Source organism: Sapajus apella, unplaced genomic scaffold, assembly GCF_009761245.1.
Source record: "Sapajus apella isolate SASKATOON/1434 unplaced genomic scaffold, GSC_monkey_1.0 scaffold26, whole genome shotgun sequence".
Classification (NCBI taxonomy): domain Eukaryota; kingdom Metazoa; phylum Chordata; class Mammalia; order Primates; family Cebidae; genus Sapajus; species Sapajus apella.
The window spans coordinates 1,548,142-1,618,749 of record NW_022436966.1 but is presented as its reverse complement, the minus strand read 5'-3'; the positions used below and the strand labels follow the sequence as shown (position 1 = coordinate 1,618,749).

At 51.3% G+C, this 70,608-nt stretch overlaps 1 protein-coding gene across 2 annotated transcripts; it reads right to left on the bottom strand.

Annotated features, from left to right (window-relative positions):
- Positions 1-38,400: 38,400 nt before the first annotated feature.
- On the bottom strand, positions 38,401-58,314 carry LOC116560436 (cytochrome P450 26B1). 2 transcript variants are annotated; one of them, XM_032291749.1, is made up of 7 exons: positions 58,161-58,314; positions 56,691-57,313; positions 53,067-53,291; positions 44,268-44,543; positions 43,891-44,046; positions 42,201-42,485; positions 38,401-41,819 (listed from the first exon to the last, which is right to left on the bottom strand). In XM_032291749.1, exons 2-7 carry the CDS (start codon positions 56,892-56,894, stop codon positions 41,427-41,429), a joined length of 1,539 nt encoding a protein of 512 aa, XP_032147640.1. In that variant the 5' UTR covers positions 56,895-57,313; positions 58,161-58,314; the 3' UTR covers positions 38,401-41,426. The 2 variants fall into 2 exon arrangements, with proteins under 2 accessions (XP_032147640.1, XP_032147641.1); XM_032291750.1 differs by lacking the exons at positions 56,691-57,313; positions 58,161-58,314 and adding an exon at positions 53,891-56,429.
- Between the last annotated feature and the right edge of the window lie 12,294 nt (positions 58,315-70,608).

Below are 70,608 nucleotides of genomic sequence, written 5' to 3'. Positions count from 1 at the left end.
CACACCTGGTGGGCAAAATCCCACCCCCAAGAGTGGCTCATGCGCACTCATCTTCAGCCAATAGATGACTTCCTTGGACCCAAGTCCCAATTCCTAGGCCAACCAGCTGGGCCAGAGGGACAGGGTTCCAGACCACAACCCCCAGCACTCACTTGCAAGAGCCACCCAAGGCTGCTTTCCTGAGAAGCGCACGTTGGGGTGGCAGGTGCTTGGAGTCCCACAGACCAGCACTTCCAGCACCCAGCCTATGAGAACAGGAGCTTGAGGCTTGTAGGCTGCGGGGGAGCTGGAGTCTGGAACTAGACCTGCCCCTGGAGCAGCCTCCGCTAGGAGGCACAGCTGGCTGTTATCAGGGGCAGGAAGTGCAGTTGGGCCAGTGGAAAAGGAGAAAATTGGCAGCAGGCACTGCCCAGGTAGGGCCCGCCTAGGAGAGGCCTGGAAACAGGCAGCCAAAGAGAGGAACCCAGCAATGGATGTCCATGGGCACCCTGGCAGGCCAGGCTCTTATTTTGCCAGTGGACTGGAAGACAAGAGACAGGCCCAACACTTGGATGGACTGGAGATTCTGAAAGAGTTGAGGCAGACTCCAGACCTAGAAGCATGGTGGGACCTCATATGAGACTGGTTCAAAGGCAAGCCCTTGTCTCTGGATCTGGGGCAGTAGGTCACAGCCACGCTGCAAACCAGAAATAACCTCACTCCCTTACCCAATTACAGGCATAACTCCTTACGTTTCAGCCTTCTGGATAACTGGGAATCAACTTAGGGACAGGAAAGAGACAGGATCAGAGAAGTGCCAGGTAGTCCCAACCCAGAGGTCACCTTTTGGTCTCACAGGGTGACTTGAGAGACTTGGCGAAACAGACACATCTGCCTCTCACTCCAGCCCCCACTCCCACCTTCTAATCTGGAACCCCTTAAAAAATGAACGTGAAGGAATTTCATAGGTCTGTCATGCAGAGCCAAGTGGGTTCCTGGTGGTGACCACTTTCCTTTCTACAGATTCACGAGCTGTATTTTTAGCCACCCAGCAAAGGAGCCCACCTGGGTTCGATATCTTCTGCTCTCGTCCTTCCCCTCTCCAGGTATTAAATTCAGAATGCCGTCTGCCCATGTGTCCTGACCCCCTCCCAGTTTCCACTCCGACTTGGCAGTGTACAATAGCACAGTGCTCTCCAGGCCTGCTGGGTATGACTCGAGGCTTACCAATAGGATTATCAGAATATTGATTGATTATCCTGGGGCAATGGTTGGGTACTGTCTGAATAATCAAGTTCAAAAGGGCAGTGATAGAATTGAACATAGGCATTTGTTCTGGATCATCCACCTAAGGGAAGAGAAAATTTGGCCCAGGAGAACAGAAGGAGCTCTGGTTCACACCAAGGGGAAGTGCTCCCCGGGGGTGTTAGCGTGTGAGCCAATTCCTCACTCATTTGGTTTGATCAAGTCCAAACTCCTCAGCCTCGATGAGGAAATGACTCTAAAGCAGCCAGCAGTTTTTCAATGTATTGCTACCGTGCATTTTGAAACATGAAAATAAACCAGTAGTGATAGGATACCGGAAAATTATCTCACTTGAAAGGCGGTGGAGAAGGCCAGTGAGTTCAAGTGGAAAGGACTTGCTCATTGCTTATCTTAGTCACCTCTTCCTTCCAAAAGTGCAGAAAATTAGAGGCATCCCTAGGAGAGAAGCAGGAAACACAAAGGTTCTAGGGGGACTGTGACCTTGGAACCAGGCATCTCATTCCCTCCTGGACCTCCACTGACCCCCTCGACATGAAAGTTCCAACTGTCTTAATAAACAAAACAGAAACAACACCCTCAATAGTGAAAGGACTAAATAAATTATACAATGATAACATGCATTTAATTTATATTTACTTAATATAACAATAAATTACATTTTATATAAAATGGTGAAATGTTATCCCCAGTTAAAATTGGAGTTTTAAGTAGCAGATACTGCTTTTATAAGAAAGTATCAGCATTATTAAACAAAAGCCAAACATTTTGATTTAGGTCAGGCATGGTGGCTCACACCTGTAATCCTAGTATTTTGGAAGGCCAAGGCAGGCGGATCACCTGAGGTCAAGAGCACGAGACTAGCCTGGCTGACATGGTGAAACCACATCTCTACTAAAAATACAAAAATTAGCTGGATGTGGTGGTGAGTGCCTATAGTTCCGGCTACTTTGGGAGGCAGAGGCAGGAGAATCACTTGAACTCAGGAGGTGGAGGCTGTAGTGAGCAGAGATCACTCCAAACTGGGCGACAGAGTGAGACTCCGTCTCCAAAAAACAAACAAACAAACCACAACAACAACATTTGAGTGGTACAAAGTTAACAAAACAGAAAAATAACAAAAGAATTGACCTTACAGGTTATATTAACCATCCATTTTTTTCCATTCAGCGGAAGTGTTTTATTAATTTGTCTTGCTCACTGACTTTGCTGATCCTTTGGTTTTCAGATTTCATAGGAGTAGCGTGTAGCATTCCTGCCTCTCTGGCCTATCCAGTTCTCCCTTCGTCCTGTCACCATCTCTGTGGGCTCCCTTCCCTGGCAAGCTTCTTCTTAGAGGGGTCCGGACCTACTGCCTCATCTCCTCCCCTCCCATCCTCACGGCAGTGTTTTGCAATCCGCCTCCTCCTCTGTTGCTTCAAGCTAACCAGCAGCCTCTGGTGCTAAGCCAGTAGGTGCTTTTCAGGCTGCGAGGTGCGATTTCTCCATAGTGTTGGATAATCGGCGACTCCCTGCTTCTCCCAAGCTTCTCTCCCGTTAATTCCCACATACCCTCTCTCCCTGCTTTTCCCCCATTGCCCTCCTTTGAGGCCTGTGTTCCTTAGAGGCTGGGGTTCCCCATTGTTCTCTCTTGAGTGTACTTTCTTCTCCCTCTACCTACAGCCCCTAGAGGCAGATGAACAACATGACCTCCAATGACCCTCCTGAGCGCGGATCTGTATCCCAGAGCACCTCAAACCTGGCCCATGATCTCTTCCCTGACAGCCACCTCCTGCCCCTCCTCCCAGTTGTTCCTCTGAGCTGTGGGTTCCGCCACGCAACCAGCCACTCAGTCTAAAATGTGGGGGATTTTCTTAATTCCTCCCTTTCCCTGACAGCCCTTATCCAGCCCATTATCAAGTCCTATAAATGCCTCATCCTTAGTATCTCTCAAACCCACTTCCCTCTCCACCTCCGTCTCAGTCCCAGTGTCCTCTCACATCACCAGGACCCTGGGGAAGCCTCCTAACTGTCCTTGTTGGCTGCCCCACCCCCATCGCCACCCTCACTTCAATCATCCTCCACCCAGTGAGTGATTTTTACAAAATGCAAGTCTGAGGATCCCATTCCCTTTTTAAAAATTTTTCTAGGGGCACTCCAGCCTGGACCACAGAATGAGACTCCATCTCAAAAAAAAATACCTCTCCAGGGGTCCTTGTCTCCTTTGTAGGACAGCTGTTACCCAGCCCTCATTCAGAAGCGCCCACCTCTGCAGCTCCCACCCTGCACCAGGCCTCACCCTCCTCCCTCCAGCCCACTCCTCTTTCTTCTCCTCCAGCAGGCAGTGGCACCTCAAGCCTCCAGGTCTTAATCAAAATCCTACTGTTACAGCCATGTGCCCCAGATTGGCCAACACCTCGCCAGCCTCTAGGAACAAATGAGGCCACCATCTTGATAAGAACCTAGATTTCTCTGGTCTATATCACGCAAGAATCTGGCATCTTACAATCTCCACTCCAATTCTAGGAGTCCCCGGGTGGTCTCACCTGTGTCCACACACAAGTCCAGTTGCCACCCAGTGGTCTGCTGAGCACTTGTTGGGGATGGAATGTTGCCTTCTCAATCTGCATCTTCCTTCCCCTGCGTGTAGCTGTCAAACAGTCTGAATGGTCCTGACCCCATCTCAACTCTGAGGGAGATCCTATCTGAGCCAGGGTTTCTTAATCTCAGCACCACTGACATTTTGGGCCAGCTAGGGGCAAGGGTGGGGCTACCTTGTGCATCACAGGCTGTTTAGCAGCATCTCCGGCCTTTATTTACCAGATGCCACTCACACACACACACATACATCCCATGTGACAAAATATCTTCAGGCACTGCCGGATGCCCTGTGGAGGGCAAAATTGCCCTGGGCAAGAACCACTGATCAAAGCCCTTTCTGTAATGTCATTCTTTTCCACAGCTCTCAGTGAGATTCAAATGTACGACCTAAATTGGTTGAATGAGAATGAAGTTCAAGCATTGTATTCAGTGTTCAGTGGTTTTGTTTTCTCACCTGCTCGAGTGTCAACCTGGGAATTGGAAGCAGCCATTTGCAGGAAGGCCAGCTGCAGGATGAAGCTGAAGCCATGGAAACCAAACAGAGGCAGAAAGAAATCAAGTCCTAAGTGACATCCTTGGACCTCAAAGATCAAACAGCGTTAAGCTTACTCATTGCTGGACAGTTCTATGTACTAAGCCTATAAATTCTCTTTGTTTACAGTTCTGCTACTTACAACTGAAACCATCATTGATATTAATATGTCCTCTGTCTGGGCCAGTCCACAATCTGACCCAGGACTCACCACAACCACTGGTTACCACTGCCATTTTCCACTGGGCTTCGCTCTCTATTCCTGAGCATGGCACCTGCAGGCTGTGCTTCCCAGGGGGCACTGTCACCAACGTCCTAAAACCCTCAACATGGGAAGCCGGAGGGTCCAAGGGAAAGTGTGATTGAATATCACGCGCCCCTTCATGTTACTCTCAGGGAGAGGACAGCAAAGCTCGTTGCTCTGACCACAGTATTATTCAGAGCTTAGTGAATTATTCAGAAACAGGTATTTTGAGTTTACTTGCATTGCAGCTCTCTCTCTTCCTCTCTCAAAGACAAAATGTGAGTTCATGAGACATGGCCAAGGACACGTTTGAGTAATAGCCCCCACCTTAAGTGAGACTTCCTTAGCCTCTTCAGGGCCAACCAGGACACACACAGATCTTTCTAATCTTAGAACATATTCTTTCCCAGAGAGTCCCGGTCCCTCAACCAGATAGATTCTGGGTTTTTAGCTCAATGTTGGTATATTGGCCAGCTTATGTTAGCTGTGGCGCCCATCCCAAATCACAGTGTCTTACACTTACATAAGAGTTTTCACGCTGCCAATATTATATTTGTAATATAAACATACTGGCGCTGTAGGTGAATGTATTCAAGGTTCATCAGCAGCCCTTCAGCACAACGCTCTCTCCACTCCAGAGTCTTTTTATTTAGATTCATCTCTAGACTAACTGGATTTCATCTCCCAGGTAATTTTTAAAGAAATATTTATGGGTGCAACAGTCCCAAGATATTTTTCGTATTTGTGAACGACCATTTCCTTTAGACTTGAGTGATAGTTTGGCTGAGCAAAAACGTGTTGGGTCACACTTCTCTCAGAACTCTGCAGACAATACTCCACTACCCTTTGCTTACACTGAGGAACATGCCTGAGGCCAGTTGATATTATTTCTCTCTAGTGAGTGACTTGCTCTTTGTGCCTGGATGCCCAGATGAGTCTTTAGCGTTCATCCTTAATGACTTCACTAAGATGTGTTCTTTCTGGAACATAACGCACCCTATCCAATGGTACATTCAGATCCTCCTTTATAGGACAGTTTTATTTTTGAATTTTTTTCTACTGCATTTATTTTGTCCACTTCCACTGGGAAAAAAAACACCATTGCATTTATGCTGGATTTCTTTTGCCTGCCTTGAACTTCTACCTATATTTTTCTATCTTTGCTCTTCTCTGTTTCATTTTATGGGGTTTCTCTCATGTTTGTCTACCATGCATCTGACTCCGCTTTTAAAAATCAATTTTGTTCTTCTGATTGCCAATAAGGTTCTTGTCTTTCTAACACAAGAAACTGTCTTACACATCTGTTATCTGAGATTTGTCAGCTCACTTTTTATCTCTGTCCTTTCTCTTACTGTTGCTTCTTTGGTCTCTTTTATTTCTTCTGTGAGTCCCTCCTTTTCCCCGTAGGAGTTATATTTGCATCAGCATTCTTCCTCAGCTTTTTAGCTGTTCTGTGTGTTTTCTTATTTCCCTGTTGAAACCATTTTAATGATTCCTTTCTGTTTATTATTCATCATTGAATGGGGAAAGTTGGGTAGGCCAGCTTTCTTTTTTCTTTTGAGACAGGGTCTTACTCTGACACCCAGGCTGCAGGGAAGTGATTAAATCACGGCTCACGGCAGCCTGGACTTCCTGAGCTCAAGCGATCCTCCCACCTCAGCGGGGACCACAGGCGCACGCCACCACGCCAAGTTTGTATTTTTTGTAGAGATGGGTTTCACTGTGTTGCCCAGGCTGGTCTCAAACTCCTAAACTCAAGCAATCTGCCTGCCTTGGCCTTCCAAAGTGCTGGGATTACAGGCATGAACCACTGCGCTGGGCTACCTTTTTCTTAAGAATTATATGGGGGTGGTATGAGGAGTGGGTCCAGGCAGATGACGGCTTCACCTGAGACTAACACTACAACTGCTTTCTCACCAAAATCGCGTGTTCTCTATCTAGGGGCACAATAGCTTCTCGGGTTCTGTTGACTTACTCCCATCTTGAATCTTGCAGATGAGCAGAACTTTTTTTAAAATGTCCTTCCTATTATTTTAATACTTTTTCCTTCATTAAAAAAATAGCAGCTTTATTGTAATAAAATGTATATGCATTCACTCCCTTTCAGGGCACAGTTTGAGAAGTTTGGCAATTGTATGCAGTCATGAAACCACTACCACGATCAAGGTAGAAAGCATTTCTTTTTTTTTTTTTTTTTTTTTTTTTTTTTTAATATGAACAGACACTTTACAAAAGAAGACATACATGAGGTAGAAGAAAGCATTTCTATCACCCTGGACATCTCCCTTTGTTCCTTGGGGTTAACCCCTTTCTATAGCTGCCCCAGCCCCAGGGAACCACTGATCTATTTCCTGTCACTGCAATTTTGCCTTTTTTAGAATTTCATCTGAATAAAAATCACACAATATGTCATTGTTTATGTTTTATTTCCTTCACTTAGCATAATGCTTTTGAGATTCATGCATATTGTTGTATGTATCCATAGTTTGTTCTTTCTTTATTGCAAAGTAAAATTACATGGAAATTCTACGTTTTGCTTATCCATTTGCCAGTTGACAGACATTTAGGGTGTTTCCACTTTGAGCCACTTATGAATAAACCAGCTATGAACCTTCTTCACCTACGAGTATGAGTAGACAAATCTTTTTTCACTTGGGTAAATACCTAGGAGTGGAATGGCTGGGTTGTATGATGAAAGTGAACCATACCGTTTTTCAAAGTAAGTGTCTTACATTCCCAACTAATATATCATCTTTTTAGTCAATTGTTCTCCACAATGTTTGGTATTATCACTCTTTTAAATTTAATTCCACCAGGTGTGTAGGGGCATCTCATTGTAGTTTTAATTTGCATTTCCCTGAAGAATAGTGAGGTCAATCATCTTTTCGTGTGTTTATCAGCCATTCAGATGTCTTTTTCGGTGAAATGTCTCTTCAAAGTGTAGCTTCTTTTTTAAAAAAATTGGATTATTTATCTTATTATTGGGTTGTAAGAGTTCTTTAAATATTTTGGAAACAAGTCCTTGTTTAGATATAGTTTAACAAATATATTCTCCCATTCTGTAGCTTGCTTCTTCATTTTCTTAATGATGTCATTTGAAGAGAAACATGTTTCAATTTTGCTAACACTTGTTTTATCCATTTTCTTTTTTTATGGCTCATGTTTGCTGTGTCCTGCTTCAGAAATCTTTATGTAAGTCCCTGTCACAGGGACTTTTGCTTCTTTTTTTTTCCTAGAAGCTTTATCATTTTACCTCTTACATTTAGGTCCATGATTCATTTAGAGTTAAATTGTTAGCTGGGCATAGTGGCTCATGCCTATAATCCCATCATTTTGTGAGGCCAAAGCAAGAGAGGATCACTTGAGGCCAGGAGGTCAAGACCAGCCTCTGGAAAGACAGACTTGCCAGTAATTGCTACGGAGAAGACTGGGACAAGTAAGCTGGGAAGGGAGAGAGGCAACTGGGATGCGGAGTGGGCATCCAGCTGGCGATGGGCAGCTGAACACACAGACGTGGAATCCAGAAGAGAGGTCCAGGTGGCACACATGGATTTGCTAATCCTCAGAACATAGATCATCCTGAAAGCCATGATATTTGATGAGATCACCCAGGATGGAGGCGTGGACAGAGAAGAGAAGAAATCCAAGGAATGAGCCCTGGGACCGCTCAATATTTTTTTTTTTAATGATAATTTCCTAAAGAAGCTCCTACATGTGTATAGATTTAAGTCTATGGATTTTGCCTTTGATATTTTATTAAAAAGTGCTTTCTCACCCAGTGATATATGACTATTCATTTATGTTCCTTTTATGGTATAATTTTTTTAATATTTAATTATGTTCAGACCTTCATTTCTCAGTACCATTTCCTAATCAAAGGAATCAAAGTTCCTTACAGAAATGGTTGATTCAAGTCTGGCACAGGGAAAGTACAAAATAGGCCTGGAACATCTCATTGTGCCAGAAAGCAAAGAAGTGCTTAGACAACGAAGGAATAGGTCCAAAGGGCGCAGGACTCATGGGCCAAATCTGAGACAATTGGAGCATCAGAATGAATAAAGACAGGAATGGGCGATGGCCCACTGAATAACAGAAGAATCCATACTGAAAAGATAGAAAGAAGAAGAGAGGGAGAGGGAAAGGAGAAGACAGAGAAAAAATCCTCATAATAAAATGCCAACTAATAAATACAGAAGGAATGATAGACTTAGAAAATCACCACCTTACAATAATCCTAGTAACAATTAATTTAGGCAAAAATGGGTAGCAGGATATTCACGCAGCTTCAAAGTGTCCTCACACAGATTTTGTATTCGTTACAAAAGAAAACAGAGTAACTTCACTGTGGAGGAATCTGTCAAACCCTGCTTGGCTAAGTGGTCAAGGTTCACAGCACCAGTCATGGAGTGAACCTGGATCACGTGCTTCCTATGTGCCTTCTGAAGTGAGGCATGGAGCAGGACACACGTGTCATGCTGCATTCCAGCAAAAATGCATAGCCCGATTCCAATTACGAAACGCCAGATAAACATCGGTTGAGGGACATTCTTCAAAACAATTGGCCTGTGTGTTTCAAAAAATACCAGTGACATAAAGACAAAGAAAGGCTGAGGAAGTATCCCAGATAAAAGGAACTAAGGACGTGACAACAAAATGCCACGCATGATACTGGATTGAACGCTAGATGGGGAGAAGTGATGCCTATAAAGGATATTATTGGGAAACTGCAGACTTGGAATTTAAACTGAGCCTTAGATAATAGTATTAAATTAATGCTAAAAATTTTGAATTTGACCATTTGACCATTATGTGGTTACATAAGAGAATATTCTTATTCTTTGGAGAATCTCACTGAAGTCTTTAAGGATAAGAGATACAAGTTGCCTGTAGCTGTCTGTTAAATGTTACAGGAAAAATCACATATATGCATGTGGGGGTATATAATAAAGCAATTGTCAAATGTCCACAATTGGTGAATCTTTGTTAAGGCTATGCTGTGATGGAATTGATTATACTATTCTTACACTTTTTTGGTAAATTTAAAATCTTTTCAAAGCAAAGAGTTAAAAATAAAAATACATATATGTAACCAAAAGCTAAGGTTTGTGTTTGCATGTGTTTTGAGGAAGGAATCTAACTTAGCCTTTATTTATTGACCACTTGTTTTCCAACTCTATGAAATATCTCCAAAATCAATAACACATTCTCACACATATTTGGATCTGTTTCTGCCATCCTAGTCTGCCTCATGAATCCATCTGTCTGTTTTTCTTCACCAGTAAATACACTGTAATTGTTGAAGCCTTTAATTATGTTTAATATCTGGTAGGGCAAGCCCATCCACCTTGCCCTTCTTCAGCCTTTTCCTCTCCACATTTCTATTCTTCCAGAGAAACTTACAATAATTGTTGTCAGATTTCCTTAAGAGAAAATAACTTACTGAAATTTAAATTGATATTTAGTCACTTATTGATTAATTGGGAAGATTTAAATCTTATATTTTTATTGATTCTTCCTAGAAAAGGGAAATGCTTGTTTCTCCTTTTGTTCAAGTCTCATTTTGGGTTCTTCTGTAAAGTCTTTTCATTTTCTTTACATAAATCTTGCACATTTCTTGCTAAGTTAATTCCCATGAATTTTGTTGCTGTAGTAAATGCAATATATTTCTGTGATGTGTTCTAACGGCTTGTTCATTATCATAGGAAGGATATTGGTTTTTATAACTATATTTCTGTATTTTGTGACTGCTACCCTACTAAACTCATTTGTTAGCTATATGGCATTTCAGTTGATTTTTTGAGATGTTCAAATTACAAAACCATATCCCCTGAAAATGATGGTGATAATATTTCCTTCTTTGGAATATTTATGACCCTTATTTTATCTTCTTATTTATTTCCATTGCTAGAACTTTCAGAACATTAATAAGTAATAGTGAAGATAGGGGCATCATGGTCTTGTTCCTGAACTTAACTCTGATGCCAGTGATGTTTTCACAGTTAATGATAATGTTGCTTTAGTTTGAGAGAGATTTTCTTTATAATGTTAAAAGAGTGTTCTTTAATTCTTTTATTTGCAAACACATCACCAGGAATGAATGCCAATGTCTTCAAATTTTTCTAAACTCTGAGTTACTAGGCTCTGATTCTCTACCCAGCTCTGTGCCAAGAGTTTTGAATTTACCATTTAATATAATCTACATATGACCTTGACTGTTAGACATTACTTTCCAAATTATATAGCAGAAAAAATGACCAAGGGCCCAGAGTTGGGAAGTGAAAAGGGATTTGAACTCAGGCTTTCAAAACTAAGCTCTTAACACTCAGTGGCAATGATAATGTGTTATTTTGCCTTGATCTATTAATAAAATTGATCACATTAAGAAATTTCTTAGTATTGAACAACATTTGCCTTGCAAGAACCATCCTGTTGTATGTAGCATATTGTTATTTTAAACAGAAGGCATCATTCAATTTTATAGCATTTTGAGACTATGTTTGTGAAATTAGACTGCAGTCTCTTTTGCCTGTCCGGCTGGCTGGCTTTTGTATCCAGACAGTACCAGCTAAATGACTTGGGTCTTTTTCCATGCATTAACCCTATTCCAACAGCCCAAAGATGATCTGCTCCTCGAAGTTTTGAAAGAACTTGCCTCTCCAACGGTCTGGGTTTAATACCATTTTTTTTACAACCATGTCAGCTTCATCTTGGATGGTTAGTCTATTCAGGCTTTCTACCACTTCTTCAGTCAAATGTGGGTGTTTCTATTTTCCTAGAAAACTCTCCACTTCATTGACTTTTTAGAGTTTATTAGCATAAAGTTATAAAACCTATTTCTTTATATTTTTCATTAGTTTTGCATCATGTCTCATTTCTGCTCCCTCATCTGTTCTTTTTCTCTTGATTAGGCTTGCCAATGGTTTCTCTAATTCACTGGTCTTTGTAAAGAGCCAGGGACCCTGGGTTTATTTATCAATTTATGTTTTCCATTTTCTAATCCATTAATTTCTAGGGGTTTTGTTATGAGCTTCTCCTTGTTTCCTTGGGTGGTGTGGGTGGTGACGGCAGTTGTTTGCTTTTCTCTTTTTCTGGCTTCTGGAAATAAATGTTTGGCTCATTTATTTTTCTCTGTCATCATCATGATGCTCCTCACAGACTATTACTGATGTTTGTCTTCCCTCTCAGACCCGAGTTACTTAGAAAAATAGTTTTTAATTTCCCTAGTGGTTCAGTGTTTCTGTTCTTTGCTTACCCTTTGCTTCTTAATATCTAGTTTTCTTGAATCCTGGTGAGGGAATGTGACCTGTACGCTGTGTGCATTTTAGAAGTGATTGAGAACTTCTTTGGGACCTGGTCTGAGCACAGGTGCTGAAAATGTTCTCACCTGTGGCTGAAAGGAATGTGCATCTTCTGTAGAGTTCTCCCAGAGGACCCCTGAGCTGGCCGGGAGGACGGCAGGCGATGGGTCTTTAAACCAGGCTCACGAGCCGGACAAACACAGCTCTCTCTGCACGAGAGAGAGAGAGAGGAAAATTTAAAGAGGGGAAGAGGCTAGGGGACTGAGTTAGGGCATGAAGCACATGAGGAAATGGTGGCCCACCCATGCTGTCCTCTTGGCCTGTCTCAAGATATGACTCCAGAGTGGCCTGGAAGCTCTCCCTTGGGAACCTTGTGGCAGGCAGTGTGGGGTGCCAGGACCCCTCTAGGAGCATTGTTTGACTGCTTGGGGTCCCAGTTTTGTCTGCTTAATGAAAAAGAAAAGGCAAAGAGGGTAAACAGGTCTCTGAATGTCAATCAAACCAGCCAGCCTTGCCATAGCCTCCTCACCCCTGTCCTCTGCTGAGAGCAGGCCTGCTCCTTGCTGGCTCTTCTCTCTCAAGGTGTGACATTAGAATTGGGGGCGTGGGAAAGAGGGGAGCGAGTTAATCCTGACACAGTCTCAGAGAAAACAGAACCTAATTACTGCTGGCTCAATGGCTTTGTCTTGATTAGAAAGAGACCAAGGGCAGTCATACGGTACTAGGAACCAAAGCTCCATGTGCATGGCCAGGGCAATGTTGCCCTGCTTTATCCTCGGAGCAGACGTCCAGGCCCACGCCAAACCATGGCCCCCATGCACTGTGAGAAGCCCTCGTCTGCTGCCCCTCTGGGACATGCCCCTTGGCCTTGGTTTGCCCTTGAGTCCTTCTCCCCATTCCCGCTCCTACTGTGTCTCACTGCAGTCCCCTCCTATCTCTTGAAACAGAAAGACACAAAATCTCCATGACTTGAAACTTCAGAGATGGCACTTTTTGCTGTGTCCTCACACCAGGGGGACAGAGAAGGGCAAGGGACTGGCAGCCTTCTTCCAGCCCTTCTGTAAGGACCGAGCCCCATCCACGAGGACAAGGCCCTCATGGCCTAGTCACCTCCTAATGCTATTGCACTGGGGATGAAGTTTCAACCTGAGTTGTTGAGGGACACATTCGACCCACAGCACCCACCGCCTTCTCTTTATACTTTATTCAGGGGGAGATATTAGTCCTCAACCCCTGGGTTGAAAATTGGAGAATTGCTTTCATTTATTTTATTATTATTATTTTTTGAGACAGTCTTGCTCTGTTGCCCAGGCTGGAGTGCAGTGGCACGATCTTGGCTCACTGCAACCTCTATCTCCGGGTTCAAGTGATTCTCCTGCCTCAGGTCCCGAGTAGTTGGGATTATAGGCAGGCGCCACCACATCCAGCTAATTTTGGTATTTTTAGTAGAGACGGGATTTTGTCATGTTGGCCAGGCTGGTCTTGAACTCCTGACTTCAAATGATCCACATGCCTCAGCCTCCCAAAGTGCTGGGATTCCAGGTGCCCAAGTGGAGCGTTGCTTTTTAAATCTCACTTCTAGATAATAAAAACTGATTGAAGTGCCAAATACTAACTCAATTCAGTAATTAAAATTATTCCAGGCCCATGTGACAATAAAATCCTCCAACCTGGTTTTGATGTTCTCCGCTATCTAAGCTGCTTACAGTGGATGGTGTGGGGTGGGGGGCAACTGGGGCAGGGACCTCTGTGTGCCTCTGTTTCTCCATTTTGCTGCCTGGCACCTCTCTGCCTTCCCCAGCTCAATTGCTGTGGCATCTGACCCTGCAGGGCTGGGGGCCGAATGAAGGGGTATGATGAGGGAGTATGAAGAGACGTAAGGAGACAGGCACATTCCACTTGCCTGGGACTGAGCTAAGATGGCCTTGTGACTTCCTTGTGGCACATTTTTGTAGCATCCTCAGAGGCCATGCAGGGAGCATTTGACTGTGCTTACTATGAAGGGGGAGCGGCAGTGACCTCTACTACCCTTCCCATTTCCATGCTGCCTGCCAGTCACTGGCAGGTCCCAGAGCTCTTTCAGGAGGTCACCTGGCCAGGACTTTCAACAGTTCTAGTCCAGTTGATGAGTTGCCATTCTGCACGCCTCTCCTGGTCCATGACAAACAGGCAGGTCCACGCTGGCCCTCAGAGGATGCAGATCTCCCTCCGCCAGTGGCCAGTGTCCCTCAGCCCTGCTTCCCAGCCTCCCCGCAGGCAGGGGTCAGAGCACAGTGCACTGTGTCTCTCAAGCTCTCCTGGGTCTCAAGATCTCCCGGGCAAGAAGGACGCTGAGGCTCTGCAAAGAAACTCCCCCTCCCAGAGTCTCCTCCAGGTGTTTAGATCCTTGATGTGAGTTAAGGGCCCAAGGGTCAGAAAACCAGAGGATTTTTTTATTTTGCTGTTGTTGTTCTGCGTTTTTGTTTTGTTTTGTTTTTACTAACTGTTTTCTGACTTTAGCATATGCTGTCAAACAGGGGTTTACAACTTTGGGCACACATTGAGATCACTCAGGATATTTAAGAAAATAATGGTGTCTGGGTCCCAGCCCTCAGATTCCCCTTTAATTGGTCTGGGGTGTGGCCTGGGCAGCGAGATTTTAAAGCCTTCTCTAGGTGACTCTAATGAGCAGCCAAGAATGAGACCAGTGTCCTCAGACTTCAACATGTTTGTGAAGTGCCTGGAGGCTGCTGGGCTTCAGGTTCTTGCTCAGCAGGTCCTGCGTGGGGTTGAGAGGCTGCCTCACTCCTGGGTGATGCTGAGGCTTCTGGTTCAAGGACCACACTTGGAGCATCAGCGAGCTAAAATGTACGTGCCTTGGTAAAACTCTGACTTTTTTCTAGACTTCATTTATTAGAGCAGTTTTGGGTTCCCAGCAAAATTAAATGGAAAGCACAGAGCTCCCATACAGCCCCACACCCCACACATGCCCACCCTCCCCCATTACTAACACCCCCTCCCAGTGGTACATTTGTTACAACTGATGAACCTGTGTTGACAAAACGTCACCCGGAGTCCCTGGCTTACTCAGGGGTCACTCCTGGTGTGGGACATTCTATGGGTTTGACAAAGGTCCGGTCGTCCTTTGGTCTATGTGGGGGATTGGTTCCAGGACTGTCTGCCACCCACCAAATCCATGCTTACATAAGTCCTGCAGTTGGCCCTGCAGAACCACTTACACAAAAAGTGCACCCGCCTAGAATACTGTATTTTTTATCTGCCCTGGTTGAAAAAAAGCCATGTAAAAGTGGACCCTCAACGTTCAAACTCATGTCGTTCTAGGGTCAAGTGTATCATAGCATGTATCCACCATCATAGCATCATTCTGGTTAGTTTCACTGCCCTAAACATCCGGCACTTCCCTGATTCTTCCCCCGGTCCCTACCCTCCAGTCCCCAGGCAACCACTTAAAACTTAGACTTTTTTACATCTTATTACCTATTTAGAATATTTAAAATCCTAAGAAGGTATCTTCCTAAGCAACATAGGCAATAATGGCCCTAGAGCAGAATTTCCCTGCTGCTATCATTTTGGGCGGGATAATCTTTGCTGTGGGGGCTGCCCTGTGCATTGGGGGTTGTTTAACAGCATCTCGGTCTCTACCCACTAGCTGCTGGAAGCAGTGTTCCCTCTTCCCAATCAAAAATGTCTCCAGACATCGCCTAATGTCTCCTGGGGACAGAGTCACACCCATCAAGAACCACTGATCCATAACAACACAAAGAACTTGCAGAATTTTTAAATGTTTTGTATTTAAAATTTCGTTCATTCATGAATTATACTGCTGAGCACCTATTTTGTACCAAGCAATCTCTCTAGTACTAGGGGATATAAAGTTGAACAAACCAAATGCTTGTATAATTATATAATGTCCAGGAGTGATGATTATGTGCAAAAATAAATAAATAAAGCAGGACAAGGCAATTGTGATGGCCTGAAGCAGGGGTGAGCCGCAGGGAAAATCCCACCAGGAGAGATAGGGAGGGCCTCTTTCAGGAGGAGACTTTCAAGCAGGAGAATGAAGTGCAGGTGAGTCAGGTGAAAATGGGGTGAGGGCAGAGGGCAGGTGTTTGAAACTGAGGAAAAGCCAGTGCAAAAGCCCTAAGGTGAGAGCTCACTTTAATCCCAGAGCAAAATCTCAGACTGGGCTGAGGATCTGAAGGCAGCAGGACAGGTTTGCAAGGTGATTCTGTCCGGTTCAGGTGGAACCTCAGGGTCTCCACTTTTCCCTTTTGCATTTATGTCTACATGATTTGATTTTTCTAGTTCTTTTTTTAGACCGCTTGACCTGTCAAATACAGAGATCAGCGTGTTTCAAATCCCCACTATGGATTCATGGGTTTTTTTTTTTTTCTATAATAGCTTTTGCTTTTTATTTTTTAATGAGATGTTATTTGGTTCATAAAAATTTATGATGTATCTTTATTGTGAATTGTCATTTTGATCAATATAAAATAGCACTGTCTTATTTGCATTTTCCCTCAAATTCCATCTCATGTACTGCTAATATGTATTTCTGCTTTCTTTTGTTTGCATTTTGAATGTAATATTTCCCCCTCCTTTTTTTTCATGCTTCCACTGTATGTTTCTGAAAGAGTATACACTGTGATTTTTTTACATACTCTAAAAGTTTTCATCTGTTCACAACAGAATCTCCTATGTTTATATTTGTTGTGAAACTTGTGTGCTCAGCATTGTTTCTGTAGTATTATTTTGTGCTTTGTTTTTCTGCTTCCTTCCTGTTTCCTTTTCCGAATTTACTTAATTGCTTAAATATTTTGGTGTATTTTTCTGTAATAATCTGAAAGTCATATATACCTGTAGAATGAAACCAAATATTTAAAGCAAAAAAAAAAAATTCTACCAATTTTAATAATTAAATAATATCTATAACTACTGAAGTAAGATAAGAAATTTAGGACATTTTTCTTTATTTATTTGCCTGTCTTTCCCTCACCTTAAACTTTTTTCACAACAATTATTTACTTTGGATTTACATTCTTTTCCTGCAAGAATTATTTTTGATGTTTGCATTTGGTTTCATAGCCACGTTCCAAGCAATGCTTTAGACATTAACTATTCTTTCCTGGCTGAATTACTCATGACTGTTTCCTTTGTTTCACTTCTTTGATTCTCTGGTTCTGGATTTTGACTCATTTCTTGGTTGATTGGTGGATCTTTTGGGGCATTGTTTTCTAAGCAGAATTACATGAGTTCCTACATGTCTGAAAATGCCTCTTTCTTGACCTATATATGAATGACACCATAGCTATGTGTAGAATTGTTCACAATTGTTGTCACTCGAAATTCAGCAGACATTGCTTCATTGTTTTCTGAAATTTAAAATTGTACAAGTGAAGTCCGGGATGACCTGATTTTTTTTCTCCCTCTGTTTCTTTCCCATCTAGATACTGAAAATGGTTTTCCTTTATCCTTGAGCCTTGAGAGTGTATAAAGATATAAGTATGCATGAGTCCTTTTATATTAATTCTGCCCTTTAAATCTGATGGCTGACATCTTCCTTCATGTGAGAGAAATCTTCTTCTATTGTTTCTTTGAGTATAGATATAGTAGGTCATAAAAAATAATTACATAAAAATGTAAAATAGAGACTTTAAATGAGCCTATAAAAGCTCCATTGGCTCACAATAAGTTCCATAAATAAATGTTCAATGAATGAAGGAGCAAAGAATGGATGAGTTCTTCTATTTTCTTTGTTCTCTTCTTTCTGTTATACGAATGTGGTAGCCCCTGGGTCGCGATGCCTTCTATGTTTTCCCTCATCTCATCAGCCTTTTCTTCTAATATCTCTTAGAAATTTTCAAGCTACTTTCCTAATTTCATTTAATTTTATGCTATTCATGGCTTATACTTTTTAATTTTTATTATAGTGATTTTTCATATTTTAACCTTTTCCTTTACAAAAAAATTTGTTTGCCGTTGAGATTTGTTTCTTCTCATGGGTGCAATGCCTCTTGTAAAAGCTCTAAAGAAAGGTATCACACTGTGTTTCCTTTTGATCTGTTTTCTCTGGTTTCTTCCAGTAACTCTTTTCCAGAGGGGAATACACCTGTTTAGTTTCTTTGAATTTATCCTTGCAGAGCCAGCCTCTAAGATGTCCCTGCAAATTCCCACCTCCTGCCCTTCTGTGTTGCCCTCTGCCAGTGAACCAAGGCTGACCTATGAGATTGAAATTCCCGCCAGTATATAGAAGTAATGGTACATGAACTTTGATGCTAGGAGGTCATAAAAGACATTGCAGCTTCATCTTTGTGCTCTCAGATCTCTCACTCCCCGGGAGGCCCAACACCATGTCATGAGGACACTCAAGCAACCCTGTGGAGGAATCCACCTGGGAAGGAAATAAAGTCTCCTCCCAGTGGTCAGCACCACGTTCCAGCCGTGTGAGTGAGCCACCTTGGAAGTGGGTCCTCCCAACCTGCGGAGCCTTCGGATGACTGCAGCCCCAAACAACATGTCAGAGACTGCAGCCCAGTGAGAGTCCTGGGCCAGGACCCCCCAAGCCTCTCCCGAATTCCTGACCCCCTTATACTGTGAGAGAACATGGTGTTTATTATTGCTGTAGGCCACTACATTTTGAGATCATTTGTTAGGTGGTAATAGGTCGCTGATATCCCCTCCTTCTTTTGAACTCCTCGGCCTTTATAATAAATGCCCTTTTTCTCCTGTCAGAGCTTGCGTAGGTTTTTGTTCAAATCTTTCATTCCCAGAGGAGGGAGAAGACCAATGTTGAACTACGTGTTAGCTTTATTTTCCCTGGCCAGGGTCTTAATAAGCCTGGAGCAGGCTGTCCATCGCTGTGTGGAAGGGCTTTCTGTGCGGGGGCATTTGAATGTCCCTGCTCCACCTAGGCGTGAGTGATCATTGGAGCCAGCGGGATCCCCAGCTCCACTAGCCCTTCCTCTGCCAGCCGTGGGGCCACCGTGTGGATGCGCTTTCTCACTTTCCCAGACCTCCTGTCACCTGCAATGCCTCTCCCGGGGGCTGCCACAGGCCCCAGGGATTTCATGGTGTAGGACATTCGAGAGCCAAATGCCCCTTTCCTTCACTGAGGCCCATCATCCAATTAACCCTCCAGATCACAGAGTTCAGATTAAGTTCTTGATTGAAGTATTAGGACACGGTCAGGAGCAGTAACCAAATAGGAAGAACACACCTGGGGCATAATTTGCCACCATCTTTTATAGTTGAACACATACACATCTTACAAGCTCCTTCTAAAGAAACTCTGGAATTTGTTCATCAAGAGACAAGAATGCTCACAGCAGCACAGTCTATGGTAGAAAAAAACTGAAAACAACCAAATATTCATTGACTGTAGAATGGATAGATAAATCCAAATATGTTTATTATATATGGTGGGTTATTATACAGTAGTGAAAAAATGAACCACAACTCCACATGTCAGCATGGAGGAATCTCAGCACTCACAACGTGATGCAAAAGCAGCAAGTGAAAGAAAAATGATTCCATTTATAAAATGGCAGGAGTCCTGGCACTTTGGGAGGCTGAGGCAGGAGGATCACTTAAGCCCAGGAGTTCGAGACCAGCCTAGGCAACACAGCCAAGACTCTACCCTATAGAAAAAAATAAAATAAAATAAATAGATAGATAAAATAAAAACAGGCAACATGAAAGCTTCTTTTGCTTGGGGCTATATTCCAAGGTGGGAAGCAGAGTAATAAAATCACCACGGGGGGCCACGGAAGGGGTCAGATGCAATCAAATAGAGTGAGGGCAAGGCCCGGCAGAGTTCATTTTCTCATCCTGAAAAATACTTCATTGGGTGTTGAAACAGAAGAAAAAACGGGATATTTGCTTCATTGTTATTCTTTAACCTGTACACAAACTTTTAGCTTTTTACAAGCTCCTCAATATATAAGGAATATTTTTCACAATGTGACAAATCAAAAAAAAGATCCTAACCAGCTTCCAGCCTCAGGTCTTCCCAGCGCCCGCGTCCTCCAGGCTGGATGTTGGTTCTCCCGCTCCTCCCTCTTTAAGTCTCAAGCAACAGCCCCTCCTTGGGCTAGAAAATCCCACCCGTGTCCTAGAGGAGCCACGTTGACCAGTTTTTCCAGGGTCCTCAGGCTCTAGAAGCCCCTGTGGCCAGCCAGATTGTCACCAGATGGGTATCTCTCGAGCCTGAGGTCGGCTCCTCCCTGGACTGCCTTGAACACCAGGCAGTAAATTCTTTCTTGAGCATAAGCTCCTTGGAATGGGGAATATCTCTTTGCAAGGACAAATGCAGGGACGGGGCCCATTCTGACTTGCGTAGAAGGTCTGAGAATTTTATCCACAGCCTTCGAGTGACTGGTTTCAGAGCAGGAGATGCATCCACTGCCTCAGCACTCAGGGTAGCATGGCGAGTGAGCAGACACTGGCCTGGAGCCAAGAAAGCCAGGTTCTGCAAAACAATTCCAACTTCAACAAGCCAGCGGGTCACAAGGAAGTCACTTTCACTTTCGGGGCCTCAGTTGCTTTATCTGTTGAGTGAGCTGTTGGACCAGGTGGAGTTCACATCCATTTTCACCCACAGTCCCTGTTGTTATGCATTCACAGAGTGCAATGGTCCCTGAGAAACACAAAGAGGTGGCGCTCTGCTGGAGAAAGCAGGGCCACGCACAGCCTGAAGTCAGAGAGCACTGAGGAAGGTCAGCTCAAGGTCAGCTCAAGACCAAGTTGACCTTGCTGATCCAGCACAGAGACACTGATCACAGGTACTGAGAAGAGTTGTCCGCTGAGGCTGGGCTTGGGAGCACATGTGAACTGGGTGGGAACGGGGGGTGTCCCCCTGGCCTCAAGGTCCCGTGAGCTCACAGAGGCTCTTCCAGCCTATTTCTAGCATGGGCCTAGAAGGCGCAGCTGGAACCAAGGGTGGACTGGGGAGAGGTGAGACAAGAGTTTAGATCGGAAGCCTGTGGGCAGGCTGAGCATAGAAGCAGGCCAGCAGGGAATCTATAGAGCTTTCTGGAGGGGTGCTATGTCAACTCCCCTGGGTGGGGCCCTCCTGCTGGGTGTAGGAGTTAAGTGTAACCGTCAGACGCTCCCCATGGCTGAGTGCCCAGTCTGTAGACAAAACTTAGGAGTGTTCTGCCACTAGGCCTCTGGCCCTCCCCAGCAGCTATGCTGGGTGGACTGCAGGCAGTGCACTGAGGAAGCCCAGGTCCGGGAATACCGGCTGCTCGGTGCCATCTGCCCCGCTCCATCATCCTTGCAACTGGTGGGGTAAGATGGTTGGTCCAGGATTGGGTGGTTTGTGGCTGGGCCAAGAGAGGAAGGTGGGAGATAGGGGTTAACTTGCCGGAAGCTGACCCCCTGTGACCGGGTGTGTCAGAGAGACAGCCAGCCTCCTGCAGGACTCCCCCAAAACTAGCCTCAGTCTAGTGCTGAAGCCTGAGGACTGGGGCCACCAGTGCTGGAAGAAGGTGGCGAGGATGGAGCAGGTGTCCCATGCTGAGAGCTGCAGCAGCCTGGCCCCATTGGAGGTGAGGGACAGGAGCTTCCTATCCACGGAGCCTAACAGCCCCACAGCCTCCGTCCTTCGTCCAGGCTCTGACATCTGGCCCTGTTGAGTCCCTGTGTGTTGCCCTGATGAGACCAGCAATGAGGACCCACAGAGCCTGGCTGCCCCTGCTTCTGGAACTTCCCGGTAATCAAACGCCCCAAAAGCCCACTGAGTGTGTGCCGCCTGGTCATCTTTTTGTTTCCTTGACAGGAGGGAAAAAGATGTTTCCCTGCGGGAGGTTGTCTGCCCTGAGTCAAACTGAATCTTTGTTACTGAGACACCAGTTCTGCTAGTCCCCACCTAAGTCCGCTCAGGTCTGTTATGACCCTCAACTCCCAACCCTCCTGGAGGAAGGAGGGGAATGAGGCTCACCATGAGCCAGGGTTTCCTCAGGCGCGCAGTTAGAAAGGGCCAGAACCATACGAAATTTAAAGTCTTTTTTTCCAGTTCTGTGAAGGAGGTCAATGGTAGCTTGATGGGGAAACTGATGAATCTATAAATTACTTTGGGCAGTATGGCCATTTTCACGATATTGATTCATCCTAACCATGAGCATGGAATGTTTCTCCATCTGTTTGCGTCCTCTCTTATTTCCTTGAGCAGTGGTTTGTAGTTCTCCTTGAAGAGGTTCTTTGCATCCTTTGTTAGTTGTATTCCTAGGTGTTTAATTCTCTTTGTAACAATTGTGAACGGGAGTTCGCTCATGATTTGGCTCTCTGTTTGTCTGTTATTGGTGTATAGGAATGCTTGTGATTTCTTTACATTGATTTTGTATCCTGAGGCTTTGCTGAAGTTGCTTATCAGCTTCAGGAGATTTTGGGCTGAGATGATGCGGTCCTCTAAATATACAATCATGTTGTCTACAAATAGAGACAATTTGACTTCCTCTTTTCCTAATTGAATACCATTTATTTCTTTTTCTTGCCTGATTGCTCTGGTAGGAACACTTTTACACTGTTGGTTGGAGTGTAAATTAGTTCAAACATTGTGGAAGACAGTGTGGAGATTCCTCAAGGATCAAGAAATAGAAATACCATTTGATCTGGCAATCGCATTACTGGGTATATACCCAAAGGATTATAAATAGTTCTATTATAAAGACACATGCACACATACTTGCATTGCGGCACTGTTTATGATAGCAAAGACCTGGAACCAACCCAAACGCCCATCAATGATAGACTGGATAAAGAAAATGTGGCACATATACACCATGGAATACTACGCAGCCAAGAAAAAGGATGTGTTCATGTCCTTTGTAAGGACATGGATGAATCTGGAAACCATTCTCAGCAAACTAACAAGAACAGAAAACCAAACACCGCGTGTTCTCACTCACAGGGGGGTGCTGAACAATGAGAACACATGGGTACAGGGAGGGGAACGTCACACATTGGGGTCTGTTGGGGGTGGTGGGCTAGGGGAGGGAGAGCGGAGGCTGGGGAGGATGGGGAGGGCTAACATTGGGAGAAATGCCTGATGTAGGTGACGGGGGGGATAGAGACAGCAAATCACCATGGCCTGTGTATACCTATTCAACAGTCCTACAAGATCTGCATATGTACCCCAGAACTTAAAGTACCATTAAAAAAGAAAAAGAAAAGAAAGGGCCAGAACCACAGCCAGAGCTGTAAATGCCCAGTTCAGCGGGCTGGGCATCCCAGGCAGGGCTGGCCGAGGCTCCCCAACCCTCCCAGCAGTCTGGGAAGCCCCCTTGTCTCCAGGTTCTCATGGTGAGGTGAACAATCACATGCCCCCACTCCCACCCCACCGAGCAGGCACGTGGCCCCACCAGCTAATCAAGCCGCCCCTCCCCACCCACAGCCAATCATTCTTCCATGGGTTTGCATGAGGACAGGAAAGAGAAGTCCCCTTCCACTGGGGCTGCATGGACCGCGAACCCCATGGCCCACCCCACTCAGAATGGAGCCAGACAGAGACATTTGAGGGCCAAAAGAAAAAGCCAGAGCGAGCACCCGGGGTGGCGGGGGAGGGGGGTGCGGCATTTGAACCCAGGAACTGGTACTGCCTGAAGCGGGAGCCCCTGATGGACTTGGCAGCTCTGAACCAGTGGGGACTTGCTTCCAGTTCCTTGTCTTTACTGACCGCAAGTGCCAGGACTTTGATCTGCACAAGTGTCACTGTAGCCCCCAGCCTCACTCTCCTCAGTCCGCCAGGCAGCACCTGCACCTCTGCAGCCCTGAGCCAACACCATGAAGACTGGGTCCTGGACTGGCCATTGGACAGCTCAGATGTAGAGGCCCAGACCTGGCTGCTGGGGCACCTCCCATTCCCAGGGGAGCGGGTTGCCCTGGAGCAGGGCGGTCTGGCCTCTGCAGTGAGCCCCCAGCCCCTGTCTCGGGAATGCAGCTTCCTCTGAAGAGCCCACTCCATCTCACAGACTCCAAGCCCTCTCTCCCTGCCCAGACACCTCACTGACTGAGCTTGCCCGCACCCTGCTTTCTGCACCTTGCACAGCGTTTTGGCTCCTTAGCTTGAAGGTTTGTGCTATTTCTTATTGGAATAAAATGGCAAATCAGAACTAATGGAGGGACTAAGCGTTAGGACATGACTTTGAGAGCCACAGCACAAAAATCAGCACAGCATCTCCAACCTTCCTGTGAATTGTGGAAGCAGGCACCTGCGAGGGCCCACGTGGGATGGGACGGCCAGGGATGGCTCTGAGCCAGCAGTGAGGGTAGACTCATTCAGTCACCAAGTGGGCCTGAGCACACACCTGGCTCATGTCAGCTCGGGCTGGGGAGAAGCCCAGAGCAGAGGGCCTCGGCCATGGTTTGAAGCCCAGGTGCCAGGGGCTGGCATGTCCAGGACAGAGGCCCATGCCCCTTGCTCTCAGGGAAGATCTGCCCAGGAACGAGATGGCCAGGAGTGAGATTCTGAATGCTCCCCCAGCCGCAGCCCCTCTGCGTGTTGTGACAGGGAGGGGCAGAGGCTGGGGAAACCAGTCAGCCACTCTCAGTGAGTCAAGCCTTTGGCAGGCGGCCCCCAGCCCCAGGGCATCTCTGACTCAGCCCGCTGACTGACAGACAGTAGACTGACGGACAGGAGGCAGTGAAAGTGCCAGGAAAGGGTGGCACTGAGGGTAGAAAAGGTGCTTAGCTTCCCCAGACAACTTGAACTGGGCTCCCTTCGAAGCCCAGCCCTGGGGCACCCTCCACTCCTTCCTCCTCCTCCTGGCGCACCCCCTCTGTCTGAAAGCCTGAGCCCGCGAGTGCGGCCTGAGGGGCAGAGAAGCACACTGCCCAGTCACTGGCAAGTGAGAGGCCCAGTGGACCCCTACTCCAGGGCAGACACCATCCTGCCCTCCAGAGGACCCCGCGCTGCAGTGAGGGTGGAGCTGATGCTAAGGGCCGAGGAAAGATCACTTCCTGGCCTTCAACCCTTCCTTCCACACCCTGTCATGGGCCCCACCCCACTACACATTCTCTCCAAGTGCTGCTCAACCAGGCTTGGGGCCAGCCCTGACCCCCAGGTTGTTTTCTCAAGCATGCGAGCCTCATCGCCTTCCCCCACCCTGTAGAGTGCTGCAGGTTTGACCCCTCAGGGCACACCACATGTCCCTTTCTCCAGTTTGAGCCCACACTTGCCCTGACTCCTCTCTAGGTTCTCTCCCTCTGCCCAGCCTCCCAGGCACAGCCCCCAGCTGCCACTGCCAAGGAGCCCCCAGGAGCACCCACAGCCCCAGGGCGTCCTGCAGGCCAGTGCAGGGGCTGCAGAAGCCACACTGTCTCTGGCTTTCTCAGGGCCCAAGGAGGGGCCTGCTTTGTCCCCTTGTTCAGCTCCCTCCCTGCCGGCCCTGCAAAAAGGGAAGGAGCCAAGCCTCACAGCCTAGGCCCCTATCTGGCGCTTCTGCACCTGTGCCCCAGGCCCATCGGGCCCCTCCCTCACCTGTCTTCACTCTGAGCCTGGAGAGGCCCACAGCTTCCAGAAAGCTGCAGATCAGGACCCTCGGCAGCTCCTCCCCATTCTGGCAGAAAGCCCCAAGACATCCTCTGAGATGATTCTGACTTCCTAGCTGTAGAACCTTGGACAAGTCACTCAGCACTCAGAGCCTCAGTTTCCTCACCTGTAAAAAGGGATAATGGAGCCTGGCACACAGTAGAAATGATTAATCAGAATTCTCTCCTATTAATTACTGTTACTGACTGTTGGTCTGTTTTGACTCACACCTGTAATCCTAGCACTATGGGAAGCTGAGGTGGGAGGATCACTTTAGGCTAGGAGTTTGAGACCGGACTGGGCAACATAGTGAGATCCCATCGTTACTGACAAATTTAAAAATCAGCTGGGCATGTGGCACACATCTGCAGTCCCAGCTACTCAGGGGGCTGAGGCAGAAGGGGTGCTTGAACCCGGGAGGTCGAGGCTGCAGTGAACCTTGATCATGCTACCGTACTTCAGTCTGGATGACAGAATGAGACTCTGTCCCTTTAAAAAAAAAAAGCGTGGGGGGGTGCTGGGTGCACTGGCTCACACCTGTAATATCACATTTTGGGAGGCCAAGGTGGGCAGATCATGAGGTCACGAGTTCGAGACCAGCCTGACCAACATGGTAAAACCTCATCTCTACTAAAAATACAAAAATTAGCCAGCGTGGTGGCAGGCACCTGTAATCCTAGCTACTTAGGAGACTCAGGTAGGAGAATTGCTTGAACCTGGGCAGCAGAGGTTGCAGTGAGCCATTGCTCTCCAGCCTGGGCAACAGAATGAGACTCCAGAAAGAAAGAACAAAGAGAAAGAAAAAAAAGAGAAAGAAAGAAAGAAAAGAAGGAAAGAAGGAAAGAGAAAGAAAGAAAGAAGAAGAAAGAAAAGAAAGAAGAAGAAAGAAAAGAAAAAAGAGAGAAAGACAGAAAGAAAGGCAGGCCTGAGGCTGGGTAATTCATAAAGAAAAGAGGTATACTTGGCTCCTGCTTTTTCGAGCTGTCCAGGAAGCATGGCACCAGCATCTGTTCGGCTTCTGGGGAGGCCCCAGGGAACTTTCACTCATGGCAGAAGGTGAAGTGGGAGCAGGCGTGTCACATATTGAGGGAGAGCAAGGGGGTGGGGCCGGCTCCTTTTAAACAACTGGATGTTGCATGAACTCAGAGAGTGAAAATTCACTCACTGCCATGAGGAAGCCACCAAGCCATTCACGAGCCGTTCTGCCCCTGTGACCCCAGCACCTCCCACCAGGCCCCACCTCCAACACTGGGGGTTACATTTCAACAGCGGTTTGGAGGAGACACACATCAAACCGCATCTCTGACCTAAATATAGAGCACTGATTCTCAACCTCCGTAGATCTCTGGACCCCTTTGGAAAGCAATGGAAGCTATGAACTCTCACCTCCAAGAAGGCACAAAAACAAAAATTGTAAATACAATACCGAGAGTGCAAAGGCCTCCTGAGGCCATCCAGGAATCCCAGGTTCATGGCCATCTGGGTCATTTTCACTTTGGGGCCCTCACGTGCACTCCTGCACCTGCGCACACGGGGAGGGGCTGCAGGGTCACCTGAGGACAGCAGAGCCACATCAGCTTGATGAGCTTCTCCCGAAGCATTTTCCAGAGTCGCTCAATGTTTTCCATGCCCATCGAGTGTAAGAATTCCTGGGCTCCGTCCTCCACCGGCACTTAGTGTGGCTGCACTCTTGACTTTTTGCCCCCCTCATGCATTTCCATGCTCTTCTCACAAGGGCCAGCACTGGTCCTACAGCCCCCGACACTGTGCCAGGAGGAAGGCGAGCTCTTTGCAGGCTCCCGGAGACATTGATCTGGAGCTCACCACTGCCCGGTGAGGGCCTGCGGGCAGCAGACACTGCTGACTCACATTGTCTCATGTAACCCCATGCAGTGTTCTTCAACACCGAATCATTCTCCTACATGGTGGGTAAGAACTGAGGCAGATACACCAAGTTCTTCACTTAATAGAGGGAACAGGCTTGAGGTCACGCCAGACACCAGGAACATATCTGCAGCCAGAGAATTAGAGAACACCAGATGAGATGTCAGGTCTTGGCAGAGAACTCCAAAGTGGCAAGAATTAGGGTGACTTGTGATGAAGTGAGAGCTGGTGGTCTTTTAGACAGGCCATGTATCTCGGACCATGTGAAAAAAAATGGAACATCTTCCTACAGGAAGCCATCTCTGATTTATTCTATCCCACATGAATAATTTCTCTGCTTTGCTTTCCTGATTATGCACTGACTTTATGATGAAACTTTTTGGGTTGAGTTTTATAAATATCATTGATACCTGGAGTGGCCCCTTTAGGCAAGATGAATCTCTCTGGCCACCCCACTTCTCAGCTGCCTTATTTGTGCTGAATGATTCCATTTCCTGGGACAGAGCTAACTAGCTTGGAGGTGGACACAGCCGGACCAGTCAGATGCTCTCGTCTGAGAAACTGAAATAGCAGACTGGGAGATCCATGATCAAAAATCTTCTCATCAGTCACACTGATGAGAAGACAACACCACAATCCCACTGCTGAGGTCTCCAGGGCAAACCCCTTTCTATGGCTTCGAGTTGGGTCTTCCTTGGAGTCCTTGAGACATCCAGAGTCCTCCCAAGAAATTCCTTTTGGTGCTGAAGCTACCGCTATTTATTCTCTTTTACTTGCAATTGAAAGAATCTGAACTGATCTAACTTTGGAGGAAGAAGGAAGCTCACATCCATCTCCCCACTTTTCAGATGAGAGAACTGAGGCACAGAGAAAGGAGTCCTTGATCTCATGGACCAGGCACCCCACAGGTAAAGGACGGACGGGACTGCAGTCCCCAGACTCCCCAGTCCCTGTCGACACCCACAGTGTCAACTCTGAGAATCCCAGCAGGGCTGCGGGCTCCCAACACCTGCCTCCTCCAACAGCAGGAAGCTCTCTGAGGCAGCTGGGTTAGGCAATGAAAGGGACGCGGTGGGAGGGAGACCTGGGGAAGAGGCTTGGAATAGCTAAGTGTGGTGCCAAGTACATATTTGTACTTAGAAATTTGTAATGCTTTTTATAACCAACCCATGACCTAACTGGGGTTTCAAGTTATTCATGGGTTGTGGAACTCAATCAAGACTTGAATTATGAAATTAATAAAGAAGAGCCATCTGGCTGGTGACAGGCAAAGCTGTGTGGGTTGTGTCTTGAGTTGACACCACAAGTTCGGCATCTGTTGGTGTGAGCTACCCACCCTTGGGAGGTGTCACTAGGGGACAGCTCTCCAAGAGGGGTTAAAGCACCTTTCCCAGCCCCTAGCAGGGTGGAAGCAACCACGGGCAGGTCGGAACTGGAGGGGAATTTCTCATTCTTGCTATCAGCCGCAAAGGATAGCCCAGTTCTTTGGTTGAACTGAGATTTGGCTTGATGGAGCTTTGCTTGGGGTGAATGTGCCTTTGGGTTGGGCTGGAAGTTAAGTTGGAAAGTGTGTGGTGTTAGGATTGGGCCTGCCCGTGCCCCTTCTCTTCATTCTCTATCTCCTAATCCATTCAAAGGGATGAAAAACTGGTTCTAAATCCTGGAATGGGAATAAATAGTGAGAGAAGGGGATAAGGAGATGTGAAAGTGTCCGTGGAGTGGACTTGTAAGGTAAGCGCTCCCCTTAGGAAGGGTTCACATTGTCTCTCTGAGAAGAGGCAGGAAGTCCCCGACACAATCCACACCCACCCGTTGGCCTTTTCTGTCGCTAATAGAAACCAGCAGACCACATCTGACTTCATGTCACTCTCTTTTTCTCCACCTTCTCTTCAAACTAGTGGAGGACCTTAGGGGACTTTCCAGCTCTGGTTTTTCTTAGAGCAGAATGACAGCAAACCATACCAGTCAGCTGTAATCCTTCTGAGAAACTGAAATGGCAGACTGGGATATCCACCACGAAAAAGCCACTGGAGCTGAGTCACTCTGATGAGTACGTCTCTGTACATCTCGACATCTTTGTCTACATCCAGGGCCCCACATATGACACGTATGAAATTCAGCCCTGCTTTGATTTCTTCAGATTCAACAAATGGACCTGGCAAGGTGGCTCTTGCCTGTAATCCCAGTACTTTAGGAGGCCATGGAAGGAGGATAGCTTGAGCCCAGGAGTTTGAGACCAGCCTGGGCAACATGGTGAGACCCCATCTCTACAAAAATTTTAAAAATTAGCCAGGCATGGTGGCACGCACCTATAGTCTTAACCACTCAGGAGGCTGAGGAGGGAGGATCACTTGAGCCCAGGAATTCAAGGCAGCAGTGAGCTGTGATCGCACCACTACACTCCAGCCTGGATAACAAATCAAGATCCTGTCTCAAAAAAACAAAACAGGAATGTGTATTTAGTGTTAGCCTATTGTAACCAAGGTATCATGCAAAGAGCTTAGTAAATATTAACAGAGAAGGCAGGAGAGGTGTTTCCATTTCCAGAGTTATCTTATTTTGAAATTCTAAGACTTAAAGTAGTTCCTATGCCATTTTTTTATTATTAGATTTTTTCCTGTGGGGTTGTTTGAGCTCCTTATATTTTCTGGTTATTCCAGAAAATAACCAGAAATTGGCAGTTGGCAGATATTTTCTCCCACTCTGTGGGTTGTCTCTTCACTTTGTTGATTGTTTCCTTTGCTGTAGAAACAGAAGCTTTTTAACCCATTTTTGGCCCACTGTTCTATTATCGGAACGCTAAGCTTGTGGGAGTTATTTATATCCTACTGCTCAAGGTAATAGCCAAGGTCTGGTTTTTCAGACAAAAAAATTTATGTGAAAATCTGCATAAATGGGTTAACTTGATGCGATCCCATTTCTCCATGATGACTTTTGTTGCCTGCGCTTGTGGGGTGTTACTCAAGAAATCTTTGCCCAGCCCATTAAGCCAAAGTCTTCAACCATTTCAACCTTCTCAAGTCCCAGTAACATATTTTAATTCTGAATTCCCCCAATAACCAATGTCTGTGCATCAACATCCACAAGTTGAACATTTTTTATATAACAGAATGATTAGGCTTGTACTTCCTTGCCTCTCTTACCTATCACTAGGATATTCACAGTTCTTTTTGTTTGTGTATGTGTATTTTTTTAAAGACTTTTTTCTTAGAGCAGCATTAGGTTCACAGCGCAATTGAGAGGAAGGTACAGAGATTTCCCATATGCCTGCTGTCCCCACATGTGCATAGCTTCCCCATTATTAACATTCCCAGCAGAAGGATATGTGTGTTACTGTTGGTGCACTTTGACTTTCTAAAATACATACATACACATACACACAGTCACACAAAGCCCTTGGGAACATGGCTTTATTCTGATGGAAAAGTAGTTGACAACAATGCAAATTATGTCAAAGGGAGCAGCAATGGCTTCGACTTAGAGCCTTGCCACTCTTAAAATGTCATTTACCACCCCCTATTCCCATCAGTCCACTCACTTCCTTGCTAGCTCCTTCACCTTCCTCTAGAGTAACGTTGGTCTCCATCTGTTCTCTCCCTCATCACCTGCCTGTCCCAACCTTGGGCTGCAAGGTATCATTGATCCCCAAATTGATATACAAGTTTAACAAAATTTCTATCAAAATCCCAGCAAGAATTTTCGTATATATAGACAAGTTTGTGCTAAAATGTATATGAAAGGCAAAGGAACTAGAATAACTAAAACAATATTGAGAAAGAAGGAAATAACATGGGAGAAATAGTTCTACCCAACTTGATGACTTATTGCATAGCTACAGTAATCAAGATAAGTTCCCAGCGTGGGAAGCCCTGTCATCCTACTGGCTTGATACTCACCTTCTCCACCCAGAGACACCAGGAGTCCAGGTGGAACAACCAAGGTAATTACACCACAACAGATCTCTAGCCTTTGATCAAGGAAAGGGATATTCTGCTACAAGTGCCCAGCCTGGAAGAGCTCTTTATTACTGCAAGCCAGAGTCTCCCTCCTCCTACCCAGAAACATCAGGCAGCTCAGCCTAGGGAGGCTCCTTTTGCCATTCTGCCAGAAGGGTTAGTGGGAGCCTCAATGGCACTAGATAAACTAAGGAAACCAAAATCACATTACAAAGACTCTGAAAATTAAATTTTCATTGGAACTACAGTTCATAAAAACAAGTCAGGTCCGTTGTGCTAAACCTAACAAGGTGACTGACTACTGACATGAGAAATTTATATAGGACCCAGAGTCTCCTAACCTAACAGCCCAAATGTATATACAATAAAAGATCACACATCATACACAGAATCAGGAAGATCACAACTTGAATGAGAACAATAACTGATGCCAACAACAAGAATGAGAACAAGCCTTGAAATTATCTGACAAGAATTTTAAAGCATCCATCATAAAAATGCTTCAACAAACAATTACAAATCCTCTTGAAACAAAGGAAAAAATAGAAAATCTCAACAAAGAAATATACAATATGAAAAAGGAAAGCTGTAAAACTGAAAACTACAATAAGCAAAAAGACTCATTAGATGGGCTCAGTAGCAGAATGGAGATGACAGAGAAAAAAAAGTCAGTAAACTTGAGGACAGAATAATGGAATGTACCCAATCTGAACAGGGAGAAAACAGACTACAAGAAGTAAATGAACAGTCTGAAGGATCTATACAAAAATGGCAAAGACCCAACATTTGTATGTTGGCTTCTCAAAAGAACGAGAGGGGAAGATGAGAAAGTACTCAAAGAAATAGTGGCTGAAATCCCAGCTTTGACAAAAGACATAAGCCCACAGACACAAGAAACAGCGAATTCCAATAGGATAAGCCCAAAACAATTCATGTCAAGACATAGCAAAAAACTAAAGATGAAAGGAAAATCTTGAAAGCAGCCAGAGAGAAATGACACATTAATTCTAGGGGCACACCAATTTAAATGAAAAATTTCTCATCTGAAACTACTGAAACCATAAGGAAGTGGCACAGCCTTTTACAAATGTTGAAACCAAATAACTGTCGACTGTGAATTCTACATTGGGTGAACAAAGGTATTCTGCAGAAATGAAGGGGAAACAGACATTCTCAGATGAAGAGCAAAAGAATTTGTGGCTAGCAACCTACCTTTAAAGAAAGTCGAAAGGAAGCTCTTTAAATAGGAAGTGATACAAGGAGGGGTCTAAAACAGAAATAAAAGAAATACAGGTACCTACAATAAACTAAACTATTCCTCATCTTGTAAATCACAATTGATGAAAAAGTCAACATAAAACGACTCTGAAAAATGAAGTCTATTAGTTTTTCAAAAAAACGCATGCATAATATTTATAATCACTCCAAAGAAAATGAAATACTTAGATACACACTTACATATCATATACAAGATCTGTATGTTGAAAATTGTGAAATACTAATGAAAGAAATCAGTAAAGAACTAAATAAATGGAGAGACATATGTCCATGGATTGGAAGACTCTACATAATGAAGATGTCATTTCCCCAAAAACTGATTTAAAAGTTCAATTCAATTTCTATAAAAATCCTAGCAAAATTTTTGCCAACATATTCAAGCTTTCTCTAAAATGTATATAGAAAGGCACAGGTCTTAGAATAGATAGAATACTCTTCAAAAAGAAGAATGAAGCCAGGCACAATAGTGCATACTTGTAGTCCCAGCTACTCAGGAAACTGAGGATCACTTGAGCCCAGGAGTTGGAATTTTGCCTGGACAACACAGCAAGAACCCATACAAAAAAAAAAAAAAAAAAAAAAAAGAAAAAGAAAAAACCTTTTAAAAAGAAGAATAGAGTAGAAGAAATTCCTTTATCTGATAGACACATTGACCAATAGAAGAGGTGCCAGAAATAAACTCATACAAATATGCCCAGCCAACTTTAGTCACAGGTGCAAAAGCAATTTAATGGATGACAGTTATTCCTGTGAACAAATGGTATTGGAGCAATTGGTATTGGAAATCTGTAAGCAAAAACAAAAACAGTAACGAAAACCAAAAATCCCACCCACAACAACCTTAAACTTAAATTTCACATCTTATTTGGAAATTACAGACTTCATTGTAAAAATTGAAACTATAAAACTTGTAGACAAATGGCAAAAAATCTTCAGGATCTAGAACTAAGCAGAATTCTTAGGCTTGACATGAAAAGCACAATCAATCAGTCATGGCGTGGTAGCTCATGCCTGTAATCCCAGCACTTTGGGAGGCTGAGGCGGGCAGATCACCTGAGCTCAGGAGTTCAAGACCAGCCTGGGCAACATGTGAAACCCTGTCTCTAAATAAATAAATAAGTGGAAACAAAGCACAATAAGTAAAAGAAGAAAACTAGTAACGAGGACCTCATGAAAATTAAAAAGTGTTGCTTTGTGAAAGTCTCTGTTAACAGGATGAGAAGTCAAGCAATAGAATGGGAGAAAATATTTTCAAGCCACATCCAACAAAGGACTAGTTACTAGAATATGCAGAATATGCAAAGAACTCTCAGAGTTCAGCAGTAAAAAACAAACAATTCAATTAGAAAATGAGCAAAAGGCCTGAATACCCTTATTACCCAACAGGATTTACAGATAGCTCACATATGAAAAGATGTTTCCTTAGCCATTGGGGAAAGGCAAATTAAAACCATAATGAGATACCACTATGAACCTATAAGAATAGCTATCATTAAAAATAATGATGACACCAAATGCTGGTGAGGGCATGGGAAACTGGATTGCTCATACGTTGCTGGTGGGAATGGAAAAGGGCACAGCCACTCTGGAAAATGGTTTGGCAGTATCTTATAAAACTAACCATTCAACTACCATATGATCCAGAAATTGCATTCGTAGAAGTTTATCCCAAAGAAATAAAAATGTGTGTTCACATAAACAGCGTACACAGATGTCCATAGCAGCTCTCTGTGTAACAACCAAAGCTGGAAGCAACACAGATATTCTTTGATGGGTGAACAGTAAACAAACTGACACATCCATACCATGGAACGCTACTCAGCAACAAAAAGGAACAGACTATTGACACATGGAACAACTTGGATGGCTTTTTTTTTTTTTTTTTTTTTTGAGATAGAGTTTCGCTCTTGTCGCCCAGGCTGGAGTACAATGATGTGATCTTGGCTCACTGCAACCTCCGCCTTCCTAGTTCAAGCGATTCACCTGCCTCAGCCTCCCAAGTGGCGGAAATTACAGGTGCCCACCAACATGCCTGGCTAATTTTTTGTATTTTTCGTAGAGACTGGGTTTCACCATGTGGGCCAGGCTGGTCTTGATGTTATATGGAAAAAGCCAGTCCCAAAGCATTACATCCTGTATGATTCCATTTATATAACCTTGAAATGACAAAATTCTAGATATGGAGAACAGATTGGCTGCATCCAGAAGCTGGGTGGAGTGGTGGATGGGGGCAGGGGTGGGTGTGGCTGTGAAGGGCGGCAGGAGGGAGGGAGATGTTTGTGGCGATGGAACAGTCCAGCATCCACATTGCCGTGGTGGTCCACAAATCTACAGGTGTGATAAAAAGGCACAACTGTACCCATCCAGTCACACGTCACTTAAAAACAGGGATACATTCTGAGAAATGCCTCTTTAGGCGATTTTGTCATAAGACTGTCACAGAATGTATTACACAAACATAGGTGGCAGAGCCTGCTACACACCTGGGCTGTATGGTACGGCCTGTTGCTCCTGGGCTATGAGCCTGTGCAGCGTGTTACTGTACTGAATACTGTGGACTGTCCTGTGTGCTCTCGGTCACCCTGTCCAGCCCTGAACACAGTGGCATTTGTGTATCTAGGCAAAGAAAAGGTGATGTGTTATGCTGCGATGTCACTAGGTGACAGGAACCTTTCAGCTCCACTATAATCACATGGGACCACCATCGAATATGAGGTCCATCGCTGACTAAAACAACAGGGTCGTGTGGTGTGTTCCCATGCGTTGTACCAACATCAATTTCCTGTTCTGAGATTCCACTACAATCACAAACTGGTGTAGAGTACACAGGGCTTCTCCTGCTCTATCTTTGCAACTTCCTGTGAATCTATAATTATTTCAAAGTAAACAGTATACTTACACACACACACACACACACACACACACACACACACACACACAGTCCCACAAAGCCCTTGGGAGCATGGCAGGAGAAGGAACTAATAGCATAGGAGTGCAAATAACCTGGCATGAAGCAGTGAGGGCTTCCACTTACAGCAGCTCCACTCTCAAAATGTCGCTCACTGCCCTCCCTCTTCCTGCACCCGGCACAGTCCAGCAGCCCTGATCTTCCCCTGCTTGCTAGTTCCTTCCCCTCCCACCCCAGCTGTGCTCTGCAGTAATGTCCACGTCCACCTGTCCCTTCCTGCACTTCCTTCTCTTCTCTGCCTTGGGCTGCCAAACCTTCACCACCCCTCTGGCCCCACTCCAAGCTACCTAATCAGAGGAAGCCATCCTCCTGGCCAGGGCTGGGCGTGTGACCCAAGAAGAGTCCTTGCAGGGAGCTTCCATTTGACCTCTGCAGCTCCGGGCTCAGAGAAAGACCTTCCACGCGCATCTCCAGGGCCACCACTCCAGGGGAGCCACTTGTGATGTGTTCTACATGACATTTGGCTCAGAGGGATGCTAAGCCCCAGTCCCAGAAGAGGAAACTTCAGGAGGGAAGGCATGCCAAAGCCAAGACTTGTGTGGGCGCAGACCAGCCAGGAAGGAGGGGCCCGAGCCCCCCAAGCTCACCCGCCTCTCAGGCCACCAGCATACCCTCCACTGGGCCTGCCCCCTGGCCCCATGGCTACTGGTAGCCAAGGAGCCCTCACTGTGCTTCAGACAGTCTGGGGGGGCGGTTACAGCACCCCACTCACACAGAAACCTTTCTGGGGTCCCTGTCACTCTCACCTGCTGCACAGGATGGAGCTGTGGGAGGAGGCCAGGGTCTCAGAGCAGCAGCGCTTAGCGGGTGTTGGGGTTCTTTTCACACGGAGGGGCCCAAGCTGAAGGGGCTGGAATCAGAGACTCCTGGGAGGCCAGACAAGGGCATTCTCTCATTCCTCCTCCTCCCATCTCCTCGCTTCTCTACCTCCCTTCCCTCCCTCTCCTCCCTCTCTCTTCATCTGCCCCCCTCCCTCTTCCCCTCTTGCCTGCTTCTCTGTCTCCCCTCCAAGGCGTGTCAGAGCTAAGCAGAGCCAGCAGAGCAGCGCTCCTGTCCTCACCTGCTTACCCCCCGCGCTGGCCCCCCAGCCCTGCTTTTCCCGGCTCTGTTCCTGGCTCCCAGCCCCCTGCCACCCTGGGCAACCTGGCCCAGCCAAAGCCAGGCTGTTTTGGAAAAGTGCAGAGAAGTGGCAGAGTGTGCGGTCTGCGAGTTCCCTCCAAACTGGCGCCCCAATTCCTGGACAAACAGAGTCCGTGTTTGTCTGTCCACAGCGGTCTGTGTTGTTCTCCTTCTAGGCCAGGAGATCCCTGGGGTAGGTGACCATGTCGGGGACGTCATTGACCCACTGGGCCCACGGGGGAGAGGCAAGGACAGCCTGGGTGATGACAGGGCCAGCCGCCTGCCCAGCTGGGCCCGCCTACCTCGAGCAGGGTGGTCAGGCTGAGGCAGCCCAGGGGCCATGCTTCCGTTGCCTCTGCTGCCACACAGGACATTCCACCAGGAGGAATGGAATTTACTCTCTGGAAAGTGACCACCTTTCCTGGCAGGACTCCCTGCAGAAGCTAGGGCTTTTCACTGCTTCTCAGGACGCTGAGAGCCTCCGTCTGAGGGTGCCCCTTGGAGCTGGCGTGTATGGGGTGGGGCAGGCTCCCAATACTACCGTCTGCTTTTTGTGGCTGTAGGAAAGTCCCTGCACCTTTCCCCATCCTGGGGGGAGTGGAGGGCTGGGCCCCTTCACAGTGTGGAGCGGGGAGGTGAGGCGGAAAGGACACCAGAGCGGGTGAGCTGGGGTCAGGGCTGCTGAGCATCCTGCTCTGGTGACATTGCTCTGATGGCAGGTCCTTCTCTTCTGGGTGGCCAGACTCTGAGACCTAGGCAGAGCCAGGCCCTGCACCCCAGGGTGGGCCTGGGTCAGGGTGCTCTGAGCCGAGGTTGGGTCCAACTGACAGTACCGAAAAGAAACGCTCCAGCCACAAATGGGCTCTTCTCAGGCCAGCTTGGGGTGGGCCTTCGCCCTCAGGCTGTGGTGATGGGACCAGGATGGGGCAAAGGCTAGGGCCAGCCTGGCCACGCTTCGGCCTTTCCTGGTTCCCAGTGTGCAGCTTGAGGGGCGAGGCTCAGTCATTGCCCACAGCCCCCCATCCCGGGAACCACCTGGGGGTTGCTTTTCGAAGCACTGAGAGCCCTGCCCATTGCTGGTCCTCGCCTCAGGCCTCTGTGACAGGCTGCGGATCTTTCTGTGAAATTAGATAATCGGCACAGGAGGACAGGGTTTCAGCCCTCAAACAGGCATGGAGAATGCTGCAGCCGTGTCTACCCCACACTCTACTGCCCCTGAGGCTACGCATCCTGGGGCTCAAGGTTCTGACAAGGCCTGCAGAAGGGGAACCAGGATGACTGTGTTTAACCCACTTCCCAAACTCATTTGATCCTGGAATCTATGTGATCCCACAACACCCACGAAACAGGCTTTGAGAAGTGCTGGCATGGGACTTGAGGCCACATGTCAGAACCGAATTCTGCTCCCCAATTTGCCACGTGACGGTGAACATCAGTGTCCTCACTCAGGTTAACCAGGCAGGCTCAGAACTCTCGGTCCCTCTGTCCCTGAGACACCTGGCACGCCAGCCATGGCCACACTCGGAACGTCCTCCCCGCTGCCGCTCCCGCAACAGACTGACTGGTTCTCTCTCCCCTTCTCAGGGAAACTCCTTCTCCCAGGACTCTGACACAGACCTCTGTGCCTGCATGCAAGGAACAGCGAACTGGCCTCACGGGACAGAGGTTTTAGGGAAGGGCTTCCTAGATGACAAAGTGGACAGGGCGTTGCTGATGTGAACACAGGTGGCCCGGTAGGACCCTTTCAGTAAAGCTGAGAAGGCAGACAGCAGAGAGGCAACGGAGACAAGGGTGAGTCCCCATGGTTTATTATGGAAGCCTATGAAAGAGCCACACTGAGTATTTCCAAAATCACAAAATGCACAACATTCATTTTTTTAATATGCAACATGGAATATTATATACAGATTAAAACCACGACAGCAAAAACACTCACACGGTACCAGTTTCATATCAAAACAAAACACACAAGTGCTTTTTCAATATTAAAACAACTGTGATAAAAACATATTAATATTTTGAACCATGTTTACAATAGAGCAAAATTCATATTTTACTAAATAACAAATATTTAACAGCAAAAACTTTATACTAAATATCTATTTTGAATTATAACAAAAATAGTACTTATAATAGTTTATAAAGACAGACACAAAATTATAACATTTATGAAAAAAAAAAAGTTTGTGTATAAAATGCTATAGCCATCTGGGCAGGGTCATGGTGGTGCCCGGAACACAAACGCCAGCGCCCAACATTGAAAGTGCTTCAATCTGCAAGCCCGTGGCAGGAAGAGTTTTGTGGGTTTCGTCTTTTTTAGGTCAAGTTACAATAGTTAGGGATGATAAGTGAGAAATATCACCCATCTAACGCTAGATCTATGAAACACACATGCACACACACACAGACACAGTATCTCACTAAAGAGCTGAAAGGAGGGGCGAATTACAACACAGGGAGCCTGTCAGCCAGCCAGAGCTTTCTTCGGCTCTCTTCTCATTGCCTTTGAGACCCAGCGGGCCAAACGATCCTTCTCTCCTCCCTCACAGGGACCCCCCTCGGTTTTTCCTTCTCTGCCCCCTACCAGGCTGGCCACCCCAAGGGAAGGTCCCTGAGGCCTCCCAGCCCCATGCCTCCTGCTCCTCCCCTGGACCAGACCCAGCGGGCTTCTTGTCTGAAGTTCTGCTTACTGCTCTCCTAGATAGGCAAAAGCAAGTGGTTCAGGGCCAGCTGGATCAGCCTAAAGGCAAATGAACCTTCCAGATACTGGTTTTGTGTGTGTGTGTGTGTGTGTGAGGGGTATAAGTTCAGGTGCACTATGTAGCTCTATTGCAAGCTTTGACAAGTATTTACCCATTCTGGCCCGTTTTTCAGAATTGGGGGTGATTAAGGGATTTTTACCAATGTTTTTAAAAACGTCAAACTAGTTTTGCCAATAATGTCTGTTCCACACTTTTTTTTAGTAGTGGAAAAGCAGGAAATAAATGAAACATCTGAGTCAGGGGTTGTAGAGAATCTTCGTGATACAGGCTGTTCCTGAAGTCTACGGTCAGGGGGGCCATGAGTGGGGTCAGGGTTGGTCTGTAGGGCTGCCCACGGGATCTGGTCTCAGGGAGCGGCGGAGGTGATCACAGCAGCGATTGGGGACTGAGATGTCCTTCATTCTTCTGTGTTTTCGACAGCATCAAAAACCAATAGAGAAACACAGAAAGCAAGGAAAAATCTGAAAGCAGACACAACTGCTTAGAGACTCACCGAAGGCCCCAAACCATCCCCAGGAGGCATCCCAAATCGCCAACACTCAAAACGCCAGTGGCAGGAGCTACTCCTCTTTCACCCAGTCATCCCAACTGGCCAGTTTCCAACCCAATCCCTCTGACAAACCGCACGTAGCCGCCTCTTCAGCTCTGGTGGCAGCCTCCTCGCAGCTGCCCAGAGACCACACTGCCCGTCCGGAGTCAGCTCCCAGGCAGGACTGCCGCTGTGCACACCTCCCCCACGCTTTCACCTCTTCCCCGCCCCTGAGCTGGGCTAAGCAGACAGTGGCATAGAGGTGGAAGGGACTTCCAGGACACCTTTTTCAGGGTTGAGGGCAAAGGGGGAGGGTTAAGGAAAGGAAGACGGAGGCCCTGGCGCCCCGTCAGAAGAACCCGTATCTTTCCCCGTACTCACGCACTGGAGTCAGGGGCACTGGGGTGAACAGGGACCAAGCAGGAAATCTTGGCCACCTCCAAATCTACCTGATCAGGGTTTTTGACAGGACAGGGAAGAAGCAATGGGCCATGTCCCTTCTCCACCAGGGACAAGGCAGAGGCTCCAGACTTCAGCCCAGGAGTGAGGTTCCGAGATTAAACCCAAATAATAATGCCCAGAGCCGGGGAAGGCTGTTCAACCCTAGGCCTGGGGGCTGGGTTTGACCAGAGACCCCTTCCTCTTCACTCACAGAAGTCTGGCCAGGACAGCTGGAAAACAGGCTAGGGCATGCAGGAGAGGAGATGTTTGTTCCAGACCCCAGTATCCCCAAGATTCTCTAACAGTGAATAAATATGGGGGTGGGCAGCACATGAGCCGAGGGCCACAGGCCCGAGTGTGTAGCAGGGCCTGGTTCAGCAGGGGGTGGGAAGGTAGGGGTGTCAGTGCACCTACCCAGGGCCACCAGGGAGGATGCTGGGGAGACAGGACCTGGGGATCCTTTGCCCCAAGGTCAGAGGACAGAACAAGTAGCAGCAATAATTTCAAATGTCCAAACCGGCAGGGGAGGGCAGGAGCGGGGGCATGAAGAAAGACAGTCTCCAGGTTAGTGGCAGCCCCCGCCCCGAGGCTGACTCCTGCTACCCAGGATGCTGTTCCTGGGCAGACGCGGTGGGGGCACAGGGGGAGGAGACGCTGAAGTGTGTGCCAAAGGGGGCACTGCTCTTCCCGTCCCCCAGCTGCAGCTAAAAGGGTCCAAAGGGAATGGAGGGAAGGAGCAGTTCAGAAGATCACAAGAACACTGTAGCACGAGCTGACACCTAACACTGTCACGGGCATGCAGAGCCCCCACCACGCCCTTCCCAGGGGCTGAGCTGGTGGGAAATTCGGAGCGGCTGGAGGGAAGCAGGACCCAGAAGGGGAGCCAGGCCCTAGGAAGGATGGGGCCCACTGGCTTTCGGTAGGGTTTGCCAGGGAGGGGGAACAGGGAAGGGCAAGTATGGGGGCCACTCGCCCTCCCCATTCCGGCCCCTCCCACACACAGGTTTCTACCTCCCATCACCGCCTCCCCACTGCCTGGGCTGGGCTGAGGCGGGTGGGCTTAGGTTAGACGGTGGCGCTCAGCATGGCCTCTGTCTCCGGCAGGATCTTGTTCTGGTTGGAGTCCAGGCCAAAGAACTTGACGCTGAGGCCATCCACGGGGTGCAGGACAGGGACCAGGGTGATGCGGGGGAAGGTCCTCGTGGCCAGCTCAAAGCGGCTGGTGCTGGCCAGCTCCACCGCCAGCACCTTCAGGAACAGCTTGGCCAGGTGCTTGCCCAGGCAGGTCCGGACGCCGCCGCCGAACGGGAGGTAATGGAAGCGGCCGTCCTTGTCCTCGCTCCGCGCCTGGCTGAAGCGGTCGGGGTCGAACACGTTCACGTCTTTGAACACGGGCGCTGTGTCGTGGGTGTCCCGGATGCTGTACATGACACTCCACCCTTTGGGGATCTGGAAACCCTGGATCAAGAGGGGGGCCGGGGAGCAGGTGGTGAGAGCCAGAGGGGCCCACGGAGGGACCAGGACTGCCCGCTCCCTGCCCAGCCCGGATGTTCAAACCTGCCTCTTCTTAGAAACACGCCACAGTGGCCCCCAAGGCCTGGCCAGCCTGCCACATGCAGCATGTTAGTAGATGTGCACATGCAACTCACGTATGCCACCCAGCTTGCTTTCATCTGACTGCATTTGGGGCACACTTCTCCTATCAGACTGAAAGCTCCCTGAAGCCAGCACTGGCTCTGCATCAGGCCTCAAGTCCTCAAAGTGGAGGCTGGTCTCCCATCTCACCCCCATCACAGTGCCCCCGCCTCCCCACCGCCCACATCACGGGCCCACCCTCACATCGAGCTCGAAGGTCTGCAGCACGGTACGGTAGCCGCCGGAAATGGGCGTGAACAGGCGCATGACCTCCTTGATGACGCAGTCCAGGTAGCGCAGCCCACTGAGCGTGTCCAGGCGCAGGGTGCCCTCGCAGGGGCAGCCGCCGCTATGCAGGATGCCATGAGCCCGCAGCTCTTCCCGCAGCTTCTCCAGCACAGCGGGGTGCTTCAGCAGCTGCATGATGAGTGAGGTGCTGGCGCTGGCCGTGGTTGCATAGGCCGCAAAGATCAGCTCTAGGGTCCCGTCCTGAGGGCACACAGGAGAGGCATTGTTGGAGGTCTGGGTTCAGCCAGGCAGGGGCCGCCCCATTCGGCCAGTGGCCCCTGTGCCAAGGTCATCTGTGCTGGGCCCTGCCTGCTTCCTCTGAGCCTCATGTGCAGGGTCATTAGTGTCACCATGGACATGAGAGTCACAGCCACTCCCTGGCTGGGCAGAAGACAAAACTGCTGTGACATAGGCAGAGCACTGGCCTAGAGTCCCTTGAAGTAGGGCCACTTCTCACTCACTGCTGGGGTCCTGGGCCAGTCCCACAGGCCTGATATGCAGTGGGCTCACAGGAGAAAAAGAACAAATCCCAAGGAGCCAGGCCCTGCGCGCAGGTATGCGTGTGCACTGTGGGCGATGTGGGTCTAAATCTGGGCCTTCCAACTCCCAGTGCCAGCCCCTTCCTCCAACACAGGAGGATGTCAGGGGGAGTCAGGGGAGCCAATGGGGCCTGGCAGGCAGCCTGGGGCCACACCCCTGGAGACCTGGGATGAGGCTGAGGGGAGGTGACCTCCAGAGGACCTGAAGACCCCGCCAGGGCTCTCTGGGGAGCAAGACACCAGGGCCATGGGTTCCCCATAGAAAGGCCCCAGCAGGCCATCTCATAGCAATCCTTGCATTTCCCAAATGTGGACTCTGGGTCCAGGGAGGGGAATGAAGGGACCTGGGTCCGTTACTGGCCATGGCACCCCCATAAATCAGAAAGCTGACTATAATGGGAAAGCCACTCGGGCTTCTTCCTACCTCCCCAGTAAAGAAGCTGGAGCTAGAATATGGGGAGGCAAAGACAGCGGGCAGGGGGGGCTGCAGTGAGTGTCCGTGGGCACCGGCAGTGGAGGGGCCTGCAGAGCTCAGGTGCGGACAGGTGAGTGAGCCCTTCTCAGGTGAAACATCCACCCAAAGCAGGGCAAGCAGGCCCTGTGTGGAGCACAGCTGGGTTCACCAGGCGCGGGGGGAATGGGAGGGGATGGAAAGTGCCAGCAACCTGAAAAGGCTGGGGGTGGGAGAGGAGACCCCACATGCAAATCTCCCCTGCTCTTCCCCAAGGGCTGAGGCTGGCACCAAGCAAGTGGTTTCCCCTTGTGGGCCTGTGTTTTCTTAGATGGCCTCCCAGGGATATTGGGACCAGGACATGAATTGAGATCTCTCCCAGGCCTGAGCTCACTGCAGGCCATGGGGAGAGGAGGGTGCCCCATTGCATCCTGCACAGCAGGGGCAGGGACATGGACTTTGCTTCCAGTTTCACCGTCTCCAGCCACTGCTCAGAAAGCATGTGTGGGGCGGGACTAGAGTGGGGTAGAAAGGGCCGGGCATGTTTCCATTGAGGAAAGCTCAGAATGGAGTGTGGGTGCTGGTGCTGCCAGCCAGGGGCATGTGCCCCCACTACCTTCAGCTCCTGCATGGTCATCTCCTTTCCGTGCTCCTTGCTGCTCTCGATGAGGAGGTCCAGGGCGTCCGAGTAGTCCTTGCCCTGTGTGCACTGCAGCTTTTCCCGGATCGCCTTCTCCAGCCCCTTCTGCAGGATCTGCCGGGCCTGAATGCCCTGCGGGGAGAAAGGGCTGTCACCCACATGGAAGGGCGGGGCTCCCATCTGAGCCTCGGGATCACCAGGGAAGACTCCAGCCTCCTCCTACCCCACACTGACACCTCTCCCCTCTGCCATGGGCCCCATGCCTAGATGCCTGTCTCAGGGTCAGCCACCCACCCCCCGAGAGGAGGCTCACAGGTGCCCCTGCCCCTCTCTTCCAAGGCCCTGGTGCTCACCCGCCGGTAGCCGCTGAAGGGCAGGTCGACAGGCAGGGAGAAGACGTTCTCCACAAACTGCTGATAGACCTCAAAGAGGTGCCCAAGGTCCTCCTCAGGGATGCTGAAGCCCAGCAACACCCGGATGGCCATGCGGAAGGTCAGCTTCTGTGCCTCCTGGTACACATTGATGGCCTCAGGGTGGCTGCTCCAGGCGCGCAGTGTGTCCTGGATCACCAGCTGGATCTTGGGCAGGTAGCTTTCCAGGGCCTCGTGGCTGAAGATCTTGGAAAAGACCTGGAAGGCAGAGAGGCAAGTGGGTGAGCCAACTGGTACAGCCCGCCCCTGGCCAGCCCCTTACTCTGCCTGAACAATGAATGTGACCAGGGAGAACTTCAGCTTCCATGCAATAGCAAAGCCTTGGGAGCTAGGCAGGCCAGCTGCCAGCAAGTCTTTGGGGGATGTGGCTTGCGAGGGGCACGAGTGGGGGCTGAGCAGGCCAGAGCAGGGAGGCTGCCCTTATACCACAAAGCCCGTTTCGGAATCGCAGGACAAAGGGCAGGCGTGCCGGGAGAAGTGGAGCACAGGATCGGACTGCACAGGGAAGTAGGGACGGCCCTCGGGGGAAAGCCACTCCACGGATGGGACAGCAAGAAAGCCTGAGACTAGACCTCAAGCAGGACTTCCTGAGAACCACAACTTATCACTTGCAGGAAACACCTACTGGGTGCAGATTCCAGGAAGTTTATTAACAGCTGTGCCATTAAAAAGCCTTCAGTGAGGCCAGGTCCAGAACCAGGGGGTTTGGGGGCAACGGCTTTCCGCCCTCAAAGATCATAAAGACAAACAGAAGCCCCGTGAATTCCCAGCATCTTCCAGGGCCACTGGAAGCGGCCAGTGAGTCCTGTCTCCACCGCCCTGCCTTCTGTCCTCCCGATGGGCTCCGCAGCCCCCTCGCCACCCCTCCTCACCCAGGTCTCCCAGCACAAGTTTTTCATGTGTGGAGGAGAGGGGAGGATGTTAGTTTATTTACCAATAGCCCATGGGTCTCACTTGCAAGCAGCAGCCTCCATCCCACCAGAGTTCAGATGAGAAGGGGGAGTGCCCCCTGCTACCAGCACCAAGCAAAGGCCGGGAGGGGAGGGACAAGCAGAAGAGGGACCCCCCCGCCCCACCCCATGCAAACCACACACACGCGCCGCCCTCCCCTCCTGCCACCCAAACACAACCACCGCACAAACTGTAAATGTGAGAATTTCCCCTGCAGTCAGCTCAGGGAGGAAAGGTAACATTTTCCTGGCCTGGGCCCTGCATGGCTAATGGGAGGGCTGGTTTGCAGAAATAACAGTGCTGGCCCTTCAGTGGCCCAGCCAGGCGTTCACAATAGCACTTTCATTCCGAAATTCCCGGTGGAGGGAGGGAGGGAGGGCAGGAGGCCGGCAAGGGGCAGAGAGGCCTGCGCTGTTTGGGGCAGGCCTGCTACAAAGGGACAACTGAGAGGTGGAAGGGTGATAGGAGGTCGCCTAGGTCAGCCTAGGCCCAGATGGGTCGCTCACACCTTGCCCAGTTTTGGGGGTCACAGGGGACTCTAACAGCTGCCTCCCTTCAGAGAGTGATGGATAAAGGCAGTGTTGTTTGCTTCAACCCCCAACCCTCGTGTCCTTAGGATTCCAGGTTCAGCCTTTGGGCAAATGAAGGGTCTTGGGGGAATGGGAGGGCACCTTTACCCTGGAGCCCAGCACCAGCCAGTGAAGCACCCCTTACAGACAGCAGAGAGCCACAAGGTGAGCAGACAATGGGGTGAGCAGACAGCCATACATAGGAAGGGAAAGTGCATCAGGAAACGAGACAGAGGGCAGGAAAATCACTCTGCGGCCACCAGACCTCCATGGTGGGACAGGGAGCCCAGAGGTGGGACAGGAAGGGCCAGAGAGGTCATAGCTGGCCCAGAGCCAGCCAGCTGTGGATGGACTAGGGGTTCTGTCACGGAGGGTGCAGGTTAGGGGCTGGCCAGGGCCCCCAGCACATGGGAAACCTGATCCAAAGACAGATGTGAGGAGTGGGGAAAAGGCAGAGGCCACATCCACCAGGTCCAGCCAAAGTTGAAGCCAGTGGGCTCTAAGGTGTAGTGGGTGACAGAAAAGGGGCTGAATTGTAACTGTGCATCATCCAGCAACTTACAGTGTGATCATGGCTGAGTGGCCACCTGCTCCCCCAAGCCTTAGTTTCCTCATTTGTAAAACAGTGAGGTGGAGCCAGGTGACCTCCTTTCAATCCACTGAGCACGTCAACATCTGCACCCAAACATCAGCTCCCAAACATCGGCACTTGCCCCTAGGCAGATGCTACCCTTCAAAGCGGCCCAGAACTTGGCAATGTTCAAATTCCCTGGAGAGTGCCTTCCAGACCCCACTCACGCACCCCAAATGGGCTACAGTGGCCCGGGAGGGGCCATCTCAGGGTTTCAAAAGGGGGAGCATGGAGGGCCCCCACCTCACCCATGGACAAGCTCTGCCCTGCCCTATGGGTTCTGTTTCCTGCGCCCTCTAGCGATGGCCGGCTGAACTGCTCCTTCCCAGGCCTTGGGGGCCCTGGAGGGCAGGCAGGGACAGTCCAGGAAGAGAGAAGGCTCCAGGGGGACCTGGAACTGAGAGGAGGACTCCAAGGACAGAGGTCCACACCTGGCCCTCAGAGGGAGGGGGTCCATGGGCAAGGCCAGAAGCTGGAATCCTGGAAAAGCCACTGCCACCCAGCACCTGCAGGTCCCTGGGGCTGAGGCTTCTGGAAGAGAAGTGAAGGCAGTTCCAGGACTCCGTCTTTGCCGCAGCTGACTTGCTGAGTGACAGCCAGCAGGCCGCTACCCCTCCTGAAGGTGTTTCCCCGCTGGGTTCATAAGAGGCCCGACTGGCCCTTCTGAGGGCCTTTCCGCCGGGCTGTCCATGATGCTCCTCAGAGCCCACCGCGAGGTGGAGAAACCGCCCAAATAAGAAGCCCAGCAAAGGTCAGTGGAGGGCACTGCAGCCCCAGGGGCTGGGTTCAGAGGCACTAGGTCCAGGCCCCTTCCTCTGGCCCAGCTGCCCCACAGGCATAGGGGCCTCCCCAGTGTGGGAAGCCTCCAGGGCCTCATCCCTGGTTCTGTGCCCAGGGGTAACAACGCAGGCACTTCCGGAAGCTGGGGCAGCTCTGAAACCACCACCCGCCGCAAAGGACGGCGGAGGCGGAGGCGGAGGCCCGGGCTGGGGCAGAGGGCTGCCGGGGCTGCGTCAGGGAGGGCTGGGTCTGAGGCCGCCGCCTGCTAGGGTCAAGACTGGGGCATACTGGGAAGGTGCCAGGGAGCGGCTCTGAGTGAAGAGAGGAAGGGTTCGGGCCGCAGCTACTTCCCTGACCACAGGCGTCGCAGGAGCCAGGCTGCTTTGTTTCCCTCTGGGGCTTCCCTCGGAATTCCCAAAAGTCAGCCAAGAAGGCCGGACAAAGGTCACTGAAAGCCAGCCCAGGCCCAGACCAAACCCTGCAGAGGGAGCGGCAGGTATGGCCTTCCCACCACGGCTGGTGCCGGGGGAGAGCGAGAGCACTGTGGCAGAAGCAGGAGCACCGTTCAGGTTTACCTGCTGCAGCCTCGGAGGCTTGGGCAGGAGGGAGGAGGGCACTCGCTGGGAGGGATGGCCTTGGACAACGCCCCCGCCAAGCCCCCAAGGACACCACAGGCTCAGGAGTCCGCACCTTTGCTTCTCTCCTCCCTCCGGGGTGGGAGCTGATTCCACAAGGGTCTGGGGGCACCCCCAGGGGCTGGTGAAGGCTCAGATCCCCCATCAGTATTTCTACAAGTGCCTTCTCCCCGACCAGGTCTCCTCACCCCTCCTGCCTCTCACCCAGTGCCCTGGGGGGGAAGTCGCTCTGTGAACCCCTATGGCCCTGCCGGCCACGCTTGCTCAGCCAGATAGCCTCCCCCTTCTCTGCTGGTCGGTGTGGACAGATGGACAAACGGATGGGCGCAGGGGCCTGCAGAGCTGAAGCAGGGACCCACTGCCCCGGCCAGTGACTCAGACTGGGAGGAATGGAAACGGCTGCCCAGGAGGGTGGGGGCCTGGGCAGGCCACCCGGCCAAGACACCGGAGCCTCGGCCTGAGGAGTGGAAAGAATAACAGAGGGCAGGCCGCCGCTGAGGCAGCCGTCCGCACAGGGGTGACGCCAAGGTGTGTACTTTATATTCAGGCAAGGAGGGTGAGAGCACGTCATCTTCCCAGCTGCCTGGCATTTCCACTGGGCCTCAGCTTCACCCTGGTCCACTGGAAATGCCAGGCAGCTTCATCCAGAATTGGAAATGTCCAATCCGGGTGTGTGGGGCTGGGCACACTCAGTCCCTCTGGTTTGGGGGAGGCTGGCCCAGATCCCCAATAGGCTCCAGCAGTTGGAGCAGAGCGCCTGCCCCCCATGTGACTCCAGCTGTGATCATCCCACCTGGAGACGTGCCCCCCACTGCCCTAACTCTTCCACACAGCACAAGGTGGGCAAGACAAGGAGAGGCGGGCAGCACTTGGCAGATACCTACAGAGCCACAGATTCTGAGATCTGCCTGGCTGATCTTACCTCTCCTGCCTCCAGCCACCAGGAACCCCCGCCTTAGAAAGCTGTGGGTGGGGAGGGGCCCTCCCAAGGGGCCCCTCCAAGGCCACAGTGCAGAGCATGGCTGGCCACAACCACCAGAGGCCCTGAACCCCCTGCATCCCACCACTCCAGATCCCACAGAACTGCCCTCTGCCAGGCCTGGTGGGCTCTGAATTTATCCAAGGGTCCTGGATGGGAACCTCCTCAGGGTGAAGTCCACTCTCAGGATGAGGCCAGCTGTCCCTGCCACACTGGTGTGGTCCCGGCGTGTCTCAGGGCCCTGCAGCTACTTCTTTTTAGGCCTAGGGGACCCAGCACAGATATAGCGACCAGCATGGGAGGGCCAGGGCCAGGGCAGACCCCACCAAGCCTTCTCACTGCCTGCCAAGGCCACCTTTGTCTTCCAAGGCTGGGAGAGTGAGCAAACACATCAGCACCACAGCCTTGGACCCCTCCCTGCTTTGGGAGAAGGACACAGAAAGGAGGGACAGAGGGAAGGGCTGGCCCCCGTGTCCAGGCCGCCCACCCACCCACTGCCTGGCACAAGGGCATGCAGAGGGAGGAACCCACTCCCAGGCGCCCTGGCAGCTGACCATGGGTTCCCTCCCCCACTGACCTTCAGATAGATCCGCTCCCGCCACCTGCCCCCTCAGCAGCCCCTGTGCCCACCCACTGGTGCTACAGTAACTTTTGGGTAAAGGAATTGTGTTGGCAGAACAAAGGCGTTGTGCCTTTGCCCGGGGGCTGGGGCAGATCTCCCAGCAGCAGAACTGTCTGGCTGGATGGCCTTCCATCCAGCGCAGGCTGGACTTTCTGCCCTGAGCTGAGCCTGGTGGACATTACTGTAGCCAGAGGCTGTGCCTTGGTCCAAGGCCTCCTAGAGCCAGTGTGGGCTAGCCTTCCCCAGGACCCCACAACCATGGGTACTCCTCGCACCATCCTCCTGCTGAGCATCTCCTGGCCTCTCCATTCCAACACAGACCCCAGCACAAGGTTCCAAGATGAGACCCAAAGGTCAGGGACGGTGGGTGGACAGGCAGGGTTTCTACCTCCAAAGCCTAGTCCCCCACCTCGGCTTCAGGCCTAGAAGGCCCTGTAGGCAGGGGTTTGTGTAGAAGGGGCAAGACTACCACTCCTGAGGTCTCCCCAGTCCAGGGGCTCCCAGGCTCAGTCCCTCCCCTGAAATACTCTCCAAGTTCCCTGAGGGTAACTCCAGGCCACTGTTCAGGGGTGCCCTGAAGCTGCTGGGTTCTTGATGCATAGAGGTCCAGTCCTATCTCCAAAAGAAAAGATGACAGGCCCAATCCTGGCTGGGCAAAGGAAGCTTCTAGAATGATTCCCTAGCTCCTTCTCCATGTTTTGGACAACTGTCTCACTCTCACCATCGTAACCAGAATCCATCTGCTCTTCTACACACAAAGCGAGATGGGGTCCCTCCCTTATGCATCAGAGACACCCCAGGCCCTGGGCAGGGGAGGGGTAACCCAGGAGCAGGGAGGGAGTCTGAGGCTCTGATTGCAAGGACACAGGCCTGGCTTCCAGAGATGATTCTGGTAGACTGGGCAAGACTTTCTGGACTTTTTCCCTGGCAACCCCACCCACCCCTGCTGGCCGGAGACCACCAGGGCAGCCAGGGCAAACACCTGGAGCGCAGTGATGGCAGTGAGAAGCCCCCTCCAACACATCTGGTCAGACCTCCCAGAGGCGGAGTGGGCCACCAGCCCCAGTGGAAACAGTGACGCTCCAGTTCCCCACCAGCCGGGCCCCAGCACACCTGGGCCCCACTTCCCACACGTACCTCCTAACCAGGCCAGTCCTGGCCCAGCAGCCCACACTGCAGCCAAGCCCCTGACTCCAGCAAGGGCCGGATAAGGCAGTGTGCGAGGCACATAGCAGCCCCTGCCTTGGCCACACTGAGTCCACCAGGCCTTGGGTCCAACAGATGGGCCATTCTCTCCAGGAGCAATATGAATATTTATAAACAATGGCCCTGAGTGTTTTCCTATCCTCCAGCCAAATTCTGCCTACCTAGCCCCGGGACTTCCATGGAGTTCACTAAACTTAGATCATCAATTAGGCAGATTTGGGGGGAAGGATCCTTTTGTCTAGCTGACTACCCATTTCTCATTCAACTCCCTCCCCCCAACATGACAAGCATAAAACTGCTAGCTACACAAAAAGAGGGGGCCCTGCATTTAGCTCTCAGGCCTCTGGCAGGATGAACCAGCTTCTGGTAACTCCCCACGCATGCCCAGGAAGCTAAAGGACGGGCTGTTCTGAATAGGGAGCCACCCCGCCTCAGCCAGGGCCCTCACTTTCTGCCCCGACGCAGCCCCAGCCCTGCCTCTCCCTTTCCCGTATTCCTCCAACACTGATCATCTGCACCCTCCCTTCCTTCTCCCTCTTCTGTAAATGGACAGTGTAGGCTAAAAGATCTTGGGGCTTTCCTGGCAAGCCCTTCTCCGCCAACACCTGGAGGCCCCAGGCCAAGTCAGGCCCAGGGTGGGTGGAACTCCAAGGCCACGGCCTCACCCCAAAGCCCTCTGGACCCCAGGGTCTCACAATCTGGTCCTGGCCGCACTGCCTTTCTGTAAGCACTCACTGTCCACCCCAGGGTCCAGCAGCCCCAGGCGGGCAGGGCAGAGAAGGACTCTCCTTGGGGATCCAGAGACTTCCATGGACGATGCAGTCCCGTGTTGCAGGCTCTCCCGGAAATTTTTTCTCCTGACCCGGTTCAAGTATCCTTCAACTGCTCTACACCTCAGTGGCCCCTTCCGCAAAAAGGGGACAATAATTCCCCTCTGGCAAAGCCTGTGGAAAGCGGAGGTCAGGAAGCAGCCATCTCCTTTTGGAGCTGAGTCTCCTCTCCTCACTCTTCGAAACGGGCCTGTGGTGGAGTTGCAAAGGCTGACAGGAAAATAACTGCCCGACACCTTTGAAAAGCCCTCATTCCGAAGCCTCCAACCCCCTCCCCGCCACTCCCCAGAACCCCTCTCCCGCCGCCCCCAGGCTGTGATAACTGCTTCCAGCTAGGAGTGGGGCAGATGGAAGAGAGGACTTTGGGAGCCCCTTTCCAGTTCCTGAAATACAGGCTGTAGAAGGGAACTGGCGTGGGGGCGGGGATCAGCCCAGTCTCCTCGGTTTGTTTCTTCTTTTGTCTGCCTTTAAGAATTACCCTTCATAGGCTGTTCAGAACGTCAAGTGCTACAGGATGCGCCAGCGAGTAGATGGCTCCCCACTTTCTCCGAGACCACCGCACACCCTGCCCCTGGCGAGGGAGTCCGCCTCCCCGCCTCCCCACCTCCCCGGTCTGCTGCCGCTTCCTTTCCTTAGGTTTCAACCCTGGATGAGTCCTCTGATCCAAAGGAAAAAAAGGGAGTGGGGGAGGTCCTGCAGCCTCCCTCCGGGGCGGCTTAGGGCCCGCCCGCCGGCTCCGCTTTCGGGTTACTGCAGTTCAAACAGCACGTGCCGCCCGCGCTGGGAGACGGACGCAGCCGGGAGGGGCTGGGGCCTACCCCGTGCGCGCCTCCTCCGCACCTCCTCCAGTCGCTCGGGAAATCCAAGGGATAAACACCCACTTTCCCTTCCTTTTTCAGGGGGGTGGGTGCGCTTTGATCCCCGCTCCTGCCTCTCCTGCTCTCCCCTGACCCCGCCCGTCCTTCCCCCACGGCCCAGGCCTCTGTGCTCGGAGGCCCAAAGCTCGCCGCACTTCTCTCGGACCAGGCCTTGCCACCGCAGCCCACAAGCTGTCCCCAACTTCCACGCGCCGCGCCTGCTCGCGCCTCCCTTCAAGCAGCGTGGGTGGGAAGGGCAGCTTTGATTTTGGAATGATCGGTCTCCAGTCCTCGGAATTCCCTAGGAAACGTGGCGAAAAGGCGAACGCTGGCCAACTGTCCTGCCCCCTTCTTTTTCCAGCTCTGTGGAGCGAGGCAAGGACATGCGTTCGACACCCCAGACCCCGCACACTCAAGCTCTTCCAAGCCACCGTTGGTGGTGGCCACGGCGCAGCTGGCCAGCAGGATAAGGGACCAAGAGGAGGCCAGTGCAGGCCCTGGATCTGGGCTCGAGGCCTTGTAGGAGCGGAACTGTTGGGTCTTCAAGCATGGTGCGCAAAGTGGGGGCACAGATTCGGCAGGGGACATTTCCCAGGGCTCCACGAACTCCTTGCCCCGAGGTGGGGGTGGGTGCGCGGAAGAAAGGGGGCAGAGTTCTTACCTTGCGCTTGTTGCGGTGGATGTCGCCAATGGAATTGGACACCGTGTTGGGGCCCAGCAACATGCGCGTGCTGCGAGGCCACTCGGTGCTTACGAGGTGGTGCTCGCCCATGAGGATCTTGCGCACGTTCTCCGCGCCGGTCACGCGTATCAGCGGCCGCCCCAACAAGTGCGTCTTGAACACGTTGCCATACTTCTCCCTCCGCGACGACTGGAAGCCAGAACCCTGCGGGAGCCACACCGAGGGTCCGTCTCAGGGTACACGTCTGCAGAGGGCCCGCGAGGGAGGGGCGGCGGACCCCAACCGGGGGCACTGTCACCTGCCCCTTCTCCCCACCAAACACACTCACACAGACACGCACGCAGGTTTTATTTTTCATAGCGTGCACAAGAACTGGGAAGTAGGGCCTAGAGGATAATAATGCAAGGAGGTGGAGGCCCAGGGGCACCCCAGGAGGCTGTTTTTTAGTGATGACTTTCGAGAGCAAAGAGGTATTCCGGACTGCTGGACCCGAAGTGGGAGTCTCCGCCCCCACCCCTCACCCCTACCCCGCGCTAGGGAGCCTCTCGGAATAAATATTTCCAGGCTCCGGGCCACGGGCTGGCGAGACCCCGCGAGGTGGCCATAGGCCAAAGATTATTTATAGCGGCAGGCGGTCGGTGCCCCGTGGCAGCAACTACAGATGGGGGTTGGAGTTTCCTCCGCTCTCCGGTGTGGCCCGCTCAGGGACACGGCGGCCCTCGGAGGACTCGGCTGGGCGGGGTCACGGGCCAAGAGCAGCGATTTTCCTACTGCATTTTGCCCTGGAAATAACGGAGACGGACTTTGGATGCCGCCCTGGAGTCTGGAACCCGAGCGCGGGGCGGGGTGGGGCCGGGCGGGGCCACCCGCGCAGGTAACAGGATCCTCGGCGGTGGCGGCGCAAGCCGAGGACTGCGGGGCCGGGGCCCGGCCAGGCTCTGGGAACCGCTGGCGGAGCCAGCCTTGCGCGGGTACCGGAAACTGTGGGGACCTCAGAGGGGCGGGGGCAGAGGCGTCCCGCTCACCTTTGACGTCGGTACTCGCTACCCCACCCCACGTTAACCCTTCTTCTGCCCCGGCAGCATTGGGGGAAAAGGGGAGGAGCGCCACCTGTCCAGCCGCCCCTCCTGCCCGCCCACCGGCGTACCGACTCGGGCTCCAGATCTACCCGCTCCTGCACTCCTGAGGAGGCAACTCAGCCCCCCATCCCGGGTTAGTCCCCCTCCTCACTTTCCTTTCTTCCAAGGAAAACTATTCTCCAGCTAAATATGCACACACCCGAGTACAGCCGAAAAGTGACTCTGCAGAACCCGGAGTCCTAATCACTTTTCCACATGCGCCTCCGGCCCCTGCGCGCGACGGGGAAGAGCCGGGAGCGCCTGAGCAGCTAGGAGGGGGGCTGGGCCGCGAGAACGCTGTCCCCTCTCCCAGGCTGGAGGACGGGGAGAGTTCCCCCCCGCCTTGCAGCCTTTCTAGACGGCGTCTTCCCCTTTAAGAAAAATCTAGGCGGAGGTGGGAGTGCGACAGAGGGGGTGGTGAGGCGAAGGGTTCCCTCCCTCCGTCTGCTATAACCGTCTCACTCGCTCCGTCTCACCCTCCGTCTCTCCTCTCCTTCTTTTCCTCTGTTTTTCTTTTCTTTCAACACAAAAGTTGGGTTGTGAATTTTCCGAGGTCGCCGCCGCCTCGCCCCCACCCCCCGCCTCTGATCTGCCTAACTATAATTAAAGTGCGTTTTTTGTGGCATTAATAAAGAGTTATTTGTCCGCCGTTTCCACGGTCTTCACAAAGAGGACTTTCATAGGGGCGGCCGCTCGGGCCGCGAGTCCAATTTATACAAAAATGTTGTATTTTTAGCCCTGGGCTCTGTTTAGATGGCGCTCGGTGGAAACGGAGAGCCCTTGGAGGTCCCCCGTAAAATCTGATAAATGACTCCGAAAAAATAACGCTGGGATTCAGAGGGCTCTCATTAACCCCTTAGGCGCTCCTGTACACGCACCCCCTATTTCCCCGGGTTGGAGGGATGGGAAGGGGTAGGTTCCCCCTCCCCAACTTCTGTGCAGGTTGGACGCTGACCCCCAGCGGCTCTTGTGGGATTCGGAGAAAAGGTCACGGGGGGGGGGGCTGGGGGGGCAGAGAGAGGTCTGGAAACGAAGTTGGGGTGGGTGGTGACAGCCCGTGGATTCAGCAGACTAGCTCTAAAAGGCGGGAGCCGTTGCCCAAGTTATTTTATTTCCTAAGTCGCGGCCCAAAGCCTAGAGCACCGCCGCAGTTGATCCTTTAAGTGTGGTGTCTAGGGAGAGGCTCTGGGGATTTCTTTGCGAGGGATGGGGGCGATACTTCCATTGGTTGAAGGGACCCCCACTTCATTACACGAACAACCCCAAAAAGAGAAGGGCCAAATCCGGGACGTGGAAAGACCACAGGGCAGAGTAACCTCGAACCCCCTCCCCGTCCCCGCTTCGCTGTCATTCGGCCCAGGGCAGGGTGAGAGTGTGTGTGTGTGTGTGTGTGTGTGTGCGCGTGCGTGTGTGCGCGCGCGCGCGGATTGCACGCGTCTGTTAATTTCAAGCCAAGCTTTCGCACCTCTAAACCCACAGGTCCCAGCGCTCACCTTTCGCTTCACCTTTCTGGTGCCGGGACTGTTAGTTTCAGGACATTCCTGCTTCCCTTAACAGGACAAACGCGTGTACACCTCCCGCAGGTACCGCAGAGGCGCCCCCCACCCCAAGAAGAAAACTGGTGTGTTTCACATTGCAAAAGCGATTGTCTAGCACTGGATGAGGTTGACTCCAGGTTAAGGTCCCCATTACCTACCTGGGTCTGGTCCCTGACGCTCCCCACCCCCATTGTCCGCCAGCAGAGTGGGGTTGTGCTGCATCTAACAAGCACACACGCACTCTCTCCATGGATCCCACACTCACCTCTCCCAAGTTTCCCTCTCCTGCCAAACTGTCCCCACCCAATAAGTAAATAGACCCTTTTCCCCGAAAGCCGAGAGCCCTGGCTTCTCCGACTTCTCATTTTTCCTTGGGTTACCTTCCTCCTCTTCCACCACAAAACAGACAGACTCGCGCAGACCGCGGACCAGGGCAGCTGTACCTGGCGCTGCCGACGGCGCCACGGGAACAGTTTTAAAACTGCAATTCAAGCTGCCCCCTCAGCTCCCGACTCAATTTTCAGCTCCCAGCGACACAGCCAACCCCAGAAAGCCGAGGGTGACTGGGGCTGAGCACCGAGGAGAGGTGACAGAAGCTCTGGACCGGACGCTCCCTCGGCTCGCGCCGCGCTGGGCGCCCCAGGGGCGCTCCACACCCACCCTGCCAGGCCAGCGGCGACCCCGGCAAGTCTGTCTTGGGAGCCCTCTCAGGTCTGGGAACTCCTCCAACCAGCCTCCTGAACCTGCGCCGCGGGCGTCCGTGGTCCGGGAACCACGCTGCCGGCGGACAGGGGAAGCCCGGGCTGCGGCGGCCAAGAGGAGGGAAGGGGCGGGGCGGGGACCAGTGCCTTCAGGCTCCCGGCGCCCCCTGGCCGGCCCGCCGCTCCGTCCGCCCCGCGCTCGCAGCTAGCGGACCGCGGAGAGCAGCGGAGCGAGCGCGCCCTTACCTGCAGCAGCCAGTGGCCGGTCTCTCCGATGAGCGGGAAGCCCATGGATCCCTTGGGGATGGGCAGCTTGCAGCTCTTGTCACGAGTGGCGGCCCAGCGCAGCTGCCACAGCTGCTGCGACACGGCCAGCAGCAGCGTCACGGACACCAGGCACGCGGCGAGGGTGGCCAGCGCCGACACCAGCTCCAAGCCCTCAAAGAGCATGTTGGCGGCCGCTCGGGGGATTGGCTGTGCCGGCCGCAGAGGGGGAGGGGAGGGCCCGACGGGAGGGGACCGGAGCGGCGGGGGAGGGGAGGCTGCGGCCGGGGGTCCTGGCACCTCCAGCCGAAACAGAGAAGGAGGAAGGGGCCGAGGGAAGGGGAGTGAAGGCTGCGAGGGGAGCGGAGAGAAGGAGGAAAAAAACTGCCTAAAAGAAGAGAGGAGACACGAGGCGACTGGGGTGCAACTTTGTTTGTTTGTTTGTTTGATTTTTCCTTTATAGTGGGCTTACGGGCTGCTCTAGGGGAGGTGAGATGAAGCCGTGAGTCAAGCTTGTGGGTTTGCTCTCCCCGCTACCATCACACTCGGAAAACTTTGGAAAACTTTGTCCAGCGGGAGGGAGCCTCTCTCGTAAGCCCCTTCCCCTGCTCGAAAAAAAAAAAAAAAAAAAAAGAAGGGGGCAGAGAGCTAGCGGAGAGCAAGTGCGGTCGATTTCTCAAAAGTATTGCAGTATGGCCCCAAAATTTCTAGGTGAAAAAAAGAAGGAAAAAATCCTGAATCTAAAAATTCCAACGAATCCAGAAACTTTGGGGGCGAGGGAGAAGACCCCGGCTGAGGCGAGTGGAGAGGCCGGAGCCCAGACGTCCCTGGGCTGCCCCGGGCGGCGCGCCCGAGCCCCAGAGCCGCCGCAGCACCCCCAAGGCAGGCGCAGCGGGCGAGGCGGCGAGGCGGGCGCGGCAGCCGGAGCGCGGGTGCGGAGCCGGCTGGCCGCGGCCGGGACGGGACGCAGCCGGCGACAGAGCCCCGGGCGGGCGCTGGGGCGGCGGCGGCGGCGGCGGCGGACGGGAGGGGTGAGGCGGGGTGAGGTTGGGGGAGGAGGTGGAAAACCCGAGCTGGGCTATTGTATCAATTAAGAAAAGGCAGTCCGTCCCGGGACGCGGTCTCTCGGCTCTGGAGTTGCTGCTGGGGGAGGGGAAAAAAGAAAGGAAGGCAAAAGGAATGAAAGAGGGGGAAAAGCAGGAGGCAGGATTTCAGGGCTGGTGGTTTTAAAAGCTTCTCTCAATGTGAATTTGAGTCCAAAGCAAGGCGATGCGTGTGTTTATATAGAGGCGGGAGGCTGCGCCGTGGGCGCCCCGCCAGCACCCCCCACCCGCGCGCTCACAAAGCCGGAGGCGTGGTGAGAGGCCGGGCCCGCGGCCGGAGCTGGAGAGCACAGCCCGGCCTCCCGCCCCGCCCCGGCCGCCCGCCGCCCGCAGCCCGCCCGGGACCCACTTGTAGCCGCCGCAGGATCAAACTCAGTTCACCTCTCGCCTCCTCTTCTTTCTCGCCGGCGTCTCGCCGAGCCCAGCGCCTACAGACGGACGAGATGAGACACACGCGCGCGCACCTACGCGCACACACACAACACACACACGCCCGCACACACACACACACACAACACACACGCCTGCACACACACACACGCACGCGCGCCCGCACACACACGGTGCGCACTCGCTTAGTGCCCGCTTGGCCTCTAGGCTGCTTCCCTCCCTCTTTTCCTCCTTCCCCTCCTCGGCTCCGAGCAGTCCCTACTGGGCCAGAGCTCGGCAGCGGAGGTCCTGGCCCGACTGCCCCCTCGACTGGGAAGGGAGGCGCCCAAACCCCTCGAACTTGCCTAGGGTCCGGAGCTCCCAACCCGCGGGACCCCGCTGGCTCCTATCTCCAGGGACCCCTCAGTTACCAGCTCCAATCCCCCTAACCCAGATCCCGCATTCCCAATCCCTACATCCTCACACCTCCGATGATGAGGTCCGCCCCCCGCCAAATGTCTCTTACCCTCCGGGACTCGGAGGTTCCCCTGTCCCCGTCAGCGTCCCAGGCTGCTGACTCTGCAGCCCCTCCTCTCCTATACTTCGGGACCCCCCCTCCCCTGCTTTTGTAGTTCCCGTCCACTGCTCGCAGCGTCGGGGAACCCCGATGCTGGTCCGGGCAAGTGTCCTGCGCGGGGACAAACGCGGTGGCCCCGGTACCCAGAGGCGGGAACAGACGGGCACAAACGTTCATTGATACAAATGAGTAAATAAACATGCTGGGTGAGCACGGCCACCTTCTCAGCGCTGGCAGCAGAGGGCCGGGCGCGCGTGCCTGTGTGCGGTGTGCGTGTGGCCCGGGGCCGCACCTGTGTGTTCGCGTGCGTGGCCTTGCGTCGGGCCGACGTCTGAGGAGCGAGGCGGCTTGTCTGTGGGTTTGTGTATTCTTTCTAGAGCCGTGAGTGTGTCTGCGCATCCGTGCATCTGTCATCTGGCCTCTCTTCCTGCGAGCCTGTGCTAAATGGAGCTGCGCACAGCAACCCCGACACCGGTCTCGCCAGTGCCTGCCTTTCGTTCTCGCGGGCATCCGGCTTCCCTCAGCCCCTTGGCTCTGGCGTTCGCTACCGCACTCCCGGAGCCAGAGTGGATATCCCATCTTTGAGTGGGGTGTGTGTCAACGATACTAGGCTCCCCTTTTAACACCTTGCCGGCACCTAGTACGAGTTCTGCTTTAGAGTTCACGAGACCAGACTGCATGTGAGGGTCTAACGTGCGCGCAGATGTGTTGTCCCTCCCTGTGTGAGCGCTTCCGAGGCTGGTGTGGCAGGAGATCTAAACGCTGGTCTAGCCCTCAGCGCTGGGTCACCTCGGCTTCACTCTCTGCCCTGGAACCCCACCTAGTGGACAGTTGTAGTACTACAGATTCGGGGAAACGATTCCCTCTGCACCCTTTCCGCACTCGCCCTTCCTAGTGGGAGATCAGCTCCAAAGGGCCGGCTTGTAGGCTCCTAAAGCATCCCGCTCCTGTCTCAGTGCCCTCAGACTTCCACCCCAGGATGCTTGGGGCCAGTCACTCACGAAGGCCCTGTCAGGACCACTGTGGTCACAGAGCTAGGAAGCATCCTCGGAGTAGGGTGGTTTCACAGGACAGTCACATCTGAACAGGGCACCTTGGAGGGCCAGAGCCACCCCACATCCCATCTGAGGATGAAGCTAACATAAAATGGGGTGGGGAAGATTGTTGAGGCCTTGCTGGCTTGAAAAGCTCTAAGAGTCTAGCCTGACCCCCAGACACAGCACTGGCCACAAGGTGGTGAAATGGGCAAGTAACCCCAGAAAACCCAGCCGTGGAACTCCATCTTCGAAAGGACAGACAGGCACACAGCTTTATAGAGATGCAGATAGATGCACAGGCTGACACTGAGGGCCCATGTGCACACACACACACACACACACACACACACAAGGATCATTGTCACAGTCACAAAACACCCACCTCCCAGCCACCAACCCAAGAAACCACAGGAGGTGTCTGCCGGTGGGGCCCATAGCCCTGGAAGTCCCCAACACGCCATTGCCTTCTTCCCAATCTCCTTACTCCCCAGTGGGGGTGGCTTTTGTGCCCTTTTGTCCTCCCCTGCCCAGCCTCTTTTCCTGTTCCAGCAAAGAGGAGGCGTTGGGAGGGGTGTGGGGGAGAAATTCTGAGTCCTTACACCCTGTGCCAAGTGGGATCCTGGGGAGAGTCTGCAGGGATGGCACAGCCCCACAGCAATAGTGGCTGGATTTCCTAATTGAAACTGCCTCTCTGCTCAAATCTAAAAAAGAACTTGGGAAAGATGAAAAAGAGAGCCTTGGTGCTCCACTCTAAGACTTCCCGGAGGTGCTGTGGAGAGTGGGGGTGCTGAGGCCGTGGACAGGCTTGTGAAGGGGTGGCTAGGACAGAGAAAGCTCAGCAACTGTCTTTGCCAGTCAGATTCCATCAGAGGACTTTCACTAACCTCAGATGGACTTCTGACTCTCGTCCCAGACAGAGCCCTGCTCCAAACCTCAGTGTAGCCTGCAACCCTGACCTAAAGCAGACCCCTGAGCCGAATCCCAGAATGATCCTTAGTCCTGGTCACAGATTGACCCTGTCTCAAAGCCCAGACTGAATCCCGGTACTACCAAGTATCATTGTGGCCACAAAAGTATGACTGGCCCCTTGTAGGCTGCCCCAAAGCTGGGGCACAGCTCAACTCCCGAGGCCCTGGGAGCACGGGCATGTTCTAGGCAGGATATTGCCTCATTCTAGCCTTGGAATGATACACCTATTGCCCAGTGAGCATCCTTCTCCCGCCAGCTGGTTGTAGCTAATGTCACAGGAACTCCCAGACTGCCACCCTCCCACCACACACGTGCACACACACGCGCGCACACGCACACACATACACACACACACACAACTCTTTCCCATGGGCCCAGGACACACCCCCGGGCTTCAGCTATTGCCTACAGTGCTGCAGTTCAAGGCCGGCCTCACATGTCCCTGTAGCCTTTCTGGCACTTTGAAATCAGTCAGAGCAGCCTGGGAAATGAGTAAGGCAATGCTGGTTCAAGTGGAGCGCTGCCTGGTGACATCTGCAGGCTTTGGCAGAGAGGGCCTGGGAAATAGGGAGGGTAGGCCGCAGGCACTCTTGGAATATGCACACCATGAGCAGACACAGCCTTTGCACCCGCTTCTGGAGCTCCGAAAACCCTGAGCACAGGGGCAGGTCTGTCTAGAGTCCTGCTGCTCACCGAGACCAGACAGGGGTGCGGTCTGCCCTGGATTGCTACACCCAAGGGAATGAAGATAGTCCCCTTACAAGTCCCTTACATGCATGCAGTCCTGTGTGGCCAGCAATGTTCTCCCACAGCTATTATTTTATTTAAACTCCGCCACAGCCCAGTGAGATCATACGATTTTTAGGTATTAGATTTACAAGTTACTTTTCGTATTGATGAGAAAACGGAGGCCCAGAGTCCCTCAATCCCCCACCCCCGTTGTATTGTCCTGTTTCCCCTCCCACCAAGCAGGCACACATCTCCAGGAGCCATGAGATCCTGTCCTTAGGGCAGCTTCCTCTTTGTCTAATGTCCGTGCTTCTGACAGCTAAAGCCGACAACAGAGGCGGCTGTCAGTTTTCCACTCAATTTTGTATAGTCTTGGCCCTGAATTTGTTCAATTGATGCTAATTTGCTTTCTTTTCCGTAAAACCATCTCTAATTCCTCCAACCAGAGCCAAGCAGAAAGGAGGACAAGTCCAGGATCCAGGCCACCGCTTGGCCCTACCGGCCAGGGTGTCCGGAAAGCAAAGAGCCCGGGAGGCGGTGAGCAGGAGGCAGGGCTGTGTGTTCAGGGACCAGCAGAGTTTGCTCAAGCCCTCCCGGCCTCTGGCCTGCATCTTGGGCTGTCTAGCCTGAGGGACAAAGCCCGGGGTCCCGCCTCGGGGAGCTCTTTGCTCTTAGCCCTGTCCTGCCTGGCTGGCACGAAGGAGCCCTTGGAAAAAGCTCTTGGCTCCGGGCTCCTTCTCAATCTCCCCAGGGCCTCAGGCTGGCTCCCTTCTGTTCTAAGTCTTCTTGATACACTGCCTGACAGTGGTGCGGCCCTTTGCCTGTAAGATCCCAAGTCCCATGGGGAAGCGACATTTCTGAGGAGCTGTGGAGGAGAAGGACGGGGGCGGCAGGTCCTGCGCAGACCCTTCTCCAGAGCCAGAGCAGAAACTGCGACTCCGATGGGTCAGGGATGCCCCTTTCGCCCTGGAACCCAGCTTGTGGCCCAGATATTCATCCGAAGCTTAGGTGCCTACGCTTCTCCCACTTCGGGCCCTCCCTCCAGAGCCGGCGCCACAAGATCGGCAGCCCCTCCAGTGCCCAGTCCTTAAGGACAGCTTAGAGGACGCTCCCTGCCTGTCTCTGGCTGTTCTGACAAGGGCTGGGATCCCTGCTGTCCAGTGTATGGGGGCGCTCAACCCAGCTCGGCTTGGAAATCACCTCAGTCCCAGGAATTCTGCCTTCCTAGAGCCTGGGGGGGTTAAACTCTCCTCCTCCCTGAGGCTGTTTAGAGAATGCACCCACCCCTTGAAAGCCACCAGCTGCCAGAAACCCTCCGAGCCCACCCGCCCCATGGAGAGGCCATCCCCTGTTTGAGCGCTGCTGAAGTGAAGCTGGGTTCTGGGTTCTGTTTGTTCCTTTCTTAAAGGCCACCTTCTTCTTCTTTGTCCCTTGGTGTGACTTGCTCCCACCCCACCCCCAGGCATCTTCAGATTTTGATTTCGTTTTGTTTTAAAGATAACAACCGCTATCCAGGCGTCGCTACCTGACAAAGCCAGATGCAGGCACAGCCTGGCCCCTTACTCCCAGTCCTCAGAGAGGAACAGCGAGGAGGGAGCCCCTCACCCACTCCTCTGCAGCCCTCTAGGAAGGAGGTGGCCTTTGGGAATGAACTTTGCTTCTTTCTCCTTTGCCCGAATATGGAACAAGCCTCACATCATACCTCATATCAGAAATCTCAGCTTCAGAGACGTGCTTCAAAAGCAATTTTCAAAAAGAATTGGAAATACCCTCATCCTCCCCTGGCAAAGCCCCCAAACTCAGTCCTCCTTCCACCCACCCCACACCCAACCCCAACGAAAGCAATCCAGAAAAGGACTTGCCAATGGAGAGAACGGGTAGGTGCAAGGAACGCAGCTGACAGCTGTGCCCAAATCGGCACTGCCTGGAAAAGAGTAGCCTGCTCGGTGGAGATGGGACACCGTCAGTGCCCCAAGCTGGCTGTGGCTGGTAGCAACGCTGCCGCAGCGATGGCGTTCCCTCAGGCCCGGGGAGTCAAGAGCCCTTTATAGCCTGAAACCTGCCCTGGCACCGCCCACTGGGCGGTTGCAACAAGGGCCTGCAACTAGGGGAGTCGCTAGGAGCTGGGAGGGCATTCGTCCCAGGACCCCAGGGCCAGGGCCCCACACACAAGAATCTAGGATTCAACCTCCTCCCACCAAGGCAACTCTATGTCCTGGTATGTGTACGAGACAGTGTGTGTGTGTGTGAGTGTGGGCATGCGCTCGTGCTTAAACGTCCATTCAAAGACCTCAGATCTCGTTCCCTCATCCTCTTTCTCTGGCAGTAACAGTTTTTGAAAGGATGGGGAGAGCAGTGTGTTTCTGCTCAGTTTATCAAATTACACTCAGTGACAAAGGACTGAAGTGCATTTTCTTGAAGGCTTGACAATTGGGATCCAGGAAGAAAAAAGAGGCATGACAGAGAACCCAGAGCTTTTGTCAAAGGTAAAACACGGATATGAAAAGCGGGGGGTGTGGTTGGGTGGCTTTCAGTGAATTTGTCTTCGTGTTGCTTGGTGTTAAAAACTACTTCCCCCCACCCTCCACTCAAGCTGCAAAACTCTCACAGATCCCAGAAATCGCAAGGTTGTTGATTTTTAAAAGGAACACTGTTCATTTTTGCACAAGCTGAAGCAGACAGCCTGGGGCACAGCCTCCTCCCGGCAGGACTCCCAGGTCCCCTTTCCATGCCAGAGCAGCCTCCTCCGAGAGGTCACTCACCCAGGTACAGTGTCCTCCACACCACTCATCTCAGCCTGTCCAGCCAGCTTCTCCTCAGGGGTACAGTTGGGACCAGAACGGGGTGGGCTTCTCCCCGCCATTCACAGTTCTGTCCTGCACCTGAACTCCAAGGATTGCTAGATGGAGAAGATTGGACTGTGGGGCAGGTTTGGGCTGGAAGCAGAGTACACAGGGGCTCTGGACTATTTGTCTCGCAGGTTCCCATTCTTTGGAAGCAGAAGGGAAGCCGACAGCCTAAGTGACCAGCCTCAGATGCAGAAGGCCGAGAGGAAAAATATCCCCTTATCCAGAGCTTGGAGATGATGCCGGAAGCAAGTCCGCCCTGTGGTGCTGCTCCCAGCTGGCTTTTGTTCATAAGCCTCCCGCAGGCAGGCCAGCCTCACCAGCAGCCTCGCCCAGAGACCTCGGAGGGTAGAGCCAACCTGAGAATCTAGCTGGCAGAGCTCTCCCCTCCCAAGTCCAAATCACTTCCTCTCCCCTGAGGCCGAGACTCCTGCCCACTGCCTCTCAGGAGGTGGAGAGGCAGAGCAGAGAGGCCGGGGGTTGCCTGAACATCGGTCTTTCTTCTCACACCTACAGCCCGGCTCCAAGCTCACGGGGCCCTGTTGCTGGAGCTGTAGCTAATTTCTTCTCCAGACATCGGTGCGGTGGCTGGAGCATAGGAGGAACAAATCCCCTTGAGACTCCCACTCGCCGTCTCCTCTGTTCTGACAGCCAAGGTTATTCTGGCACATGCCTGTGAAGATTTCACCTGCTCCCCACTGCCTGGGCCTGACTACTCTGCCCCAAGAAGTTCTTGGGAGAACTGGTCTCTCTAGCACATTGTGTCCATCAGCATCCCCGCCAAAGCTCTATGCTTCCTGTTCAAACCCAGCTTCAATACCAGTTCCGGAGAGCCCCGCCCCCAGCAACCAGATGGCAGCTATGATATCTCTTCTGTAGGGAAAATCTGGACCACCTCTGAGTCTCTCTTCCAATTTTCCCTCTGTTGATTTCATTCTTTTCTCACTATTCTGCTATTCCAAATGTATTAATGCTTCACACTTGCAAACAGGCAGAGTGCCTTAGTAGCTAAGAACAGGGCTCTGGAGTCAGTGAGGTGCGCTTAAAATCTGCTCTGCCACTTACTAGCTTGAGCAATATACTTCACCTGCCGGGGCCTCCAGTGCTTCTGCAGTGTGGAGAACGGGTTACAACGGAGCAAGAGTTGAGGCAGGGAGGCCTGTTAGGAGACTGTGGTGAGAACTCAGGTAATAACAGTAAAAATGATCATAATAAAATCATAAAACTAACATTTAGCACCTTCCTACATGCAGGGCACTTTAAAAAGCACTTCACTTACTTCAGCTGGCCCTCATAGCAACCCCACGAGGTGGCTAGGTAGAGACTGTTTTCCTTGCTTTACAGAGGAAGACTCTGAGATACTAAGTGGTTCAGTAGCTTGCCCAAGTTAATCCACCTGTACTTTTGAGGTTACATTTAATCTCCTCTTAAATTCAAATCCAGGGAATATGGATTAAAATCTGAGCTGCTAGCTGGCATACTAAAGACTAAACTAAGCTAGTAGCAGTGATGATGAAGAGAAGTGTACAGATTTTAGAAATATTCAGTTAGAATTAAAAAGTGGACAGATTTGGCAACTGATTAGGTGTGGGGGCAGGTGGTGGGGAGCGAGGCAGGGAGTCCAGCCTGGGAAACTGGGTGTGGGTGATGATATGTCCTGAGCTGGGGAACTTGGGAGAAAGAGAAGACTTGGGGGACAAGATGCTGAGTTTGGTTTGGGCCAGGTGGTGAAGGGATATTTCAGTGGAGCAGTCTGCTGGCTGTTGGACGTAGAGGTCTGGAGTGCAGAAAATAGATCTGGGCAAGAGAGAGCGCTTTGGACATCACCTGCATTCACATGCTAATGGGGGACACAGGAGTAGAGGAGCTTGCACCGAGAGTAGAGAGCCCCAGAAACACCAGCGTTGAAGGTACAAAGAGAGGAAAGAGGTCTGGGAAACAGCGACCTCTTTCCTTTGCCCACACACCCTGGTTAGCCTCACTTGAAAGAGATTATTCCTTTTGTTTGCTTCCCCTTAGTACTTTTTATTTATTTTCTGAGACAGTCTTGCTCTGTCACCCAAGCTGGAGTGCAGTGATATGATCTTGGCTCACTTCGACCTCCGCTTTCTGGGTTCAAGCAATTCTCCTGCCTCAGCCTCCCGAGTAGCTGGGACTACAGGCGTGTGCCATCATGCCCAGCTAATTTGCATATTTTTAGTAGAGACAGGGTTTTGCCATGTTGGCCAGACTGGTCTCAAACTCATGACTTCAAGTGATCTGCCTGCCTCGACCTCCCAAAGTGCTGAGATTATAGTAGGCATGAGCCACCTCGCCCGGCTGTTTCCCCTTAATACTTAGAATCTCAGGGTTGTCAAGGAACTCAGAAGCTAGCAATTTGAGCCTCTACCTGAAAGCTGCATTTAGAGGCCAGCAAGGAGAGAAAGGCAGCTGATAGGTGAAGGAGAGGGAGGAGGATGGAGGTGCTTGGGCAAGGTCTGCACGTGATAATGCTAGTTATTAAAGCACCAGCTCAGACAGCCTTGGGCTAGGTATGGCCTCTGAGAGGGATGAGGCATTGCTCTGAGCAACTGGCAACTATGGGGAAGCTCCCTGGCAAGACCGCCAGATGGAGACCAAATGAGCGGGGGAAAGCGGGCAAAACTTCCTCTGCTGGGTGGATGCACACCACATTCTTGCTCTCACAGGCACTCTGCCCCTGCTCACAGACATTCACATGATCTTTGCCAGGCCACACATGCCCAGCCCCTCCCCATTCTCCTCTAGCTGTTTCAGGGGCTGAGCTTCATGGCTCTAAGACTCATGCCTGGCAGGAAGAGGGCGACCCACCACTCTCAGGACCTTCCTACCCAGAGAAGCCATGATTGGCTTAGCTGCTGTGTGAGGGACCCCACACCAGAGCACATATGGAGAGGAAAAAGGAAGTTGTGTTGGGATGGACCTGGGCATGGGGTGGGGCAGCCTTCTCAGAGAAGCCCACACCAATAGGAAAGACCCTGCATGGCCTTCTACCTTCCCCCAGATGTGGGCTTCCTTCTCTGCTCAGCCTCCGAGCTCAACTCACCAGGACCCAGTTCCCATGGGGCCATGGTCAGTCTGGGGGAGGCAAGCTTGACTATTATAGGGGAGGAGCAGCCCCAGGCTTAGAGCACTCATCAGCTGATCCCGATGGCTCTGTTACAGGCTTTCTCAACCTTTCCTGTCCCTGTTTCTGCATCTGCCTGGTCGCTCTCGGCCCCCACCCCTAGGGCAGCCACAGCACTGGTTACAGAGCAACTGTGGAGAGAGAGGACATTTGGACCAGAGGTTCCTCCCAGCCGCCGCATAACTAAGCAACTCAACTCAGGCCAGGGGCCAGAGGAGTGAGCAGAGCTCCTTCTACAGTGGAATGTGGAGTTGAATGGACCTGTTTCTGTCACTTACCAGCTGTACAGTCTTGGCCAAGTCACTTCACCTTTATGAGGTGCAATTTTCTCATAAAAATGGAGAAAATAAGTCTTGCCTTACTGGACAATTGATAGTTGTGAGGATCATGTAAAAAGATAATGCATGTAAAGCCCTTGGTGGGGTGTCAGGCCCACAGCCAGTACCGACTCACGGGGAGGCCAAGGAAGCTGAAGCTTTAGGAGCCCTCATGTGGACAGGCTCCTTGCAAAGCCCTAGAATAAGAATTCTTTGTTATTTTCTTAAAGAGGTTTCCTCAAATCATACAAGCCTCAGGCTCCGCAAATCCTGGGACCTGAAAGATAGTTGTTGCCCTCTTGTCCCACCCCACTCTCAACCCCCCTCAAAGTCACCCCCATGCACTGAGGGAGAGTCGCCCAGTCTGTCCAGGGAGAGTTAAAACAAGCCCTAAGCAAGGCCTCGGCCCAGATGCAAAGCTGGGGTGCAGTCACCCTTTCATGTGGAGGTTGCCCCAGGACTGGTCTCATTCCTAAGCTGAGCCTGGTGCCTACTCCCCACACTCTCTGCAGCGATCAACCCAACCCAGAAACCCATTGAAGACATGCTCTGGAACTCTCCAAAGCTGTGGCCGACTCTGGGCAGTGTCCTGATCCTGGCAGAGGCTTTGCCCAAAAAATTCTGACCTCCTAGAGGACCAGTTCTAGGACTCTGCTAGGCAACATGGGGGCTCAAGAATGGGCCTTAAGGAAAACAAAGGCAACGTGGCTGGTTTCTCGATTAGCACCCGTTTCCCTAAGGAGCCTTGAAGGGAGTAGAGACACAGGGCTCCCTCCTCAGTGTCTAAGAGATGGATGGGGCTGATTTTTTCCACAATTCCTCCCCATAAATCTGATTTGGCCCCTCATCTGTCTAGGCCAGTCTCCATGGAGGTGTGCGGTAGTGATAAATGGGCTGCCTGGCTAATGTGACTGTGGTGGCAGGGATCGGGGAGGGGCTCTGCCCTGATGGATGGTCCTCATGAGGGCCTATTGCATTAGACACCCATAATGCAATCAGCAGGGCCATTACGGTACCAATTTGTTGCTCCTCCTCACCAAGGTGGGGCAGTGGATCTGGAAGATGAAGGAGGATGTCAGGACTTTGGAGACAGGTGGGGGATTTTGGGAGGGGGCAAGATTTCCCTGTTGGGGGCTATTACTAGGGAAATCATATGGAGCCAAAGAAAGTACAAGCTGAAAAGGGAAAACAAGGAAGGTGAGGCCCAGAGAGGCGTGACCTGTCTAAGGTCACTTGCAGAACCAGAAGGAAGAACTGGAATTAGAACTTGAGTCTTCTGTTTTCTGTGCCAGGGTAGCCAGGAATGGAGGAGGGAATGGGTTAGGAGGGGAGAAACAACCTCACTCCAGCCTCACTGCTGCGGGAGGCCTTCCCACCACTCAGGAGGTCTACTGAGATGGGTGAAACCAATGACTGCTTCTCTTCCAAAAGAAGGTGGTTCACTGTGGGTCCCTACACGGACCCTAGAGGGCACCATTCCAGACTACCCATGACTGTGCTGCCCCTCCTACCCACACTTATTCTGATTTCTGTATTTTTCTCCTGTAATTTTAAAGTAGGTGTGTCTAAACACACTGTCCAAGTCTCTCCTTATCCTTTTTAAAACAAAATGTTCTTTCCTGCTTAAAAGCTGTTAGCAAGGTGGGTGGACCACAAGGTCAGGAGTTCAAGACCAGCCTCGTCAAGATGGTGAAACCCCATCTCTACTAAATACAAAAATTAGCCGGGCATGGTGGCACGCGCCTGTAATCCCAGCTGCTCGGGAGGCTAAGGTAGAGAATTACTTGATCCTGGGAGGCAGAGGTTGCAGTGAGCCAAGATTGCATCACTACACTCCAGCCTGGGTGACAGAGTCCATCTCAAAAAAAAAAAAAAAAAAAAAAAAAAAAAGCTGTTAGCAGCTGCCTGCTGCCCTCAGGACTGGGGGCCATCACACAGGCTGGCACTCTGATTGCAGCCTCTGTCCCAGCCTCAGCTCTGGGCTCCCTTGGCTTCATCCAACTTCTTCGGTGAAGAAAGCATACCATACAGTCTATACTTCTAGGGCCTTCATTTACAGCTGATGAGTAGGAAACCAATCATCATATTCCTCAGTTCAATGTTTCAGCCAGTGAGGGCTTTACTGTAGCTTCCTTTTCCTCTTCAGTTGCCAGCCCCGCTCTTGATCCTCAGCTTCTGCCTCCAGACACATACTCCATTGTGTTGGTGTATGGCCCTGGTGATGGATGCGTATCCTTGAAAACAGTGCTGTCTTACGTATGGATGCATTTTTAACTTTCATCAATGATCTTGCGCTATAGACCTCTCTTGTTTGGATTTTTAAAAAGACATTTAACATCATTCTGAGATATATTCATGCTGCTTTATGTACTTCTAGTTTGTTACTTCTGACTGCTGCAAAATATTCCCAAATATGAGTGACAGACACCTAGATTGCCCCCAACTGGTTATTTCTGCAGTGGCAGTAAATTCATTTTCTCTGCATGTTTAACCAGGAGGAAACTTACCGGGTCCTAGGGGATGTGTGTACAAGTTCTGCTGGGCGACTCTCCAGAGACGCTGCTCTAGTCCAGCTCCTCAGCAGCGCACAAAGATGCTGCCTCCCTCATCCCAACTTACTTGCATGCTTCCACTGTCTGATTTGTCAGTCTGATAGGTGAAAAGTGACGTAAGCCTTTACACATAGCAATTGCCATTGCTTTGAATATCTTTCCTTTTAATATCATTCTGCTTTAAACATCCTCCTTTCACTGCCTGGTAAACTCCTACTTATCTTTCAAAATCCAAATCTAGCATCATATTCTTTGT

What these genes read in the sequence shown, in the direction of transcription:
- LOC116560436 (XM_032291749.1), bottom strand. Translation starts at nt 56,894, where the DNA reads ATGCTCTTTGAGGGCTTGGAGCTGGTGTCGGCGCTGGCCACCCTCGCC. An exon ending in TCCACCGCAACAAGCGCAAG is followed by an intron (nt 44,544 to 53,066) that starts GTAAGAACTCTG and finishes TCTGCCTTCCAG; the next exon opens with GTCTTTTCCAAGATCTTCAG. An exon ending in CCTTCAGCGGCTACCGGCGG is followed by an intron (nt 44,047 to 44,267) that starts GTGAGCACCAGG and finishes TTCTCCCCGCAG; the next exon opens with GGCATTCAGGCCCGGCAGAT.